This window comes from Vigna unguiculata, chromosome 8 (assembly GCF_004118075.2).
Source record: "Vigna unguiculata cultivar IT97K-499-35 chromosome 8, ASM411807v1, whole genome shotgun sequence".
NCBI lineage: Eukaryota > Viridiplantae > Streptophyta > Magnoliopsida > Fabales > Fabaceae > Vigna > Vigna unguiculata.
In genome coordinates, this window is record NC_040286.1 from 35,135,290 (window position 1) to 35,206,193 (window position 70,904).

Consider the following 70,904-nt stretch of genomic DNA (forward strand, 5'->3'; position numbering starts at 1 on the left):
ACTTAACCGGACTTCAAATGCCGGTTCATAATTTCAAATCCGTTTGGTATTGTTCACCGGGTTTCGAAAGCCGGTTAAAGATTTTTCCGGGTTCAAAATATTAAAGAACCCGTGATTTTAGAGGAGAGGCAGAGAAAATCTTTTCTTTAACTTTTACCGCTCAATAGTCAAAAGGTTCAGAGGGGTATTATAGAAAATTTAAATTTTTTTGGAGGTGCAGTAGAACTCTTTGGAGGTGTAAGGAGAAACCCCCTTTCTAATTGGGATGATCTAGCAACCTTTGTTGTTTGACTCGTCGAAATTGTATATATGAATATTGTGTTGGTCGTTTTACTTTTAGATATGTGTATTTATCCTGTATGTGAGTAGTCCTTCCAAGCACAACTATCTAGAATGATCTATTTTGAAGAGTCGTTGAAAACAAAATATATTAATGAATATTAAAATAAGACATGATAAGCTATATATAGGAGAAATCCACAATCTATAGCTTTTATATTGTTTAATCTATGTTATTTTGTATTTAGTTGTTTTATATTTATATATTTACTCTAATATCTATTTTGAGTGTGTAAATAAGTCAATAAAAAGCAATTCTAGTGGAAAAAATAAGTTAGAACTCAAAAAGTATGATTGGACAAAAAAGAATGATTTTTAGACAAATATCCACGCCGATGGGCACTAGAATCGGGCCCAAATGTAACAGTGAAAAATTCTCCTTTAAGATGCGTCGGGCGACAATAAATATCATCGAGCGATACCAAAACATGGAGAATGTGATAACGTTGTTTTACCTTTTATTGATGTTAAGTTTTGTGAATAAATCAACTCCTACATAACTTTATCTTGTTTAATCCTCTAGTTTATGTTGTTTTTAATTGTTTCGTATTTTAGTTGTTTTATGCTTTTTTACTTCTAATCTCTATTATGAGTGTGTGAAATAAAACAATAGGAAGCAATTCTGGTGGAGGAAAACAAGCTGAAACTCAAGGAAGCATGATTGGACATGAAAGATTGACTTTCACACAAATACCCATGTCGAGGGGCACCGAGATCAAGTCCAGCACTGTAAACATCGAGAAAGGACTCACCTATATGTATATACTGCCTTGGACCAACCTTGGAAGGCTAAAAAACAACCATTGGGTGCCAGGGTCACTCGCTGGGCGAGCTAGTAGCTCGCTGGGCGAAAATGACAGATCAGAACTACAGTATTTGAGTCGCTGGGTGAAAACATAGCTCGCCCAGCGAGTTACATGTCCGAGAACGTCGATTTTAGGCCTCACTAGGCGAGTGTGAAGCCGCTGGGCGAGAATATCGACCCCATTACGTGAATATGGTTATTTAATCATGTTTCTACGAGAGTATTAGAGGGATTCCTCATTTTTCACGAATAGTTACACCTAGGGTGCTTGGGAGAGACTCTTGGAGGCTATTAGAGGTGTTGGAAAGCCTTCCTTTCTCCTTCTTGGGTTTCCTTCTTCGTCCATGGAGGTTTTACCCCTTTTGGGTTGGAGAGGATGATGGGCTACGAAATTGAAGGCGAAGATGCGAATGGGAGGCGCAATTACCATGGAGCAATATTCAAGAACCTTGGGAAAGGGATTGTTTCTACTTTATGGTTCCAATTTCTTCCCTATTCTTCAATTTTGTAAAACCCTAGGTTCTTCACCATGGAGAACAATTTCTATTTGTTGAGATTAGATGTAAAACATTGAATTCTTGTGTAAAATTGTGTTGTTAATTTATATGCTTTTCCAATTCAGGTTAGTATTTGATTTCCATGCTTAATGCTTGATGTGGATTGTTTCCATGCTTGATTTGTGATTCTTGAGGTGTTGGGAAACATCTTTAGAATCTAGATTTGAAATTAAATACCTAATGGATGTTGTATCTAGGAATAGAACTTGGTTAATTAGTAATCTTAGATTCTTGAAACTAATGCACGATTTCACTTGTTGATGATTCAAGGAATTGAAACTTAATGAGTGATCATAGGCTCAAAGGCTCTAGGAATAAGATTTGAGTATTTTGTGGATTGATTTTAACATGAATATGGAATTGAGATAATTTAGAATGTATGAGAATGAAGTGGTTGAAGTCTAATCTTGACAAATTGTAAATACACTATGTTAATTAATTTCTTGTTGCACACCAACTGTTTCATAAAATACAAAAAGAGTTTCTTAGTATTTTTGTGAACTTTGTGTCTAATTGAGTTGTGAATTGTGAGAGTTATCATGCGTTGCACAAGTCCCTTGGGAGAAAACGATAAATACTTATTACTTGCTAAGTGCGACCAGTGCACTTGCCGTGTTGGTTTTTCACTAACAGAAGGCGCTTGGTGATAGTTCTGATGCGCTAGGTGATGTTGTAGGTGCTGAAAACTACCTAAAATATCACATATCTAAGCTAAGATTGAAAGATAAAAGAAACAAAAATGTCAAGTGAATGCAATAAGCTTCAATATGAATGTATATAAATTGAGTTATCATTGACTCATTCATGCACTTTCTCAAATAGATTACATGAAACAAATTTCAAATGAAAACACAAACACATAAATTAGAGAAATGGGCATTACATTTACTTACTTGACCAATCAATTATTTTTTGCGAGAAGGGTAGGGTTTATGATTCGACTATTAGGGTTAGTGTTTTCACTTGTTGGTCCCAATTCTAGTTCGTGAAGGGTCTGGGTCGTGAAGAAGCACCGTGTTTGGTTCTGCATTGTGAAGAAAACATGCATATGGTTATAGATTGTTGAGAAGACTTGTGTCTGGTTATGGCTCTAGACCGTGAAGAAGACACGCGTCTTGGTTTAGGTCGTGAAGAACAGTTGCATATGGGTCTGGTTCGTGAACAAGACCTGTTTCTTCGTGAAGAGCTGAAGGAATATTTGCTGGAAGGAGTTTCTAATGTGTAAGATTTTTGGGAGGGAAAGAAGAGTGTAAAATTTTGAGTGGGAAAGTGGAGAGACAACTTAAAGAAAGAGTTTAAGAATGAATTTAAACTATTATTTATATTAACAGAATAAAAATAAATAAAATAGTGAACGATTTTGTGACTGAACAATTGGTCATTAAATCAGTCACTCATTTAGAAAGAAATATTCGGTCACTATTTTGGTAACTGATAATAACTAACATTTTTAGTCACTGATATTAGTCACTATTTGTCCATTTTCCAGTAGTGGGGTGTTTGATAAAATACCAAAAAGAATTTTTTAATGTTTTTGTAATCCCTTATCTATTTGAGTTGTGAATTGCAAGAATTTCATATGTTGCACAATTTATTTGAAGAGATCAATATTTATTATCTGTTACGTGCGACCGGTGCATTGTCATTTTTCACTAATACGATCTATTATTGTCCATACAAAAATAATAATTTATTATCATAGGTGTGTTAACCTACTATTGTCCATATAAAAATAACCATTTCTTGTATAGAACTAGGTATTATATAGATTGGAACATGAGAGGGGTAAGGTTATTGATAAACAAGTAGGCTTATCTATAAGAATGGTGCAGATTTGTGGAGATTTATGAAAATAAGTAGATTTTTTAAAATTACGGGCATAAATAAATGAGTAGATTTATGTTTCTCAAGACAAATTATCCATAAATTCTATTTTTTTTTAATTTATTTATTACGGATTTCTTCACACTCCTTTCCTGAATGTAACAGTTAGTTAGTTTATTTATAGAATGCTTAGTTTTGGAGAATTTATGAAAATGAGTAGATTTTTAAAAATTACTAATATAAATAAATGAGTAGATTTGTAATTTTCAATACGAATTATCCGAAAATTCATAATTTGTTAAAGATTTATTTATTTACGTAAATTCTTCCAATTATGCCTAAATAACCTTTTTATTAATCTCAATTTCAAACACAACTTCTATGTTTCACAAACAAACAAATGATAGACAGAAATGATGGAGTAATTAAGACACATAAAATAGGAAAAACACTTAATGATGTTGTAAGAAACAGGTTACCGAAGTTTGGGACGATAGTATCTAGACCAAATAAATCATCGCAGAATCTAGATTGAAAGAGAAGAAACACAAGCAATGGGAAAACCCCCATTGGAGTCACCACAAACGAACCCAACTTGTTGTGTGATCAAATATGAGAAAGGAGGCTGCAATGAAAGCCACAACCATAGCAGCAACTGAGGCAAATAGGAATGCAGGTCCAAAAGTCAAGCTGGGATGCAGTGATATAACAAATTCAGTTTCTGCAAATCTTGAAGAAGTGAAATTTGACAAGAAAGAGAGTATGGAGGCAGAAGAAGTGAATAGGCCACTGCATTTGTGACGATGAAGACAATGAACCAGGGATTCTTCTTGTCACCTGGAACGGTGAGAGCAGCTGCAAATGCTACGGTGGCAACAAGCGTTGCCACAAGCATCCCAGATTCTGCTATTCCTTTGGCGGATTCTTTGATCTCTTTCGATAACGGCTTATGCTCATCATAAAATACCTCAATTGGAGTCTTTCCATTCTTGTTTTTTCGCTCCGTATTTCAAAGGAACGCTTTCTCTACTTTCTACTTGTAATCAAATCAAAAGTATATGTTAATATATTTTGTATATATATATATACAATAAAAAGGATTTTTTAACAAATATTTTATTGATAAAATTGACAAAATTAATAAATAAATAATTTTGTATTTTTTTTAGGAAGTTACAAAATAAATAGTAAAATTTTATAATTTTTTTATCAAGATGATTATTTATCAAAGTTTACCAAATAAATTTTGTCAAATATCATTTCATATATATAAAGACATGTGGGTGCATGGATCTATAAATAACAGAATGATCGAATAAAAATAGGGAAATGAATGAATTGACCTTGAACCATGCGTGCTCTGTTTTCATTTGAATGACTGCATTTAACCAGAGTTTAGTTGGAATTGAGGTGGTAGGTGCGCAGCCTCGTGTAGAACGTTGTTACCCTCGTCATCCAACCCTAGCATTAAATACTTTATCACACTAATATTTTTATACTCATCAAAGATGTTTAAACGTCGATAGTGAAGAAGCAAGTGGAATAGGTTCCGTTGTTAGAGTCAATTGAGTAGATGACTGTTTGAGGTATCCTCAAGAAAAGCCGAATTACTTGATCATCATTTCCTGATTCCAGTGCATCAAGCAATATTGGTGTGGGATCAGTAGTCAACGATATTATTTTTCGTAATTCCAAATGTTCAACTTCCGTCCATATCTCTCTCAGCAATTGCATGCCCGTTACTTTTGATAGTCCACTGTTATCATTGTGGTCTAGTAATTCCCTCTCTAGATTGGTCAAAGAAATCATAATTATAACACGAGAAGAGAAAAAAAAGTTGATCTTATATTAAGCACATATTTTTTTGTTTTAATTCCCTCTAAAAAGTTTTATATATATTACTCCTAAATTTGCTCAGTTGCTATAATAACTTAATTTATGCATCTAACGTTGTTTTATTCTTTTCCTTTTTATATATCCTTTCACAATGATATTTTACTTACTTTTTTTATTTACTTTTAATTTATTAGTCTAATATTTTTAAATCATCATATTACATTTCTAAAAAAATAACACTAAATAATTAAAGGACGATTAAAGTGTTGGATTAAAATATGATTATCTTATACTTCATGCTCTCTTCTCTTTGTTTCTTCTTTCTCTCATTCCCGGCTGTATCCTCTTTTTCCTTCTTGTTCCTTTCCTCTATTAATCTATTACTATTATAACACTGAATATTGGCAAGACAATTAACGAGTAATTCTTATTTTTTTTATATACAAATATAGATGCATAAATGGAAATGAAACATACGTAGAATTTCTGAAGGCATTCGCGCCAGCCGATGCAATGCTGTTAGCTGCTTTCCATCTCTTGCCATGGTCAATTGAGGTGTATACATTTTAAATAATTTCATGGCCAAGTCTGTGAAATGCACAAATTAAATAGCAATGATGGACTAGGAAGGCAAGGTAATACAAAGTTGCTTGAAATAATAGTAATTACAAAATGAGGGTAAAGACGATGCATTTCATGGTTATTAACATCATGCTCATTTATTTTGATAAATGTTATTACTCTGATGTCAAATGAAATAGTATTTTTGAGTCTTGTATCTAATTTTGCAATGAAGTGGAACCAGGGTTAGAGTTCTAAAATTGTGAGAAGACAAACATGCTATTACCAAACAAGTTGTATTCAAGGGCAATAAAAAAGAGAAATCCAATGTGATGGAAAGCCATTTTGTCAAGCAGATGTTGCGAGTATAGATATTTCATTCTTGTGTAACGGACAGGTATAGCAGCAAGGTGAACGGGAAGCCACCCGTCTGAGTTTGGTTTTAGCATGTCTTCTATCGCCATAACATTAACCAACTCTTCCACCATTTTAACGTTCTCTGACCTTACTGCTAGATGAAGAACTGTGTCGCCATCTGAAGTCAGTGGAACGCGAACACTAGCAGGATCATTTTCAACAATGAGTTTCATTTCATGCCACTCACCTACGAGTGCAAGCCGGTACAGTACTTCCATATAATCTGCAATCCTTTCAAACTTCATTTTAGTCACTATTTTACGACTCAAATCTATCAAGCCATATTATTGTATTAAAACCTTGTGAGACAGCTTGTGACGTAGCAACAGAGGGAAGAGTTTGGTTATGACTCAGATAATCAGAGGGAAGAGTTTGGTTATGACTCAGATAATCTCGTGATACTGTAATAATCTGAATGTAGGATTCATCTGAAACTTCCACATCAGGATTCATCATTTTCTCACCAAAATGAAACCTGAAACTGACAATAGATTTATGGTTCCTAAGAATCTGGTATCTATTTTATTTACATAAAATAAAATAAAGAAGATAGAAATGAAAGTGATTGAAGTTTACCTGTGGCGAATGGTGATCCTTGTAAGAAGATAGATGTGTGTTGATGGAGAATGAAACCTCTTCTAATTCTATTACATTGTTGCAGTTCTATTCTCAACTTTTGTACCACTCTTCTATTTCTTTTCTGTTGCTGAAACTTGCTGTCAGAGAATATTTAATATATTTATATAATTTTTTTCGTAAAAAATATTGTTAAGGCATATACCATTCTTAGTTATTACATGTTTTAGATTATTTTAAAAATTGTGTGATATAATATTTTCTATGAAATTTAGTGTGTATACTCTTTCAGTTAAAAAATTGTACATCTTAATGTCTATACTTAAGAATTATCCATTTTAATTTAGATAATAATATTTAAAAAAAATAAAAATCATATTTACTTGGACTAAAACAAATTAAATATGCCAACAGGTTAAAAAAGAGATAAGAAAAATATAAAAACCAACTTATTTTCATATTTTATAATTTGAAATCTAGGAGAAAAATAAAACATATTTGAGTTAATAAACATGATTAATGTTTTAAATTTTGTCTACTTTCTCCAATAACTTTCATGAATAAAATTGTATTTATTGGGAGGACATCATAATTTAGTATTTTTCATGAATAATAAATGTATCTAGACAAAATTATTTGGAAGGTTTGTTTGTGACATGGTAGAAGCTAAAATATATAAAAAAATATAGAAAGATAAAATGAAATTGATGGAAAGGTTACCTGAGCAGAAGATTGAGAGAAGTGTGTTGTTGGAGAATGAACACTCTTTCTATTGTTGCAAATGCAAGAGAGAGCTCTTTGTTCAGAAAACTTTCCACATTGCTTCAACTTTCGCTTTGCTTGCCTTTTTATTGTTGCACAAAATTTAACAGACAAATAAAACAAAAGGCTTGGACAACAAAATTTATAATTTATGAAATAGTGATAATTGAATAGTGTCTTAATACATAATTTATTTTTTATTTTTCTTATACCAAAGGACGTGTGTTAATCTTGTCAGACTGTTGGTTGATGTCATTTATTGGAAAGGAAAGTACGGAGGAAAAGTTAAGGAGAGTGAAATTACATTAAATATTGAATAATAATGTGACAAGTACAATGAAATTTGGTTGAATTATATTTTTTATTATTTTTAATTTATTATGTGTTTTTTATTTTATTTTACTACGTTATCTTATTTAAATTATTATCGTAAATTATTATAAAATTTATGATTTTATAAATTCTAAAATGATAAAGTTATATTTTTTTTTTGACTGGGTGGGTGGTGTACTCAACTCACCCAATGTTTAAAACGTGTTTGGATGTGAACAAGTGCTGAGTACTAAACTCACCCAGACATTCATTGATTGGTTCAATTAGGCTGAAAAAAATAGTAAATAGTACATATTATTATGGTTATGGATGTGAGAAAGAGATACACATTAACTGCTCCTCATAAATACCACAACAAAACTTCATGAGCTCCATGTTTAGGTGGAGTGGAACCATCAATGCTCTCCAAAATTCCAAGCAAACAGCACATGTCAAAGTTAAATATTTACAGGGTCATGGAACCTTAGTTTAAAAATAAATTTGCTTGCAATTAGAACAGTTAAGTTTATTAATTTTATTATTTTTATTTTGAAGATTGGAATAGTTAAATTTATTAATTAAAAAATATAAATATACATAATAGATTATATAAAATAAATTTTTTTTTGAAATTTTTAAACAATTCTCGTATATAATAAATACTTTAAAATTTGTAAGATTTTATATTAAAGTTTAGGTAATTAATTTTTTTATATTACTAAATTTATGTATTTATAATTAACAATTTTAGATATTAAAATATTATTTGTTTTTTTTCAATACATGGGATTTTATGAAGTTAACACAGATGTTTCAAAATGTTATCAAGTTAGAAAAAAAAAAATAATCAAGTCTCAAATTAATATTTTAATTTTATATATTTTATAAATTTTAAATATTTAACACTACTTTTTGTTGATTTGTATATTAATTTAAATTTTGTTATGTTTAATTATATTTTGACTTTTAACAACATTAAAATATAATTATTTTACGGCTTTTTAACTTCTATAGTTAAACATTAAATAAAATAAAACTGTATTAATATTTATTAAATGGGATTTTATTTATTATTACAATTAGTTTTAAATTTCTGTGAAATTTAATATATATTAATTATTCTTAATCGATTTTTAAAGCACAAGATCCTAAGAAAAATATATGAAGTGAGTTCGACCTATAATTAAATAGTAATATTTATAAAAGAGTCTAAACTAATTTTTGCTAAAAAATTTTAACCACTTTATAACACGATTTTTCTGTATGTTTTTTGTGTTCACGAAGGAAACCAGCCAAACAACTTATTTCCTAAGCCTCTCCTTTTTCACAATCTCCACCAGAGTTTTTCACCGTCTCAAAACCACTTCCAACATCACCTTTCTTAACTTCATCACTCACTTACGCTCTGTTTGTTTATAGGTACTTACTATTTACGCAGACAGAATTGCAAATAGGTTGCATGTTTGTTTCAAACGATTTGCAAGTGTCTGAAGACGGTGATTTGCGGGATAGAGGGGAGAAGGGATCTTCTATATATATATATATGATGAGATGATTCAAGAGTTAATATTGTTCATACATGATATTTTTACCGAAATGCCCTGTTTTCGGATGGATTGTGGTAGGGATTCGGTGGTTGTGGTGTTTTGGTGGCTGGTTCATGGTGAGGAAAGATGTTGAGGTCGTGTTGCATATTTATTGTACATGTATGTTGATGGTGTGTTGGTGAGGTTCTTGTTGTTGGTAGTGGAGGTTATATTTGGAGTTGTTTGGGCGTGGTGGTATGCTGATTTGTCTGTAGGTTTAGGGATTTCATTAATGAAGAACTGAAAAATATTAATGGAGAAGAGAATCATTTTCCTAAATAATAATTACATTTAAATTTATATAATATTTATGTTTAAGAGTAAAATGATAATTATATAATTTAATCTATTAAAACATTTTTTTAGTCTATGATACACCATCTATCATACACAAACCGTTGGGAAAATCTTCCGAGAATCACTTTATTAATAGAGAAATAAAATAAACACAAGGAGCACATAGACAACGCTCTTATTATAAGAGTATAAGAAATAAGAATGGTCAAATACAAACTTGAAGTGTCTTTGACTTGGGGCAAGGAACATCATAGACTTAGAGCTCATTATATAGTCGCTAACATCTACTTCCTTGGTTGTTTGGTTGTCCTAGGCGATGTGAGACTTTTCAAGACATGTTATTTTCATCAGCCCAACATTCTCCATTCTGATCAAAATAAACACATCTTCATTATCTGTACCAACAATCATACTACATGATAATGTTAATTTTTACCATTATCCAAGCTATATTTCATTAGCAAAATCATCTCTTCCAAAGCTTTTAACCTACTTAATCCTCAATTTTACCTTACTTTTGTAAATAAATACATTTTGGGTTACATTTATCTAAATATACCACTAATCCCCATTTTTTGTGTCCTTTTTGTAGATGGGAAGCTTTGTCCAAAAATCCAGATTAATGAGTGACCCGGAATAGCAAGGAGAAGAAGAAAAATGTCAACAGGAAGCGCCTGGAGACACGAAGCAAGCGCCAGGCGGAACAGACCGCCAGTCAAGCGCCAACCAAGCGCCAACCAAGCGCCAGCCAGGCGCCCCTGTTACGAACCGCCTGGCGGTAACTGGACACCGCCGGGCGGTAGCTGCCAGTTTTGCCCCCTGTTTGCTCGATACCGCCTGGCGGTGAGACCCTTCCGCCAGGCGCCAGTGTTCGCTGATGTGGCAAGTTGGCTCCTTTTCTTCTGTTTTCGCGAGGGGAAAATGATCTTTGGCATTTTGGAGGCACGAAGAACACATTTGGAGAGCTTGGAGGAGTGCTAGGGCTCGTGGGAACAACTCCATCTTCCTCCTTGTATCTCTTTCTCTTCCTTTTCTTCCATTTTTAAGCTTGAGCTCTCCATGGCAATGGAGAGCTAAACCCACTTTTGTTGGGGTTAGATGTAGCCACGAAACTCTTGTGTAAATGCAAATGTTTTGATTATATATATGACTCTTTCATTAATTGCTAGTCTTCTTATTTCTTCACTTAAAGCTTGCATTGATTTAGCCATCTCTTGCATGATTTTTGGTTCATTGGGTGTGGAAATATCTTTTGAAACCTAGATTTGAAATAAGAAAACTCAATGGAGCTTGTACCTAGGAATGGGACTTGACCCATGGGTTGCATTAAAACCTTTGTGCATAAAGTAAATTTGCTTATTAAGAGTTCAAGGAATTGACTTTTAATAAGGAAATTTAGGCTCAATTCATTAAGGAATTAGGGTTTGAGTAATATTGTGGGTTGGCATTAGCATATTAATGAAGAGGATGTTAAATTGTAGTTGCATGAGAGCATAGTTGGTGAATTCTAACCCCCAGCAATATCAAGTCATATCATTTCTAATCTTTTCCATTCACTAAGTGCCTTTAACTTCCAAAGTTCAATTTTAATTATTTATGCAAAGTTTAACTTCATACGTTGAAACTCAAAATATGGATTTATTCATTAGTTTAAATTAGTCACTAATTACGCAATTAATTAGTATACACGAGTCTCTTGGGAAACGATATCCCGGTCTTACCGGTTACTACTTGCGCGACTTGGTACACTTGCCAAAGTCTTAACACTACACCATAAGGAATATGTAGTAAGCGTTTATTAAAATATATTTACATTTCTACTGTATGTTTCAAGTAATTGGGAGACTTTTTATGCAAGATGCAAAACCATGCAACAATATGAACTTGGACTAATATAATTAAGAAGTTCCACTTTTATTATAATTGAGTAGTACATAAATTGTAATTATCATTCATTGTTGTACCTACCCAGCCCAATAGAGGATGCGGTCCCCCAAGGCCCAATATTACAAGGCACCTCTATTGGAGAGAGCACTCACACACTCCTTAAATCTCATATGCATGATCACAACCACCCGACATATTCGGAAAGATCAACCACCCGACATATCTGATAATTATCACATGAGTCCAAGGCCCATTATAAATATGACTAGTCTCCTTAAAGAAAGATACATAGGTTTTGTCTAAAACTCTTATTCCAATCATTTCAAGATCCTTATTCTCTTACTAACTTGAGCGTTGGATTCCGGGCATGAGGAACGTCCAAGTCATCTAGACCTTACCACTTGCACTAATGTTTCCACCGATCCAAATTCGGTAAGAACAATTATACTTTACAAAATTTTGATAGCATTTCGCATTGGACTTTAGGTGACATGAAATGAAATTGAAATTTGTATTACCAACAAATTTATCAATGAATTTTACAAACGAAAATAATTGGAATATTAAAATTTGTCGGTATATTTCATCGGTAATTCAAATTTACTAACAAATTTATTTTCATACATAATTCCAATAATTTTCTTAATAATTCAAGAAGAACTTTAACTACAAGAATGCGATGATTTATGTTAATGGAAGTGTTCTTCATTATAGATTATCGATATATCACACTCTTAAGAGGCATACGAAAAAAGCAAGAAGCAAAAGTTTTACCTAGTTAGAGAAGCTGAACTTAGAGGAGTTGTTCTTTGGACCATGTGAAAGTTTGTGGATTAGATTAGTTCTCCAAGGACATATGTACATATGCGTCCCATCACTTGTATTCAGTGGCGGACTTATGTATTGACACAGGGGAGCCATGGCTCCCCCATTTTTTTTTGGAATTTATTTTATATATATATATATATATTTATATTTTTTTTAATTATATTTATATATTATTTATATTAAATTTATATTATGAAAATTATAATAAAAGACAAAATAAAAAATTTAATGGAGACATTGATTTATAAAAGAGATTAGAATTTTTTTTGGCTATAGGATTTTTTCACCGTGTAAATTACCATGAAAGTGTGTGAGGAGAAATAAATATAAAGAGATAGATTGAAAAAGAGAGATTAAGGAACATATAGATTGAGATGAAGTAATTCTCGTATGATCTCTCACACATCAAGTTTAGTATCTTATTATGATTTATATACCTTGAATTTATGAATCTTTTTAGGATGTTTCTCCAAATTAAGTTTATCTCAAATTAGTATAAACTTAATTATGATTTTAGGGATTCTTTTATGAAATTGGTATGAATCCTAATTATACTTTTTCCTAAATTATTATAACCCTTAATTATGAAATTTATGGATTTTGTGTTTTCTGCTACCTATGGTAATTTTTTTTTTTAAGTTTTAAATTTATACCTTGTTGCTTATTTAATTAGAGTGGTATAAGTTTTGTTATGTCTTGCATTGTGATAATTGTGACTTCTGAATATAAATTTTATTTTTTTCTAAATAGGTGAGATGTGATAAATTTATATTAGAAAAATTATGATAAAGAGTAAAAAAATTGATTCTTTTTTAAAGAAGGAGGTTTGTGATAAAGATGAAAAAACTGCATATATGTTAACTAAACTTTTCATGAGAACCCAGAATTCAAGATAATGAAAATCAAATCTCTAAAGTTCCTAGAGTTATATATAATGAATTTAAAAATTAATTAGAACGTGATCTGAAAAAAGCGTCTTCAAATTTGACAATACCTATCAAATCAAATTGATAAGATACAAAGGGTTGATCTAAAATGATATTCATGGTTAGTATCATGATATAATAACATGATATAATAACGAATAATAATCATATTTTTTTAAATTCTACTATTATGCGTGTTTATTTTAAGTAGAAGAAATGAAAAAAAAATCTAACTAAAAAAATTATATATAACAAATTTAATTTGACACCCATGAATTTTTTCTCCTAATTCTGCCACTGCTTGTATTGTATATTAAAATTGCATGTGACACTACTTACGACTCTGTCCAACATAATCGTACGAAATATGTGAAGGATGGATATTTTCCCCAAAGTTTTGTTTTGACAACTCAAGTTTTTTAGAGATTATTAAACAAGTTGGTATGTATAACACTCATTTACCAACTTGAGGAAGAAGGTTAAGATGAAGATATGTTATTAGCTAAATAAATTATATAAAATTATATTTATATATAAAATATTGTATAATCAAAATTTCTTAATTTAACCTAATTTATAAATTTTCTTATTTAACTTTTGATTTATAAAAATAAAATACTATAAAAACAATGTATTTACATATAAAATATAAATAAAAATCATAGAATTAATTCTATTTTTCCATTTCAGTAGTAAAATTTATATCCTCCGTATGAGGAGTGGGTATAAGGTCTTTCTAAGGGAGCTTCTCCCTACATCTCCAAAGAATTCTACTGCACCTTCAAAAGAATTTAAATTTTCTATAGTACCCCTTTGAACCCTTTAACTGTTAAGCGATAAAAGTTAAAAAAAGATTCTCTCTTTTGCTGTGAAATCATGGGTTCTTTTTTGAAATCCGGTAAAATCCTTAACCGACTTTTGAAACCTGGTAAAATCCTTAACCGACTTTTGAAACCTGGTAAAATCCTTAACCGACTTTCAAAATTTGTATACCGGCATTCGAAGCCCGGTTATTGAATTGTCTATCGGCATTCGAAGTCCGGTTAAGCCTTTAACGAAATTCTAAATCAATTTTTTTTAAAACAACATTCGTAGTACAGTCAGTGATTTTAATTTTCTTCTTTTTTTATTTGATTTTTTATAAGATTTAACTTCAATTGTTTTATAATTTATGTATTAATTATTTAATTTTAGATAATTTATATTTTATATAAGTACATTAAATAAAATATTATTAATTTAATTTTTGTAGTTATTTTTACTTTATTAATTTTTAATTAATAATGATAAATTTTTATTTAAAATATTTGCCTTTATAATATCTAGATTAATTTTATTTAATTATTTTCAAATTATTTTATTTATTTATTATTTGTTATCTTTTAATGTTTTTATTTATTTACTTTAAAGATTTAATTTTAATTTATTTATATTCATATATTAATTATTTAATTTTAGATTGTTAACATTATATATAACTACATTAAATAAAATTATATAATGGAAGTACGGTTCAGTAAATTATTTTTTATTTAAATTTTATATTTATATAGCATTCGAATTTTGTTAGTTTAATTTTTTTAATTTATTTTACATATAAAATTAAAAAATAAATAAAATGAATACAAAAAATTGTAGAAAACAAATAAGATTAAAAGTTTATTTTTTAATTTATTAAACAAATAAAAAACTCATTCATCAAATAAATAAAACTTTAAAAAAGTGTAAAAAATAATTAATACAAAATATCGCAAATAACAAAATTTATACAACAATAAAGTAATAAAATGAATAAAAAAATAACAAATTAAAACAAAAATAATAAAAATAAATAAATAAAAACTCAATTTCATAACTAAAAGAAAAAATATTAATAAAATATAATACAACAAATCAACAACTTAATAATATTAATGTAATTGAAAATAGATCTTATATGCGAAATAAATTAAAAAAATTAAACTAGAGGAATTCAAATGTCGGTATATAAATATAAAATTTAAATAAAAAATAATTTACTAAACCGGACTTCCATTTCCAGTAAAAATAACTACAAAAATTAAATTAATAAAATTTTTGTAATGTACTTATAAATAATCTAAAATTAAATAATTAATACATAAATTATAAAACAATTGAAATTAAATCTTACAAACAAATCAAATAAAAAAAATAAGAAAATTAAAATCACGAACTATACTACGAATATCAGTTAAAAAAAGCTGATTTAGAATTTCGTTAAAGGCTTAACCGGGCTTTGAATGCCCGTATACAAAAAAAGGATTTCGAATTCTGTTAAATCACTTAACCGGACTTCAAATGCCGGTTCATAATTTCAAATCCGTTTGGTATTGTTCACCGGGTTTCGAAAGCCGGTTAAAGATTTTTCCGGGTTTCAAAATATTAAAGAACCCGTGATTTTAGAGGAGAGGCAGAGAAAATCTTTTCTTTAACTTTTACCGCTCAATAGTCAAAAGGTTCAGAGGGGTATTATAGAAAATTTAAATTTTTTTGGAGGTGCAGTAGAACTCTTTGGAGGTGTAAGGAGAAACCCCCTTTCTAATTGGGATGATCTAGCAACCTTTTGTTGTTTGACTCGTCGAAATTGTATATATGAATATTGTGTTGGTCGTTTTACTTTTAGATATGTGTATTTATCCTGTATGTGAGTAGTCCTTCCAAGCACAACATATCTAGAATGATCTATTTTGAAGAGTCGTTGAAAACAAAATATATTAATGAATATTAAAATAAGACATGATAAGCTATATATAGGAGAAATCCACAAATCTATAGCTTTTATATTGTTTAATCTATGTTATTTTGTATTTTAGTTGTTTTATATTTATATATTTACTCTAATATCTATTTTGAGTGTGTAAAATAAGTCAATAAAAAGCAATTCTAGTGGAAAAAAATAAGTTAGAACTCAAAAAAGTATGATTGGACAAAAAAGAATGATTTTTAGACAAATATCCACGCCGATGGGCACTAGAATCGGGCCCAAATGTAACAGTGAAAAATTCTCCTTTAAGATGCGTCGGGCGACAATAAATATCATCGAGCGATACCAAAACATGGAGAATGTGATAACGTTGTTTTACCTTTTATTGATGTTAAGTTTTGTGAATAAAATCAACTCCTACATAACTTTTATCTTGTTTAATCCTCTAGTTTATGTTGTTTTTAATTGTTTCGTATTTTAGTTGTTTTATGCTTTTTTACTTCTAATCTCTATTATGAGTGTGTGAAATAAAACAATAGGAAGCAATTCTGGTGGAGGAAAACAAGCTGAAACTCAAGGAAGCATGATTGGACATGAAAGATTGACTTTCACACAAATACCCATGTCGAGGGGCACCGAGATCAAGTCCAGCACTGTAAACATCGAGAAAGGACTCACCTATATGTATATACTGCCTTGGACCAACCTTGGAAGGCTAAAAAACAACCATTGGGTGCCAGGGTCACTCGCTGGGCGAGCTAGTAGCTCGCTGGGCGAAAATGACAGATCAGAACTACAGTATTTGAGTCGCTGGGTGAAAACATAGCTCGCCCAGCGAGTTACATGTCCGAGAACGTCGATTTTAGGCCTCACTAGGCGAGTGTGAAGCCGCTGGGCGAGAATATCGACCCCATTACGTGAATATGGTTATTTAATCATGTTTCTACGAGAGTATTAGAGGGATTCCTCATTTTTCACGAATAGTTACACCTAGGGTGCTTGGGAGAGACTCTTGGAGGCTATTAGAGGTGTTGGAAAGCCTTCCTTTCTCCTTCTTGGGTTTCCTTCTTCGTCCATGGAGGTTTTACCCCTTTTGGGTTGGAGAGGATGATGGGCTACGAAATTGAAGGCGAAGATGCGAATGGGAGGCGCAATTACCATGGAGCAATATTCAAGAACCTTGGGAAAGGGATTGTTTCTACTTTATGGTTCCAATTTCTTCCCTATTCTTCAATTTTGTAAAACCCTAGGTTCTTCACCATGGAGAACAATTTCTATTTGTTGAGATTAGATGTAAAACATTGAATTCTTGTGTAAAATTGTGTTGTTAATTTATATGCTTTTCCAATTCAGGTTAGTATTTGATTTCCATGCTTAATGCTTGATGTGGATTGTTTCCATGCTTGATTTGTGATTCTTGAGGTGTTGGGAAACATCTTTAGAATCTAGATTTGAAATTAAATACCTAATGGATGTTGTATCTAGGAATAGAACTTGGTTAATTAGTAATCTTAGATTCTTGAAACTAATGCACGATTTCACTTGTTGATGATTCAAGGAATTGAAACTTAATGAGTGATCATAGGCTCAAAGGCTCTAGGAATAAGATTTGAGTATTTTGTGGATTGATTTTAACATGAATATGGAATTGAGATAATTTAGAATGTATGAGAATGAAGTGGTTGAAGTCTAATCTTGACAAATTGTAAATACACTATGTTAATTAATTTCTTGTTGCACACCAACTGTTTCATAAAATACAAAAAGAGTTTCTTAGTATTTTTGTGAACTTTGTGTCTAATTGAGTTGTGAATTGTGAGAGTTATCATGCGTTGCACAAGTCCCTTGGGAGAAAACGATAAAATACTTATTACTTGCTAAGTGCGACCAGTGCACTTGCCGTGTTGGTTTTTCACTAACAGAAGGCGCTTGGTGATAGTTCTGATGCGCTAGGTGATGTTGTAGGTGCTGAAAACTACCTAAAATATCACATATCTAAGCTAAGATTGAAAGATAAAAGAAACAAAAATGTCAAGTGAATGCAATAAGCTTCAATATGAATGTATATAAATTGAGTTATCATTGACTCATTCATGCACTTTCTCAAATAGATTACATGAAACAAATTTCAAATGAAAACACAAACACATAAATTAGAGAAATGGGCATTACATTTACTTACTTGACCAATCAATTATTTTTTGCGAGAAGGGTAGGGTTTATGATTCGACTATTAGGGTTAGTGTTTTCACTTGTTGGTCCCAATTCTAGTTCGTGAAGGGTCTGGGTCGTGAAGAAGCACCGTGTTTGGTTCTGCATTGTGAAGAAAACATGCATATGGTTATAGATTGTTGAGAAGACTTGTGTCTGGTTATGGCTCTAGACCGTGAAGAAGACACGCGTCTTGGTTTAGGTCGTGAAGAACAGTTGCATATGGGTCTGGTTCGTGAACAAGACCTGTTTCTTCGTGAAGAGCTGAAGGAATATTTGCTGGAAGGAGTTTCTAATGTGTAAGATTTTTGGGAGGGAAAGAAGAGTGTAAAATTTTTGAGTGGGAAAGTGGAGAGACAACTTAAAGAAAGAGTTTAAGAATGAATTTAAACTATTATTTATATTAACAGAATAAAAAATAAATAAAATAGTGAACGATTTTGTGACTGAACAATTGGTCATTAAATCAGTCACTCATTTAGAAAGAAATATTCGGTCACTATTTTGGTAACTGATAATAACTAACATTTTTAGTCACTGATATTAGTCACTATTTGTCCATTTTCCAGTAGTGGGTGTTTGATAAAATACCAAAAAGAATTTTTTAATGTTTTTGTAAATCCCTTATCTATTTGAGTTGTGAATTGCAAGAATTTCATATGTTGCACAAATTTATTTGAAGAGATCAATATTTATTATCTGTTACGTGCGACCGGTGCATTGTCATTTTTCACTAATACGATCTATTATTGTCCATACAAAAATAATAATTTATTATCATAGGTGTGTTAACCTACTATTGTCCATATAAAAATAACCATTTCTTGTATAGAACTAGGTATTATATAGATTGGAACATGAGAGGGGTAAAGGTTATTGATAAAACAAGTAGGCTTATCTATAAGAATGGTGCAGATTTGTGGAGAATTTATGAAAATAAGTAGATTTTTTAAAATTACGGGCATAAATAAATGAGTAGATTTATGTTTCTCAAGACAAATTATCCATAAATTCTATTTTTTTTTAATTTATTTATTACGGATTTCTTCACACTCCTTTCCTGAATGTAACAGTTAGTTAGTTTATTTATAAGAATGCTTAGTTTTGGAGAATTTATGAAAATGAGTAGATTTTTAAAAATTACTAATATAAATAAATGAGTAGATTTGTAATTTTCAATACGAATTATCCGAAAATTCATAATTTGTTAAAGATTTATTTATTTACGTAAATTCTTCCCAATTATGCCTAAATAAACCTTTTTATTAATCTCAATTTCAAACACAACTTCTATGTTTCACAAACAAAACAAATGATAGACAGAAATGATGGAGTAATTAAGACACATAAAATAGGAAAAACACTTAATGATGTTGTAAGAAACAGGTTACCGAAGTTTGGGACGATAGTATCTAGACCAAAATAAATCATCGCAGAATCTAGATTGAAAGAGAAGAAACACAAGCAATGGGAAAACCCCCATTGGAGTCACCACAAACGAAACCCAACTTGTTGTGTGATCAAATATGAGAAAGGAGGCTGCAATGAAAGCCACAACCATAGCAGCAACTGAGGCAAATAGGAATGCAGGTCCAAAAGTCAAGCTGGGATGCAGTGATATAACAAATTCAGTTTCTGCAAATCTTGAAGAAGTGAAATTTGACAAGAAAGAGAGTATGGAGGCAGAAGAAGTGAATAAGGCCACTGCATTTGTGACGATGAAGACAATGAACCAGGGATTCTTCTTGTCACCTGGAACGGTGAGAGCAGCTGCAAATGCTACGGTGGCAACAAGCGTTGCCACAAGCATCCCAGATTCTGCTATTCCTTTGGCGGATTCTTTGATCTCTTTCGATAACGGCTTATGCTCATCATAAAATACCTCAATTGGAGTCTTTCCATTCTTGTTTTTTTCGCTCCGTATTTCAAAAGGAACGCTTTTCTCTACTTTCTACTTGTAATCAAAATCAAAAGTATATGTTAATATATTTTTGTATATATATATATACAAATAAAAAGGATTTTTTAACAAATATTTTATTGATAAAATTGACAAAATTAATAAATAAAATAATTTTGTATTTTTTTTAGGAAGTTACAAAAATAAAATAGTAAAATTTTATAATTTTTTTATCAAGAATGATTATTTATCAAAGTTTACCAAATAAAATTTTGTCAAATATCATTTCATATATATAAAGACATGTGGGTGCATGGATCTATAAATAACAGAAATGATCGAATAAAAATAGGGAAATGAATGAATTGACCTTGAACCATGCGTGCTCTGTTTTCATTTGAATGACTGCATTTAAACCAGAGTTTAGTTGGAATTGAGGTGGTAGGTGCGCAGCCTCGTGTAGAACGTTGTTACCCTCGTCATCCAACCCTAGCATTAAATACTTTATCACACTAATATTTTTATACTCATCAAAGATGTTTAAACGTCGATAGTGAAGAAGCAAGTGGAATAGGTTCCGTTGTTTAGAGTCAATTGAGTAGATGACTGTTTGAGGTATCCTCAAGAAAAGCCGAATTACTTGATCATCATTTCCTGATTCCAGTGCATCAAGCAATATTGGTGTGGGATCAGTAGTCAACGATATTATTTTTCGTAATTCCAAATGTTCAACTTCCGTCCATATCTCTCTCAGCAATTGCATGCCCGTTACTTTTGATAGTCCACTGTTATCATTGTGGTCTAGTAATTCCCTCTCTAGATTGGTCAAAGAAATCATAATTATAACACGAGAAGAGAAAAAAAAAGTTGATCTTATATTAAGCACATATTTTTTTGTTTTAATTCCCTCTAAAAAGTTTTATATATATTACTCCTAAATTTGCTCAGTTGCTATAATAACTTAATTTATGCATCTAACGTTGTTTTATTCTTTTCCTTTTTATATATCCTTTCACAATGATATTTTTACTTACTTTTTTTATTTACTTTTAATTTATTAGTCTAATATTTTTAAATCATCATATTACATTTCTAAAAAAATAACACTAAATAATTAAAGGACGATTAAAGTGTTGGATTAAAATATGATTATCTTATACTTCATGCTCTCTTCTCTTTGTTTCTTCTTTCTCTCATTCCCCGGGCTGTATCCTCTTTTTCCTTCTTGTTCCTTTCCTCTATTAATCTATTACTATTATAACACTGAATATTGGCAAGACAATTAACGAGTAATTCTTATTTTTTTTATATACAAATATAGATGCATAAATGGAAATGAAACATACGTAGAATTTCTGAAGGCATTCGCGCCAGCCGATGCAATGCTGTTAGCTGCTTTCCATCTCTTGCCATGGTCAATTGAGGTGTATACATTTTAAATAATTTCATGGCCAAGTCTGTGAAATGCACAAATTAAATAGCAATGATGGACTAGGAAGGCAAGGTAATACAAAGTTGCTTGAAATAATAGTAATTACAAAATGAGGGTAAAGACGATGCATTTCATGGGTTATTAACATCATGCTCATTTATTTTGATAAATGTTATTACTCTGATGTCAAATGAAATAGTATTTTTGAGTCTTGTATCTAATTTTGCAATGAAGTGGAACCAGGGTTAGAGTTCTAAAAATTGTGAGAAATAGCGAGTTATGAGCTGACAAACATGCTCTTACCAAACAAGTTGCTTTCAAGGGCAACAAAAAAGAGAAATTCAATGTCATGGTGAGCCATTCTGTCAAGCAGATGTTGCGAGTATAGATATTTCATTCTTGTGTAACGGACAGGCATAGCAGCAAGGTGAACGGGAAGCCACCCCGCTGAGTTTGGTTTTAGCATGTCTTCTATCGCCATAACATTAACCAACTCTTCCACCATTTTATCGTTATCTGAAATTACTGCTAGATGAAGAACTGTGTCGCCATCTGGATTCAGTGGAACGCGAACACTAGCAGGATCATTTTCAACAATGGGTTTCATTTCATGCCATTCACCTACGAGTGCAAGCCGGTACAATACTTCAATATAATCTGCAATCCTTTCAAACTTCATTTTAGTAACTATTTTTACAACTCAAATCTATCAAGCCATATTATTGTATTAAAACCTTGTGAGACAGCTTGTGACGTAGCAACAGAGGGAAGAGTTTGGTTATGGCTCAGATAATCTCGTGATACTGTAATAATCTGAATGTAGGATTCATCTGAAACTTCCACATCAGGATTCGTCATTTTCTCACCAAAATGAAAACCTGAAACTGACAATAGATTTATGGTTCCTAAGAATCTGGTATCTATTTTATTTACATAAAATAAAATAAAGAAGATGAAGTGAAAGTGATTGAAGTTTACCTGTGGCGAATGGTGATCCTTGTAAGAAGATAGATGTGTGTTGATGGAGAATGAAACCTCTTCTAATTCTATTATATTGTTGCAGTTCTATTCTCAACTTTTGTACCACTCTTCTATTTCTTTTCTGTTGCTGAAACTTGTTGTCAGAGAATCTGTCCCAAAAGCAAAACTCAAGCACTGCTAAATTCCAAAAGTAAAACCCGAGTATAGCTGCATTCCAAGAGTAAAGAAGAAAGAGTGGGTACTAATATGTTCCACAGACATTCTCTCCAAATTCTTAAATTGATCTATTTTCACATTCGGAAGTTGTTGGAAGATAACATAACCAAGAGTAAAGCATCTAAGAAAAAATTATTATTGATTTAAATTGGTTTCTAAAAATTAATTATCTTGGTTACCAAGAGGAATCGGTCGGTATACATTACTTATTATTACAAAAATTAATTTTTAAATCAGTGAATGATTAATTTAGTAATTAATTATAATTTTTTATTCATAAAATTAATTATTTTAATAATCAATCAATTGGTTGTTAAAGTGATTAATAATTTTTTATTACTAAAATTAATTATTATTTAAGAATTTTTTTATATTGTGATAAATTGATCACTTTTGTTTGTTTTATGTTTTCTTCTTGTTTATATAGGAACTTCTTTTGTATGTTTCGGTGACTGATTCTGCATAAAAGTATATGTTTTACACTTCAGTTCTCTCTGCCTCTCTTTTTTTACATGTTTTATTGAATGAAGGTCTCACCATGGGAACCTTTTATTCTTTTTCTATGAAACAGAATACCAAACCAGCATTACCATATTCAATACTAAGGGAGTGCTAAAAGACAAGCAAGTAGAAGGAAGAGGAGACGAGTAACGTATAACTTGGCACATATAACATAAAAGGTTAGGAAAAATAATGACCAATGTTAGTGACAAAAAATAATTAGTCACTATAGGGTTATAGGGATCAATTTATAAATTAAGAAACTATTTTTTTTAGAAACTATTTTTTTTAGCTAAAACGTTGGTAACTATTGTTTATGACTAATTTATGGACAAATTCACTAAAGTGACTAATTTAAAGACTAAATTAGATATTATTTTAATTACTAATAAATTTTACATTACAAGAAAACTTTTAAATAGTAATCAATTTTAGTGACCAATAATTGTTAGTAATTATAGAGATACCAATTTTAAAAAATAATAATTATTGGTTACTTAAATAGTTACTATTATGAATAAAAAATTATAATTATAATTGATCAATAAATTAGTCTCTAAAATTAGCTTCCAAGGTTCTAGCTACTAAAGGAAATTGATCACTAAAAATTAACTAGATTTTGACTACCAAATGAATTAGTTTCTAACTTAGTCTCTAATTAATTAGTGCCCAATTATAATTTTTTATTTATAATAGTGATTATTTTAGTAACTAGTCATTTTTACTTTTGTAAATTGATATAGTTACTAAATATTGTTCTTAAAATTGTATTCTAATTGAGGATTTTTTTTAGTGTTGGTTTATAAATTGGTTTTTATAAATGGGTTACTCCAGTGATTAATAAGATATTTTAAGAGCTTTTAATGATGAAACAGTTAAGTTGTTGCGAGAACTCAATGCCCAAGGTTCGTTCGTTCACAAAGTCTTTACCAATCTGATATTGAGTTCCTAATTAAGATGTTCACTTGCCACTTTTTTTTGCTTGGGTTTGCTTTTCTAATTTGTTGTCTCCTATGTTTGAATCACAATAGTATTTCATAATTATAATGAATATAATTTGCCTCCTCTCCAAACTTTGTTGCTTCAAGATAGGCTTAGTTAATCTTTAATGTTTTTTTCCATCAATAAGAAAAATACAATTTTACTCTTATTCTGAATTATAAATGAGAATTATAAAATTAAGTCTGTTACAATGATAGCCTTCTAGTGTGAAAAAATATGTGTTTTGAAGCAAGTGTTGGAACGATATTTGTTCCACTACTTTACTTAATCCTCATTATTTGTTTTCTCCATGTTACCAGCATTGAAGTTAATGCAACAATGGTTTTGCTTACAAATCGAAGTTGAAAGTTTGGGATAGACAAAGCTTTGTGGTATGATATATATGTTCAGTAATCACAAATTCAAACACAAACTTTATTATTTCACAAATAAATTATACAATGAGGTGGAGAATGCAAAGACACGGAAAAATATAGGATAACACACTTAATGATGCTAAAATTTAATAATACTAACGCTAACTTAGGTGTGTGAGCATTTAAGTTACCGAAGTTTGGGACGATAGTATTTAGCCCAATAGGAGTCGTCGAAGAACTTAGATTGAAAGAGAATAAACACAAGCAATGGGAAAACCCCCATTGGAGTTACTACATAAGAAACCCATTTTGTTGTGCAATCAAATATCAGAAAGGATGCTGCAATGAAAGCCACAACCATAGCAGCAACAGATATGATTAGTAACTCAGGTCCAAAAGTCAAGCTGGGATGTAGTGACATGACAAATTCAGTGTCTGCGAATCTTGAAGAAGTGAAATTTGACAAGAAAGAGAGTATGGATGCAGAAGAAGTAAACAATGCGATTGCATTTGTGACGATGAAGACAATGAACCAGGCACTGTTCTTATTACCCGGAACCGTGAGAGCAGCTGCAAATGCTACAGTAGCAACAAGTGTTGCCACAACCATCCCGGAATCTGCTATTCCTTTGGCAGATTCTTTGATATCTTTGGATAATTGTTTGTGTTCGTCATAAAATACATCAATTGGTGTCTTTCCCTTCTTGTTTCTCATACTCCTTAATTCATGAGGAACACTCCTCTCTGCCCCCTATTTATCAACCACAAGTACGTGTCAAGATTTCTTGATCCCATGTCTTACAATACTAATTAATAAAGAACGATTGAATAAGAAAAAGGAAATGAATGAACTGACCTCGAACCAACCGAGCTCTCTTTGCATTTGAATTTTTGCACTTAAACCTGAGAATGATTTGAATTCAAGGGGCAAAAGTGCAGCCAAGTGTAGGACGTTGTTACCTTCATTATCCACTGCTCGTAGTAAATGTTGTTTTTTATCATTTACTAACGGATGAAAGACTTCCAAACGCCGATATAAAAACAACAAGTGCACTAGGTTTCGTCCATTAGAGTCCTTTATGTTCGTGAGTATTGCAACACTCTCCATAAAATACTCTATTACTATGTCATGGTTTCCTGATTCTATTGCATCAAACAACACTGCGGATGGTTTAGTAGTCAAATCCAAAATCTCTTTGATTTTCAGTTTTCTAACTTCGGTCCATATCCTCCTCAGCAAGTCCATACCCGTTACGGTTGATCGTCTTGTTTCAATGTCGTCCTGTAATTTTCTCTCTAGATTGGTCCGAGAAATGATTAATAGGAAAAACAAATAAAAAAAACAAGTCAAATTAAAAGTTGATTTTACATTAAGCACTTTTTTTTCTATATAGAAAGTTCTATACTCCTAGTGTAAATATTTGCTTGTCAGTTGCTATACGTTTGTATCACGAGACTGATAAACTTAATAAATATCTAATATATTAACATTATTATAAGACTAAATATTGACGATTAAGAATTAAGTAATTGTTATTTAAAAATATATAGATGCATAAATTTCTAAACTAAGAACCAAGATAATTAAGCTTACTTAGAACTTCATAAGGCTTTCGCGCCAGTATATGTAATGATGTTAGCCGTTGTTCATCTCTTGCAAAGGTCAATTCAACTGGACGTTTTTCAAATAATTTAATGGCCACATCTGTGAAATGCACAAATTAAATAGCCATGATGAACTGCATATGTAGAAAGCAAAATGGGGTATCCTTTTTAATTTTCTCAGTCTACTCTCAATTTTTCAAATAAAGTAAAGAAAAACTTTTACCAAATTGAAAATTATATATTGAATCTGATCTGGGTTTGGATCAAAATAATTTGAACAGATCATTTAAATTTGTAATTGAGTTTATAATGAATTTAACAGAAGATATTTGATCATATCAGTTGAATTGGTTGAGTTGGTTAATTAGTAAAACATGACAAATACTCTACCACTAGCTTTAAAAAGGATAAACAAGGGTGTTTAATTAGTTATAGATGCACTTACCAAACATGTTGTTGTTGATGGTCATAAAAAACAGTTTTTCAATATCCTTGTAAGTCATTTTGTCGAGCAGATGGTGGGAGCATAGAAGTTGAACTATTCTGTGATGGGAAGATAAAGCAGCCAAGTGAACCGGAAGCATCCCATATGAGTTTGGTCTCAGCACATCTTCTGGGCTCATAAGCTTAATCAACTCTTCAACAAAAGTAGTGTTCCCCGCACCTGCTGCTACATGAAGAGCTGTGTCGCCTAATCCAGTCAATGGGATGCGCACACTATTTGGATCTTCTTTAACAATGGGTAACATTTTATCCCACTCATCCAGGAATGCATGCATGTACATATCTGCAATATTTTCAAACATAATTTTGGTCGCGGTGTAAAAATTCAAGTGTGAGTCTAAGTCTTAGTAAAAATAGAAAGTTAAACATTATAAATAGATGAATATCTATAAACTCATTATTTTAAGATTTTGAATTATGAGTGGTGTCAATTCCTTACGTTTCCTTACGTGTAAATTGAGTTTATGTGTCATGATTCATGTTCCATGTGAATACAATAGTTTCAAGTATGCATAACTTACCCCCACGTTCTTTGGAGTTCCTAATTTCATCCATTAAATTTGGTGGTGAGGCATGGCTTTCATCATCTCCTGGTATTATAATCTTAATGTCGGGTACATCTGAAGCAGCAGCCACATCGGGATTCATGCTGTTGCTTCCTTCTTTCCAAGCCCTCTAAGCTTCAGCATATATAATAATAATAATAATGTAAAACCAGACACATTAGTTTTCCAGCACAAAGTCACATACGTTTCATTATCTTCTTTTCTAATTATGTTTGAAAGTTTAAGTGTCATAATTTAATGAAATTCTGTATCACATATATATTATTAGAGTCAAACTTTAATTTAAATAGGAGAATAACACAACTAATATATCCATACAAGTAGGGGCAAATTTACTTATACATGTGGGGCCTTTACTTTATTTAGAATTTGATCAAAAAATAAGATGAGGCGCAGTTGAAGCTAAAAACATAGAGAGAAGAAAGAAGATAAAGTGAAAGTGAGAATTGAGTTTACCTGGAAAATTGCAGTGGCAAGTACAGTATGGTGATTGGGGTAGGCGATAACAGAGGGTATTTATAAGGCACATTTGAAGCTAATAACATGCGTTAAGAATTTAAAAATTTAAGTGTGAGTCTAAGTTGCACGTTAGCTAAAAATAAGATAGTAAAGTATTATATAAGGATAAAGACCCATCGATCTATTACCTTGTTTTGATTTGAGAATGATGTCAATAATTTATGTGATTGAGCTCAGATCTTGTTGATATCGTATCTTTCCAGTGAAACTTCCTCTGTAAAACCTACCATGTATAGAATAAAGAAAATAATATAAGGTTTGGTAAGTGGCGTGTATGGTAAGGTGATTATCGTGGGAAGGGAGATGCTTAGTTCTGATATGATGGAGAAGGAAGAATAGTTCTTTTCTGGAATAAAAATACTCTTTTCAAAAATATATGAAAATTGAAAATTAAAAATAAAATGTTTTTAAAACAACATTGACGGGTAATATAAGTTAAAGTTGAAAATGTCACTTTTAATGTTTAATTACTATTTATAATTTTGTGACATGAAAGGAGGTGTTGTGATTAAAAAGTATGGGGAAGAAAAGCGCGGGAGAATTAGATTCCAAAGTACGTTACTTGATGAACTGGATTTGGTAATTGGATGGGAGAATAAAGATAAGTTGAAGCTTCATACTTTTTTCAATGGCGTCGACACAACTTTCCCAACGTTTATCACCGTCTCTTTGTTATGTTGCTGTCATATGAAGTTGGATTACCCCGAACATTTTGTCGTCTTCTTCAAACGTTCTCTTCGGTGTGGATATTAGAGAGTGAAACCAATATATTTAAAAGGAAAATAATTTTTTAATAATTATTTTGACAATTTTATCTTATAATAATATCTCCTCTTATCCAAAATATCTTATGATAATAAATTTGTAAGTTTTTTTATGTTGTTCAAATTTTTTATTTTTACTTAATGTGTCATTCGGGTTTAAACTTGAATTTTTAATAATTTTAAGAATGTCTTTTCAATATTGTATACTTTCTCCTCGATAGAAGCATTTCAGATCATGAATACTTATCAATGAATTTTCACTCTTTTTTGAACTACCATTCAATTTTAACCTTGTATGTTCGTTTATTCTAATAAGATACACTTGCTTGAAATAAGTCAGTCTAAGTTAAAGGTCGAGCCAGACCAACTTGAACCAAATGTCAAGATGAGCTTACCTAGATAGAAGGTCAAGGCAAACAGGTTTGTGCCAAAGGTTGAGACCGGAACCATGACCAAAGGTTGAGATAGGTAAATCAAGTCAAGACGGACTATCCTTGACTGAAGGGTGAGCCAACTCAGTTTGGGTCATAGTCAAGCCGAGTGCCGATGATTTAGATGAATCGGTCAAAACAAAACATCAAGACAATTCGTCCCAAGTGGAAGGTCGATAAATCAACCTAAATCAAAATTTGACTAGTCAACCTAAATCAAAGTTTGAGCCATGTCATCTAAGTTGAAGTTTTGACTTTCATACTCATTGTTACTTATATGTCCAATAATATTTTTTTTAATAATATATACATTTTTTTATGTTTAAACAAAGGTTCATGGACGGCACAGACTCGCATAACATTTTGTGGACATTTTGATGTTGTGAATTTTTTCAATAAAATTTTGACAATATAAACTTTTTCGGCTTCAGCCCATGAAAGCCAGAGTCAACTTTGTGGACTAAACTAAATTGACATATACAAATCTCTTTTCGGTGTCAAAATATTAATGTAAAATAACACAATAAATATATTACTTGTTAAAACACTAACACAAAAAAGCCTTTTAACGTCCGACATTTTCGACCTTTGACGTCTGCCCAAACACCGACGTCGTATCGGATGACGTCAAAATAACGTCGGCAAAATAGCAGACGTCACTTGACGTCGGTCCTTTTGGGAGTCCGACGTTATCCAACGTCGGGGCCAGTAATAGCAGACGTCAATTTTTGCACCAGAAAGAGGGAAAAAACTGAGCAATTTAACGTCTGTCAGAGACTGTCAGATGTTAAATAACGTCGGCCCTGCAACAGTCAGACGTTAAATTACGTCGGCCCTGGTACAGTCCGACGTTAAATTACGTCTGTCAGGGCACACCAGACGTCAAACTGCACCATTTTTTTAAAAAAATTTGACTGTTTTTACAATATCCACACACCTGAAAATCAGAAAATTCCCAGAACAATTTCATAAAACTTTCAGCACAATTTTAGAGTTACAGTTATATATAATAGAACTAAAGTTTCAACATATATTCTAAACTAATATAAATAACAACAAACTAAAAGTTTCAACATGAAATTCTTGTACAATAAAGTTTTTAAAACGAGTTCTAATTCATGTGGTATCAACTCCATCTCTCCAATAGATATGCTGCCCATTCTTGTCTTAGTGTGTGGATAATGTCATCTGGTAGAGGTGATGGATTCTTGAATCGCTGAAAAAGTAATACAATTTCATTATGTATGAATATCATTCTTTAAAGTTTGATATGATTTATAATATGTGAAAGATATATATAATTACCTCTATCCATTCATCTTTAACTGCAGCTCGAATGATTGTTCTTATCCAAGACATGACATAATATCCACATTCCCATGAATCTTCTTGCTTGTTACACTGAACATTACAAATAAAATAAACACATCAAAGTCATAAGTTGACATACAGAAATTAATAACTTTAAAATGAATGAGTTCTAACCTTTGGATATATGACTTTAAGTTGTTGGCCTCTAGGTTTACCCACAATTCTAATGAAATTTTGGAAACATAAAACATATATAAGTTTTTATAACTAAGTAGATACATAGGTTAGGATTGAAAAAAAAATAATACTTACTCTTGTAACATGTTTTTAAAAGCTGGTGGAATCTTCCTATAGCATGAACAAAACCATACAACTAGGCATTGTCTTGGAATGATGAGACAAAGTTGCCAATGATACCTACCATCAATCACAAGTACTTAGCCAAAATAATTAATAATACTTCACAAAATATTATTAGCAAAAACACTTACGAATCAATGTATGGCGCAAAGTAGATCTCTCTATTTGACTCAACCATCCATGTTTGCAAATAAAGTTTGATTTGGTCAGGTGAGTTTCCCGAAGGTTGAATTGTTTGAGGTTCAATGAATCCATAGACGGAAGATCGACCTTGGTCCACAATGACTTTGTCCATGTACCTACAAGAAGACAGTTAGGTATAATATTAAAAGGTACCAATTCCTTGCTTTAAATATGAAATACAATAAAAAAAATCTTACATGCACCATAGTTGTATGACTGAAATATTTAACATCTTGTCTCCTGTAATGATCTCTAGTGCATCATTCAGGTTTATGTACAATGGGACATGACAATGGAGGCCAAATACTCTTAACTCCCACTCTAGCTCTACCGGTCCTCTTTTCAACTTGTGTAATTTCAGAAGCAGCTTTCCTAGAGGATCATCTTCTGCTTCCGCCATTTCATCATCTTCACGTATAACACGTGGACGTCGGACCGGCTGTTTTTCAGGACGAGTGGACTGAAATAAAGATTTAGAAAGGTTTGACGTTAAAAGTTTTATAAATTGTAAGATTGAACTACTAAAAACATGATGTCATAATACCTTTGGTGGGCTAAAGTATGGCATGATCAATGCTTTAGGCCAAGCAATAAATGTGCCTAAAGCTTCCCCAACAAATTGGATTTCTGAAGTTGGCACAGGCACTTGGGCATGGGGATCTCGAACTTCATCAATCATCACACGCACATGATGGGGCAATAGAGGAACACCATGGATAGTCTCCCCACCCTGAAGTTGTCGTCCTATGGCCACTACGCGCGGGGGGTCTTCATCAACCAATAACTCATACTGACTTGTGTAGTCAGTATGATCTACACCAGAGCATGAGCCTTTTGTACTCACACGTTGTCCTGTTGGAGCTTGAGTGGGTAATTCCATGTTCTGTTGCTGCATGGACTGAAGCTTTTCTTCAAGTGTTCTTTGTATTTGTTGTTGCTGTTGAAGTTGTTCCATAAAACGTTGCTCCATAATTCCCATGCGTTGGTTGAATCTTTCCTCCATTTGTTGCTCCATCTTCCTCAAGGCCTCTTGACTCAACGATTCATTACTTCTTTGTGGAGGACCAAAGTAATCTCGAAGACCAATGGCACCTCCAACACCACGCACACGTCCTGGGTGCTCTGGCCTTCCAATTGCCGTTGTGAGTATATCGTCCCGACCATGGCCAACAAACGAACCCTGAGTCTCTTGCTCAATTAATTCATCCTACACCACAAAAGAAAGTTTAATCAAAATGAGAAACATATGAACTATGATAGTCAAATAAGATTTGTACTTACTATTTTTTGAGATATGATTTGAGCTGATTGTGATGTCATTTGCCCATCGGACTTAGTCCGAGCAGCCTTCCACATCTCGTACCTAGGAATTGCATCCACTAGGTCAGGGGACTCAAGTCCCAGAGTCTGTGCACGCGACTTTTTCAATTTTTTCTCCAATAATGCATAACCACCTCGAGAAAGTACATGTGGTGTATCATTAAGCCTTTGTCTTTGTTGGGCTGCTGTCCTTTTTTCCTGCCACACATAACATTATTTAATAGTTTGAATACAGAAATGTATGACTAGTGTCACTATAAACAAATTTAACAAACAAACCTGCCAGTCTCCAGACTCTCTACATGCACGAAATTGCATCCACTCCTCCTCCGAGATTTTGTACTTCTCACAAGGAGTGTCATGTTGTCTATCTCCAAACACATATAAACGTGTGAGCCTTGCCTTGAAGTCCCTCCATCTGGTGGCTATGTGAGATAAGACTTTCTTTCTAATTCGCTCAGTGTTCGGAGTAATCTCAAATTTGTGCTGTTTAAAACATAAAATATGTTATGTTAACAGTAACATAAAAAAATACTATAGTTGGTTTAAGTAAACATACCACAAGATCCTGCCATAGAAGGTTCTTCTCGACCTCCGCGATGTCATCCCAACATGCAATTGCAATAGAAACTTTCGTTTTGGCCAACATTCCTATGTAGCTACGGTACTTTTTTTCCCAAGGGCCACTGGGTTCACCCGATCGAGGATCAATGTGGACCGGCATCCTCTCTCGTCGGTTTGTGACATCCGGCAACCGAGTCACAGATCTACCAGGTCCCTCCTGGTCTGATCCGGAGCTTGTCATACCTGAAACAAATCATTAGGAAATGTTAACAATGAAAATATACTCAATTAACCTCTATTATATTAAAACAGGAAGAAAAATAAAAAAAAAAGTAAATGTGACAATATTATTAAATAAACACCTATCAAGAAATTGTGTTCTCCCATATACCTTCATTGTGATCACTTCGAATAGCATGGATGTCATCAGTTACATCATCAACTTTGTCTTGAATGGTTCTTGATGAGAAAGACGTTGTCTCAAGTATGTCTAGACAATCTTCATCATCATTTACGTGCATGTTTCTTCCTTCCAATACAACTGACAATTTCTGATTGGCTGGATCAATGACATAAAAAATTTGTCTTGCTTGACTAGCCATAATAAATGGTTCATTTGTATCACTCATCTTGTTAAGATCCACCAAAGTAAAGCCAAAGTCATTTGTGCTAACACCCGAATTACTATCAACCCATTTACACTTGAAAACTGGCACTCTAAAAGTCACATAATCAACTTCCCATATTTCGTGTATTATTCCAAAGTAACTCATGGATGCTGTAACTGGATTCTTGTCCTTAGAACTGGCAAAATGTACAGATTCAGCTTGAAGTGTAACCCCACTATTTTGAACTCTACTTTTGTCATCTTCCATCTTTGAATAAAAACAATGATTGTTTATGTAGTACCCGCCATATGTAATGACATCATTGTTCGGTCCACGAGCTAGCCTCAATAGAGTTTCAGAAACATTTGGAGTCGCGTAAACCTTTTTCTTAAACCATGATAAGAATGTTTTGTTATGTTCATTAAGTGCCCATTTTTCACTCATTCGTGGATGTGCTGATTTCGTTTCATCAATGTGTTGCGTTATGTAAGGAATGACCTCTACAGTGTTGTTTAAGATGTACAAATGGGCTTGATCAACTAATTTTCTACTAACACTTTGAATCTTCACTCCACGCACACCCTTACCTTCACATTTACCTTCATGTCTAGTCTTAGGAACTCCAATTGGTTCACAACTTGGCATATAACTTGAGCAGAATTCAATGGCTTCTTCTGCAATGTACCGCTCTATAATAGAAGCTTCTGGTCGATACTGATTCTTGACATATCCCTTTAAGATCTTCATGTATCTTTCCACTGGGTACATCCATCTCAAGAAAACTGGCCCACATAATCGAATTTCCCTCACAAGATGAACTATCAAATGAACCATGATATCGAAAAATGAAGGTGGAAAATACATTTCCAATTGACACAATAGTCTAATGGCCTCATTTTCCAAATCGTCTAACACTCGAGGGTCAATAACTTTCTTGCATATGGCATTGAAGAACATACACAAACGTGTTAGAATACCTCTGACAGAAGTAGGTAAGATGGCTCGAAAAGCTACTGGTAAAAGTTGTTGCATCAACACATGACAATCGTGAGACTTTAAACCGACTAACTTTAAATCTTGCATAGAAACAAGGCTACTAATATTTGAAGAGTAACCTTGGGGAACCTTCACACTTCTTAAACACTCACAAAAAATTTGCTTCTCTTTTCTAGAAAGAGTGTGACAAGCTGGAGGCAGGTAGGTTCGTCTTCCAATTGATTGTGCATGTAACTTAGAACGGATGCCCATTTCAGCCAAATCTTGTCGTGCTTTAACTCCATCTTTAGTCTTTCCTTTTACATTTAGTAAAGTCCCGATGACGCTATCACATACATTTTTTTCAACGTGCATCACGTCTATACAATGTCGTACATCAAGTTTACACCAATATGGAAGATTAAAGAAGATTGATCGTTTCTTCCAAATGCTTTTTTCCGTGGTCTTTTTCTTTGGATGTTTCCCAAACACAATGTCAATGTTTTCCACTTGGTTGTATATTTCTTCACCATTGCGGGGTCTCGCTACAACTTCATCCTCAGGACTTCCATTAAATGCTTTTTTCATTCTACGATAAGGATGATTTCGAGGAAGAAACTTTCGATGTCTTGTATACACAGTTTTCTGACCGTGCTTCAATTGAATATAACTCGTGTTTTTTTCACAAATGGGACATGCAAAATGACCTTTAACACTGTAACCGCTCAAGTTTCCATATGCTGGAAAATCATTTATGGTGCAAAACAACATTGCACGCAAACAAAACAATTCTTCAGAATATGAATCATACACATCGACACCTTCTTCCCATAATAGTTTCAAATCATCGATCAACGGCTTTAGGTACACATCAATGTCATTTCCAGGTTGTCTAGGACCCGATATCATCATAGACAACATCATATATTTCCTCTTCATGCACAACAAAGGAGATAAATTGTAAATCATCAGCAAAACTGGCCACGAACTATGTTTGCTACTTAAGTTCCCATAAGGATTCATACCATCTGTAGCAAGTCCAAGTCTTAAGTTTCTTGGCTCAGCACCAAATTCTGGATATGTTTCATCAATCTTCTTCCATTGTGGAGAATCAGCTGGGTGTCGAAGAAGATTATCACACTTTCTTCCATCAACGTGCCATTTCAGGTTTTTTGCATCTTCTTTAATGGAAAATAGTCGTTTGAATCTAGGAATTATAGGAAGGTACCACATCACCTTAGCAGGTGGACCATCTTTGTCTTCATCGCCACTATTTCCATCAATTTTCTTTTTAAACCGCGATAAACCACATGTTGGACACGCCTTCAGTGAAGCAAACTCGTCTCTGTATAAAACACAATCATTTGGGCATGCATGTATCTTTTGATATTCCAAACCCATTGGACATAAAACTTTCTTCGCTTCGTAATTACGGATAGGTAACGTGTTATTTTCTGGAAGCATCTCCTTTAACAACTCCAACAATTCTGTGAAACTTGTATCCGTCCATCCATGCCTTGCTTTTAAACTGAATAATTTCAAAGTTGCTGACAGTCGCGTAAAGTTAGTGCATCCTGGGTACAATTGTTCCTCTGAATCGGACTTAAGAGAATCATATAAATGAACTTTTCCAAAATTCTCCTCCCCAACATCACGTACCATATCTTCTAAATGATCATTCATCCAGTCATCTACATAATCTGTTCCTCGTGACGTTGTAGGCTTGTCTAATACTTCTCCATGCCAAGTCCAAAGTGTATAACTTCTCATTATACCAAAGATGAATAGATGATCACGCATTGTTCCTAAGTCATGACGTATTTGATTAAGACAACGAACACAAGGACAAAAATATGTCCCGTTACTTGAGATTGCGCGTTCTTGAACATATTGCAAAAACTCAGAAACCCCCTTTTCATACTCTTCACTTATGTGACGCTCATTCATCCAGCTTCGATCCATACTATATGTTCGTAAAAAACTCAATCAATCTCAAACTTTTAACTCTCACAAGGTGAGGCCCTACCCATTCGAAAAAATTATTTTTCATAATTTGCTAACACATGTACAAATAAGTCAAACATCATAAATTTCACAAAATTTCGACAGCATTTCGCATTGGTCTCTGAAGTACACGAAATGAAAGTGATTAATCATGATCACAATCAAGTATGCATCCAGAGAACAACACAAATTAGCCTCAATCGAAATTTTATGAAATTTATGCGTAAACCTCAATGTACACATTGTAGCAAATTATGAAAAATAATTTTTTCAAACTGTCCAATCGGACAATTCAAGATTTAATACAAACGATTAAAAATTTAATCATTTGTATTAAATCTCAAACGGGAACTAAGTTTCGCTCACTGTATACTATAATATCTAATAATAATATTCAAAAATAAAATGCAATGAGAATTATTTAAAATGCATATATCTAATAATAAATATAATTTTATTTACTAATTTTACAAATATTATTATAAAATTTTAAATAAAATATAAAAATAGGCCAAAAAAATTAACAAAAAAATAGTCTAAGACTAAAACTATAATGACATTTATAAATTAATACAAGTAATTTTATACATACAATGAACAAATATATACATACAATGAAAAACTAACCTCCTCTAATTGAAAGACGAACTTTGAGAGGAAGTCTAGGGTCTCCGCACACTGCTGGCCAAATGGGAACGAAGAGCAAGTGGGACGAATCTCAAAACGCTGCAAATGGGGATGAAAACGGAAAATAATCGGTTCAAAACGCGTAAAATCAACCCATAATTAAACCCCAACAAGTTTGATGGCCAAAACCTTTCGAAACTCACCTGGAGGGGGTCGGAAATGGCGTCGCCGGCGGGAACTCTCGCGAAAACGATGAACAGCGCGAGGGTTCTGCGTTTCGCGCAGAGATAAAGCAAAACTTAACGTCGGGGGTGTTATGCCCGACGTTAAGTAACATCGGGGGTGGGGGGGGCCGACGTTAAGTGACGTCTGGCGCACGCTGGTCCGACGTCCCTTGACGTCTGTCGAGCTGGGGGCCGACGTCCTTTTTTGAGTGACGTCGGGGCGTTTTTGAACAGACGTTAAGTAACGTCTGACGTGGAGCGGGCAGACGTTAAAAATGTCTCATTATTTACAAAAATGTCACCGCGCATTTTTAACGTTGGGCTTTTTTTAGGCAGACGTTATTGGAGTGACGTTAAAGGCCTTTTTTGTGTTAGTGAAATAATTTATTTAAAATAATATCATTATCGTAATGAATACAATATTTTATCAGCTAGAATTGTTGTAATTTATTTGGGAAAATTAAAGACACAATATTATTTTTGGGAATTCTAATCATTTAGAGTATAGAAAATATAAATTTTGAGACATATTTAACGTTACCAACTAAAATAACCTTTTTTTTCTTAAATCTTAATAAGTATGTAGTTGACCAGGTTTTATAAAAAAAGGGGTCGGAGATGAGTATTTTGAAAATATATTGTTTTAATGACTGCTCGTAGGAAATTAGTTTTATGTTTTGATGTATTATTTGAATTGTTTAAAAGTTTTTTAACAATAAAACTAAAACAAATACATGAAATCATTCGCAAGGGGTTGGTTTATATTTAAACTAATAATCAATTGTTAAATTAAAGTGAAAAAGAAAAAAAAGTGTTAACTTATAACTATAAAAACATTTTCCTCATTTGAAATGAATTAAAAAATCTCTTCATAATAATACATTTGAAACTTATTTACAACTCTTAGGTTTACATACTCGAGAGAAATGAGGTTATTTTAACAAATAACATATTTATTGTTATATATATATATATATATATATATATATATATATAACTATAATTATTTTATACAAAACAAACATAAATACATAATCAGTAATTAAATCATTCTCATGATAACGTTATTATTATTGTAGGAACAAACTTTAATCTATATAATCATTTGATATATAACACACACGCAAATACATAATATAATCAATAATAACTTCCATTTGTAGTAGTAATGCTGAAATAGGATTCCTTAACACGCACACCCTTTTGAAGATCAACAGCCACATTTATTAAATTCATATGGACAATCTTGTGGCCAAGCCAAGAACATGCAATTTTCTGTAACCTGAAAAAACATGAAAGACAGATTCAACAAATCCAACATACAACAAAACTTGGCATAACAAAGTTCAAGAAACTAAAATAGTGCTTATAACAATTGAGTAAAGAAAAATTATACTTTGACTTCTATCGTTTTGTTCTCATCTTTTATTTTCTGACATAATTTAATGTGAATCATTAATTCTTTCAAAGAAAAAATACACTACAAAAAAAATAGAAATTCTACGGATAATTATATACGGAATATAATCCATATATAAATTAAGTTTTACATACGAATTTTTTTCGTATGTAACAACAAACTAATAACTATCCATATTTCCATATGTAAAATTCATATGTAAAATTACCGACGCCTATTTTACATACGGCATCTTTCTCGTATGTAATTCGTCAGAATTATTCAATTACATACGGATTTAGGACTTTACATACGAATTTTGTCTGTATAAAAATTGATTTTTTTTTTGTAATAATAGTGATACATTAATCAATGACTCATACTAATTTACATCAATAAATAAAGAATAAAAGTAAAAAATGATAATCATAATATCATTATCCTCGGGTAAAATAGTAGCTATACCTGGCCAAGTGCTACACCAAATCTGAAACAGTGTTAAGAGCTACTGGTTTGAATTCCTCCACCTCCTTCAAGTTCAGCCATGCTTTCTCCAACACCTTTGTTTCGTAAACCTTTTCTGTTTCACCATCTTTTGCCTCCAATGTTATGTAGTATAAGATCCCTGCAACCACTTGTTGCTTTGCACTGATCACTCTCACAAACTCCAAAACTGCATTCTGCTTTTTGCATCTCCAATTAAACACCATAAAACGCAAGCAACTTGAAAATATTAATGTTGTATTTTTAAGGTATAAATACACATTTGGTACCCAAATTTTTTCGAAAAGTTCAATTTGGTACCTAAACTTTTGGTTTGTTCAATTTAGTGCTCCAATTTTTTAAAGAGATTCAATTTGGTCTTCTCCGTTAAGTTGGAGTTAACACCGTGTCCGTACAGGACACGTGTCAAGCCATGAAATTTTTTTTTTATTTTTTTTTTGAAAAAAAGTTATTTTTTTTTGAAAAAAAGTTATTTTTTTTCAAAAAATTTAAAAAACTGCCACGTGTCAGTTTATCATTGTGCCATGTGGCAGCTTACAATCATGACACGTGGCAATGTAATAGTTGTTTTCAATTTAGTACCCCAATTTAAATTTTTGGTTCAATTTAGTACCCCAATTTTTTAAAATCATCCAATTTTGTCATCTTCCATTTGAGACCAAATTAGTAAATAAACTTAATTACAACCAATATATACATGTTACAATAACTTTTTCTAATATATACATCAAATCATTTCACCTAAATACTTAAATTATTTTATTTTTTACATTTTAACCTTTGTAATTTTTTATACATAAAATTTTTTACACTTGTAAAAAATAACATAATTTGAATATTTAGGTGTAGTAATTTGATGTATAAATTCAAAACAATTATTTTAACTTTATATAAGATATAATTAAGCTTATTTACTAATTTGGTCTCAAATAGGAAAGGACGAAATTGGATCATTTTAAAAAATTTGGGTACTAAATTGAACCAAAAATTTAAATTAGGGTACTAAATTGAAAACAACTATTACACTGCCACATGTCATGATTGTAAGCTACCACGTGACACAATGATAAACTGACACGTGATAGCTTTTAAATTTTTTGAAAAAAAAATTAAAAAAAAAAGTAAAAATTTCATGGCTTGACACGTGTCCTGTACGGACACGGTGTTAACTCCAACTTAACGGAGATGACCAAATTGAATCTTTTTAGAAAATTGGGTACCAAATTGAACATTCCTAAAATTCGGGTACCAAATTGAATTTTTCGAAAAAGTTTGGGTACCAAATGTGTATTTATACCTATTTTTAACGTTAGTCAATACAAGTTTGTCTTAAAAACTGTCATGGCTTATAGTATGGTACAAAATTTCAACTTGTATATATTAAAAAACACAAAACTTGATGGAATCCCAAGTCCAATCTCTTCTAGAACATCTGAAATTTCTTAAAAGTAGGATCCACTTCTACCTTGTCTTTCCAAACATAAAAAATTTTAGATTTTGAATATTCAACAAGATTATGGTCACACACCAACAACCGTAAGAAGTTTCTGTGTGTTAAATACCACTAAAACTGACAGACATAATCCAAGAAGGGGATGATCAGAGGTACGAGGAATCAAACACCACTTTGATTATCTTGTACCAAATTAGAGCATAAAACATATATAAGATTTGGTAATAATCGAAGTTGACTTAAAAGGAAGAAAAGAAAACCTGGTTTTTGTTGTAGTCATCAACGGCAAAGCGAGCGAGACTCTGGATATCGATGCTGTTCTCAGCTCCAACGATATCAGTAAGGCCACCTAAAGTTGCCATTTTTCTTTTTCTTTTTTGCTTTCTCTTCTTCTTCTTCTTCTCACTACGCTGTTTCTGCGATCACTCTTATATATACATGGTTGCAGAACAAGGTTTTTTATAAGTCAATATTTTCGCCTAAGAAAAATTGAATACGTGTCTGATAATATTACCATTTTGTTTTTTCGTAAAACTACTTTTATAACTGTTCTTATCAATTTGTTGTTAAAAAAATGTAATTTATGTATTAGTTAAATATCTTACTTTAATATTTTAGTGTTAAAAAGAGTTATCAACTGGTTGTGTGAAAAAAAAGCGAGCGTTAAATTATCTAATTTTCTTTCGTGTGCATGACCAACAAAACTAAAACTTTAGCCTATAAGCATTAAGAACATTAAGAAGAAACTATTGAGTGCTTGTATTTTAGCTTTTAAATTTTAATTTTCTTAAGAAAAAAATAGTAAACAGTGTCTTAAAAATAGTTGAAGAATTAAAAGAGGTTTTGCTTGATAGGATAAAAAAAAAATACAGTCTCTTATACTTTTAAATGATTTTTATAAAAAAAAATTACTATTTGTTGACCAATAAAACGATCAAATTATTCAATAGTTACATAAAACCTATGATTAGTATGGTCAAAATGAAAAAAAGAGAGTGTGAAAGAAAAAAAATGTAAGAAAGTAGGGGAAAGAAATATTAATTGGTGAGAAAAAATTGAATGGAAACAGATATTGTTTGATGAGAAATAAACTAATGGATGAAAAGTTATTTTATTTATTTTTATAATATTATTTAGGTTTAAATATATATTTGGTTTCTATTTTCGTTATTTTTATTCAATTTGGTCATCATCTTCGTTTTGTGTTTAATTAGGTCTACGTTTTCGTCAAATTTTAGTTAATTTAGTCTTTTTAAATAACAGTGTTTAAATAGTTAATATTTTTGAACAATACATGCAACGTGTCAGCTCCTGGTTTTTTTAATTTTTTTTAATTTTTAATTTTTTTAAAAATTCTTTTAATTTAAAAAAATTGTGCCACGCGTCAATTTGTGGTTATATTATTTATTTTTGTTCAATTTAGTCCCAATATTCGTTATTTTTGTTCAATTTAGTCCTTATATTCGTTATTTTTGTTTAATTTAGTCTCAATTTTTGTTAAAGTGAAACAAATTTTCCCTTTCAAATTGACACAAAATTTAATTTTTTATATATTTAATTATAAATTGAATATAATTCTTATATTCAATTATTAAATAAAATATAATTATTTAAATTTATACATAAGAAGTACATCTTAATGGATAACAAACAAAAGATTGATTAGTAAGTTTAAAATATTGTACACAAAGTAATATGAGTTTCTCACTCATTGGTTCATTATTTGTTCTCCACTTAGATTGATATCTGATTTGACCTTTTTTTTTTCATTCAAGTCAGTAACCTAGTGCAAGCAATAAGGGTTAATTTGTGTAACTTGTAATCAAATTCGTGGTACATAAGAAGTACATCCCATTAGACGAAAAAAAAATTGATTAGTAAATTTTAAAAAATTGTATGAAAAATAACACGCAACTTTCTACCTATTTGTTCATTATACCCCACTTAGATTGAGATTTTAATTGATTTTTTTTTCAAGCCAGCCACCTTGTGAAAAACATAATGGTTGTTTTTGTGACTTGTAAGCAAATTCAAATTTGTAGTACACAAGAAGTACATTCATTTGATGACAAAAAAGATTGATAAGTAAATTTTAATAAATTGAACGAAAAGTAATACACATTTGTTCTTTGTACCCACCTGTTTGTCTATCTAGTTTGGTCTTTTTTTTATTCAAGCCATCCACCTAGTGTAAGAAATAAGGGTTAATTTTTGTAACTAATAATAAAATTCAAGATTGATTAGTAAATTATAAGAAATTGTATGAATAGTAACAAGCAACTCCTCACATATTTATTCACTATGCCCCCACTTAGATTGAGATCTTTTTCTTTTTTCAAGCCAGCCACCTTGGAAAAAACATAAGGGTTGTTTTTGTGAGTTGTAAGTAAATGTGTGGTACATAAGAAATACATCTATTTGATGACAAAAACTGATTGATAACTAAATTTTAATAAATTGTATGAAAAGTAATAAGCATTCGTTCTTTGTGCCCCACTTGTTTTCCTATCTAGTTTGACCTACTTTTTTCTTCAAGCCAACCACCTAGTGCAAAAAATAAGGATAGATTTTTTTAACTAATAATAAATTTTGTGGTACATAAGAAATACATCCCATTGGACAAAAAAAAGATTGATTGGTAAATTTTAAAAAATTGTACGAAAAGTAACAAGCAACTCCCAATATATTTGTTCATTATGCCCTACTTAGATTGAGATCTTATTTGACTTATTTTTTTCAAGTTAGTCACCTTGTAAAAAACAGTTGTTTTTGTGACTACCAACTTCGTGGTTCATAAGAAGTACACCCATTGAATGACAAAAAAAGATTTATCAATAAATCTTAATAAATTGTACGAAAAGTAATACGCATTTGTTCTTTGTGCCCCACTTATTTGCCTATCTAGTTTGGCCTATTTTTTTTTTCTTCAAGCCAGCCACCTAGTGCAAGAGATAAGGGTAGATTTTTTAACTAATAATGAATTTCGTGGTACATAAGAAATACATCCCATTGGACAAAAAAAAAGATTGTACGAAAAATAACAAAACACTCTCAATATATTTGTTCATTATGTCCTACTTAGATTGAGATCTTATTAGACTTTTCTTTTTCAAGCCAGCCACCTTGTGAAAAAACATAAGGGTTGTTTTTGTGACTTGTAAGTAAATGCGTGGTACATACGAAGTACATCCATTTGATGACAAAAACTTATTGATTAATAAATTTTAATAAAATGTACAAAAAGTAATAAGCATTCGTTCTTTGTGCCCCACTTGTTTGTCTATCTATTTTGGCCTATCTTTTTCTTCACGCCAGCCACCTACTGCAAGAAATAAGAGTATAATTTTTTAACTAATAATGAATTTCGTGGTACATAAGAAATACAACCCATTGGACGAGAAAAAAGTTTGATTAGTAAATTTTAAAAAATTGTATGAAAAGTAACAAACAACTCCCAATATATTTGTTCGTTATGCCCCACTTAGATTGATATCTTATTTGACTTATTTTTTCTTTTAAAGCCAGCCATCTTATGAAAAACATAACGGTTATTTTTGTGACTTGCAAGCAAATTCGTGGTTCATAAGAAGTACATCCATTAGATAACAAAAAAAGATTGATCAGTAAATCTTAATAAATAGGATGAAATGTAATACATATTTGTTCTTTGTGCCCCACTTATTTGCCTATCTAGTTTGGCCATTTTTTTCTTCAAGTCAGCCACCTAGTGCAAGAAATAAGGATAGATTTTTTTAACTAATAATGAAATTCATGGTACATAAGAAATACATCCAATTGAACGAAAAAAAAAATTATTAGTAAATTTTAAAAAATTGTACCAAAAGTAACAAGCAACACTCAACATATTTATTCATTGTTCCCTACTTAGATTGAGATCTTGATTGACTTGTTTTTTTTTTTCTAGCCAGCCACCTTGTGCAAAAAATAAGGGTTGTTTTTATGACTTGTAAGTAAATGCGTGGTATATAACAAGTACATCCATTTGATGACAAAAAATGATTGATCAGTAAATTTTAATAAATTGTACGAAAAGTATTACGCATTTGTTCTTTGTGCCCACTTGTTTGTCTATCGAGTTTGGCCCTTTTTTTATTCAAGCCAGCCACCTATCTCAAGAAATAAGGGTTAATTTTTTTAACTAATAATAAAATTAGTGGTACATAAGAAAGACATGGACGAAAAAAAAAGATTGATTAGTAAATTTTAAGAAATATTACGAAAAGTAACAAGCAACTCCCCACATATTTGTTCATTATGCCCCACTTCGATTGAGATCTTATTTGACTTTTTTTTTTCAAGTCAGCCACCTTGTGAAAAACATAAGGGTTATTTTTGTGACTTGTAAGTAAATGCGTGGTACATACAAAGTACATCCATTTGATAACAATAACTGATTGATCAATAAATTGTACGAAAGTAATAAGCATTCGTTCTTTGTGCCCCACTTGTTTGCCAATCTAGTTTGGCCTATTTTCTCTTTCAAGCTAGCCACCTAGTGCAAGAAATAAGGATAAATTTTTTTAACTAATAATGAATTTTATGGTACATAAAAAATACATCCCATTGGACGAAAAACAAAAAGATTGATTGGTAAATTTTAAAAAATTGTACGAAAAGTAACAAGCAACTCCCAATATATTTGTTCATTATGCCCCACTTAGATTTAGATCTTATTTGACTTTTGTTTTTCAAGCCAGCCACCTTGTGAAAAACATAAGGGTTGTTTTTTTTGACTTGTAAGAAAATTCGTGGTTTATAAGGAGTACATTCATTAGATGACAAAAAAAGATTGATCAATAAATCTTAATAAATTGTACGAAAAGTATTACGCATTTGCTCTTTGTGCTTACTCTTTTGTCTATCTAGTTTGACCTTTTTTTTTTCTTCAAGTTAGTCACCTAGTGCAAGAAATAAAGGTTAATTTTTGTAACTTGTAATGAAATTCGTGGTAGATAAGAAATATATCCACTTAGACAAAAAAAAAGATTGATTAGTAAATTTTAAAAAATTGTACCAAAAGTAAACAACAACTTCCCACATATTTATTCATTGTGTCCTACTTAGATTGAGATATTTTTTTTCTAGTCAGCGACCTTGTGAAAAAAATAAGGTTGTTTTTATGACTTGTAAGTAAATGCGTGGTATATAAGAAGTACATCCATTTGATGACAAAAAATGATTGATCAGTAAATTTTAATAAATTGTAGGAAACGTATTACGCATTTGTTCTTTGTGCCCGCTTGTTTGTCTATCTAGTTTGTCCCTTTTCTTTATTCAAGTCAGCCACCTAGTGCAAGAAATAAGGGTTAATTTTTGTAACTAATAATAAAATTCGTGGTACATAAGAAAGACATCCCATTGGACGAAAAAAAAAGATTGATTAGTAAATTTTAAGAAATTGTACGAAAAGTAACAAGCAACTTCCCACATATTTGTTCATTATGTCCCACTTAGATTGAGATTTTATTTGACTTTTTTTTTTCAAACCAGCCACCTTGTGAAAAACATAAGGGTGTTTTTTGTGACTTGTAAGCAAATTCGTGCTTCATAAAAAGTACATCCATTGGATGACAAAAAAGATTGGTCAATAAATTTTAATAAATTGTACGAAAAGTAATACATTTGTTATCTGTGCCTCACTTATTTGCCTATCTAGTTTGCCCTATTTTTTTCTTCAAGGCATTCACCTATGCAAGAAATAAGGGTTGATTTTTGTAACTTATAATGAAATTTGTGGTATTTAAGAAGTACATCCACTTAGAACGAAAACAAAAAAGATTGTTTAGTAAATTTTAAAAAATTGTACGAAAAGTAACAAGCAACTCTCCACATATTTGTTCATTGTGTCCCACTTAGATGGAGATCTTGATTGACTTTTTTTTTTCTAGTCAGCTAGCTTGTGCAAAAAGTAAGGGTTGTTTTTGTGACTTGTTAGTAAATGCGTGTTACATAAGAAGTATATCCATTTGATGACAAAAAAAGATTGATAAATAAATTTTTAAAAATTTGATGAAAAATATTACGCAGTTCCTCACTAATGTGTTCTTTGTGCCCTACTTATTTGCCTATCTAGTTTGACCTATTTTCTTTCTTAAAGTCAGTCTACCTAGTGCTACCGATCAAGATTGATTTTGTTAACTTATAGTAAAATTTGTGACACATAAAATATAACTAGTGAGATCTTATTTGAGTTTTTTGTTTTTCAAACCAACTATCTTACGAAAAAAAATAGTTTTTTTTTTTTTTAACTTGTAAGCAAACTCATGACGGTAATACTTAAAAAATTAGATAAACATTTTTTATTTCATTACTATTAAAATGTTAAGTTAATCAATTATTAATATATGTATATATATATATAATACAATATAATAAATTACAAAAATAAATCAAGCTAACCATTTTTAACTCAACCATTTCTAGTTCAACTAATAACGAGCTTTGACTCACTTCGACAACCGATTGGGGACTGGCTGCTCCATGATCGAACCAAGTTTACTTTAATTTAATAAAAAAAAAAAAACTACTACATAGTCAAAAAGGTGTTGGAAAAGTTTCTTTGAGCAGCGCGAAGCTTGGAGCAGCGGTTCTCATGGCGGTTCCACCATCGGAAACCGAATCCACGGAAAACACAAGATTTCTTTCACAATTTTATTCTCATTATCTTCGAAACCGAATCCACGCTCTCTATCCCTTCTTCCCCAAAAACTTTTTCTCCATTTTCGCTATCCCCTTCAGATCAACCCCGCGTCGGGAATGTCTTCCTCTTCCGCTACCCTCCTCTTCGTTCGACTCTCCCCTGTACGCTCATTTTCCTTTTCACTTCTACAAAATCAATCATTAATCGATGAATATTCTTTCGTCTTTAAATATCATTCTCATTTTATTCTCAGCTCTCTTTCTATTTCTACGTGGATAGAACGAATGCTTATTAGGGTTTTTGATGTTTGGTGCTGTGTTCCCTTGCAGGCTCATTACCAAGAGATCGAGAGTGCATGGTATTGTGGAGGGTATATTGGAGCGTGTTTTGATGAATTTGCATAGCGTTCAAAAGAATCTCCAGTTCTGGCAGTTCAGAGCTAAGGTTCTGTCTTTAAATATCTTGTCATTTTGGCTTTTTAATGTGTATTGTAAAAAATTTCTTAAAAAAATTAAGAAGAAAAAGGAATCTAAACAAGTTACTACATATGCCAATTTTAACTAATGTATAGATTGAAAATAAGCTTACTTATAAACTAACTTTAACTTGTAATGAAACAGTTCATTTTTCTTTTTTAGTTTTATTTTTTACAGGTATTCATGAAAAAATTATCCAAACATGTCTTTAGCTCAAGCTGTGTCCATTCTGGAAATAGCTATATTGCTTATTTGTTTAAAATTTCAGAGGTCAGATTCCGAGAAGGCACGTTTCATGATTTTTGAGAGGGGTCCAAGGGCTTTTGTTGATGAAACAATCAAGTTGTTGCGTGGATTCACTGCTCAGGATTCGTCTTCACGGAGTCTGTGCCAATCTGCGTCTGATTTTATTGACGAGAGAGTAGCTGTTTTGAGTAGCTTAAGATATTCACTTGCCACATTTTTAGCTCAGGTTTGCTTTGTCTGATTTATTGTCTCCTAATGTTTGAATTACAATAGTCTTTCATGACTAGAATGAATATAATTTACTTGTTGTCAAGCTCGCTTAATAGTGGATACTTTTATGTTGCTGCATGATTCTGTCACATTGGAGTTATTAATCTTCATATTTGTAGAAGAGAAAGTTTGCAATGACTGAATGATTATGAAGGTGATGCTGTATCTTTCGTGTTTTTGTAGCAGCTGCTGCTTTTTACTGAATTGGGTTAGTTTTGTTTTTGGGCACTTCCCCTACCTTTTCCTGGCTGTGGCACTGTTATTGATGTCTTTAGGGGAACTTTTATATAGGCCTTGGGAGGGATTATGAGGATAGGTTTCACAGGATAGTTCAGTGAGGATATAAACAAATTGTTTACATGTAGATTTGGGACTCAGTTCCTCTGGCAACCCATGAAACACTTTTGAATTCACCTATAGAAATAGAAAATTATAAATATGAAGAATTGCTCTATCAACTTCACTTTGTTAAAGGCCAATATGCTATCAATTCTCTGATATTACTTCAAATTTGAAACTTCGTGCTCAGGTTTATATGGAAGTTGACAAAGTTGGAGAGGATTTAGTGGCAAATCCAGAGACAGAGCTGCCATCGTTGTTAGTTACAATTAGTGATTTGTTTTCTACAATAGAAGCTTCAATTGGGCATCTACATGCAGTGCGTGAGGTATATATAGATAAAGTTGTGCATTTTGGCCTTTTTCCCTCTGTTTTTATGTTACTCTTAACCCTTATTACTATGAGCCGTGATTTTTTAATGCAAAACTGGAGCGTGTTTGCAGCTTAACATTGCTAAAAAGTTTACCTTATGTGCATATTCAGAGTGATTCTTCTGTTGACGGGACCTATTCAATCCCTCTGCTATTTGAGAAGGTGCCAAAAATACATCAGGAAGGATCTCAGTGGACAGAATGTGAAATAAGAAATGCTATCAATTCAATTTATCAAAATTTAGACAAGCTGGACGCATACATATCTCTTCTTGTAAGATCTTCTATCTTAATTATTCAACTTCCCGCAGCTCACTGTATTAGCACTAGCATTTTTCTTTTGATTTTCTGGTGAGCAGTATCGTAGCACTGCTTCTGTGCCTTACTGTTCAGCATTCTTTTTTATTTTCTAACAAAAAATTACGAAGTTCTGTGTAAAAATAGATTTGTTAATACTTTTTAATTTATATACTTCTATAAACAAAGTCTAACCACAGAGATGACTTTTTTTTTGTTTGTTCAGAATTCTAATAATTGAATAGATACACTTTTTTTCACAAACTGAATATCAACTTATTCTTAGTTCTAAACAGTAACTTGAAAATATGAAATATTAAACAACAATATTTTTTAACCTTCCTGAAAATAAGGTTTCAACCATAATCATGATATTAACACTTTGCTTGCTATTATGTGTTAGAAAGAGTCATTTCTGTTTGCTATTTGGCAATAGTTCCTTCATGATTAAATGAATAGGTAGCTGTAATGATCATTGGCTAAGGGGATTAGTTTCACCCAAAGGATATGTTGATTCATGGGGCATGTGTACTCTATTCATTTAGAAAACCATTTTTATATGAAAATGAGAGAAGTAAACAGTAGCCATACTATCATGGGGTCCGTTAAAATTAATGGATTACCTAACGTTCTCTTGTTACAATGTACTGTGATCCCCTTTGCTTTGGTTGGTAACGGAAGAGTAAACCCTTCCATTAGACAACTGTTGCATTGGTACTTGTTATTATATCTTAAACATTTTAGGTGTCTCTTATGTTATTTTCTATATTTTAACAATCCGTTGGACTTTGTCAATGCAACAATGCCTATTAGAAGTGGACAAAATTATCTTGACTGGAGTCAATTACAAGGGCTTCTATTTTTTTTACCATTTATGTTGGATTTAGTCATCCATGGAGGTTCTGAAATTGAACAATTGATAAACTTTTTTTATAATACTTATGCATTTCTAGTCTCAGTAGGTTTATGTTGATTGGGCTGTTGTGTAACATTGATAAAATTTTAAATTGCAATTTAATGGTTGTGATATGTTTCAGGTCTTCAAACATAGAAAGCCGACGAAAATTACTCAATATTGGATCCACTATACATGTGGTGCAGTTGGTCTGTCAGTATGCTCGATTTGGCTCTTACGGCATAGTAGATTGGTGGGGAGTTCTGATCTTGATAATTGGATTCAGGAAGCTAAGAACTCAACAATTGGCTTTTTTAAGAATCATGTAGAGCAACCGGTACATCTCTTCTTGATGATTTACTAGGGCTTCGTTATTCTTTCCTATTTTTTCGTCTTCAATAAAGGAGACTTGAACTTAACATTTCCTTATGAGATAGGAGCTGTAGTAAGCATTATAAAATTTGCTTAACCTCATTTCCCATTAAAATCTCAATGTATTGCTAATTAGAATTAACTTTGTAGCCTTCCTAAAAGTCTGTTTTCCGTGAGCAATGGACAAAATTCTTTTCCTTGAGTCTTTTCCCTCTTCATTCCTATCTTGATTTCTGTTGAAAAGTTGACCAAACTGATTGAGGTTTACAATTGATGTAGAATGGAAGCATGAAATAAGGTTTAATATTGTCTAGTAGCTGATCTAAAGTGTATTTATGCAGGCAAGGTTGGATTCCAGTATAAAAAAGATGGAAGCCCTTAGAATATTGTAAAGCTAGAAAGAGTGTTGTTTCATATTTTTAAGTTAAGCCTAGCCCTAGAATTATTTTATTTAGGATTAAATATGTTTTTGGTCCCTCAAGTTTCAGCGAAATTTGGAATTAGTCCCTCATCAAAACTTTTAACCAATTTAGTCTTTCATCTTTCAAAATGCGTGAATTTAGTCCTTTTAACCAAATTTTGTTAAGTTTATCTGACGTTTCAAGCACATTTTATGATAGTATTTAAATTATTTACACTGTTTGACACATTTTTGTTTTAATGTTAACTTAAATATTATCATGAAATGCGCTTGAAACGTCACATAAACTTAACAAAATTTGGTTAAAAGGACTAAATTCAGGCATTGTGAAAGATGAAGGACTAAATTGGTATAAAGTTTTGATGAGGGACTAATTCCAAAATTCACTGAAACTTGAGGACCAAAAACATATTTAACCCTTTTATTTAATATCCCATTAGTACTCATTGTACTTTGATTAGGCTGAACCCACAGTTGAAACTACATAAAATCTTTAAAATGATCCCTATAAAAATTACTGTTGAGATTTGAGCCTCTTCTTTGTCACTGTCCCACATCTTTGTATATATGCTGATGCAATTAATTTTCAGATTTTATCCATTAGGGATGAACTTTTTGAGACATTCAGGAAGAGACATCAAGGTATTATGGAGCTTGAAGAGGTGCAATTAACTTCTAACTCATTACACAGGTTTGGTTTTTAAATATGTTGCCCTCCTTTTTCTTTAATATTAAACCTGTATAGGACCTTTAGTTTTACAAATAAAACGAAATCATAATATGCTTATTTTAAATTTAATTTTGTAAATAAAATATCAAGTAAACACCAATCTATGTGAAGTAATTTTAAAACTTTTGGAGATTCAGAAGAACCCTTCCTTTCAAAAACCCACTATTCAATTAGTTGTTGTTATTAGACAGTATAGACTTGTATGGAAAAGCTTCTTGTGAATCATGGAGGTTTGCTTCTGGTATATGTAATTACGTGTGTGCATGGTATTATTCATTCATAATAGAATATGCATGTATGCAAGTTGGTGAACTGTGTTGGGTATGTGTGATTAGGGTTGTTCAAAATTGAATTGTTAAAAAAAAAAATACTAAACTTTTTAAAAGAAAACTAAACTGAATTGGTTATATTAGTTTAGTTTTTGAAAAACTGAATTGTTCCTAAATAGAATTGTTTGGACTAAACTGGACTATGACTTATGAGATTGCAAAATATACTCTAAAATAAGATGCTCATTGGTAATAATTCAAACAATTTAAATAGTTCTACCAATTCAAAAGCAATTTAGGGTAGTTCAATTTGGTTCAGTTCACTCAAAACATGATGCAGTTTATTTCAGTTCTTTTAAACCATTATACAATTAATTTTAGTTCTGTTGAACCACTTTTAAAGTTTAATTCAGTTTCAGAATAGTGCAGTTTAATTCATGTATATTTTTCCAGCCTGTGTTATGATGCCTGTGAAGGAATGTTTGTAGGATTATGGGTGGGGTAACTGCTTGTGAAACTGTTGGGACCTTGCAAATTTTAATGAGTTGTGTTGAGTCTCTTCTGTGGCTTGAATTAGAACTGATTATATTTGTAGAAGATTTAATTGGAATAGAAATAAATAAATAAATATATATATATATATATATATATATATATATATACCAGCTAATGAAAGTTATGCAACAAATGTAGAATGCGTGTAATATTCACGATTCAGTGTAGTCCAGTTATCTACCATGATATTTTACTATATTCTGTAGCATCCTTTTGTACCATAGGTAGAAATATAATCCTCTTATACCACCTAAATCTCCATCTGAAGAATATGGATTTATTTGCAACGAGATAAAACATGTTCAACAGTTATGATATATTAGAGATAGCTATCCTTTGGGCTATCAATTATTTAATTTTTTTATGACTACCTGGAATTGCATTTCGTCATATTCATTGATATTAAATTTGACTTGCAATAGTAATGTACTCGATACTGAAAGCATGCTAGCTGTATGGATGATTGGATATTGCTTTCTTAGTAACTATTTCTAAAAAATTTCCGTGCAGGATGTTGTTGGCATTCAGTGAACAGGCAAAGGGTCAGAATATCCCAGCGAATGCTTCAGACCAGGAAATGCTTGAGATAGTCATGGATAGGTGAGTTGGGATATCTCTAGCTATGCTGGTCCAATGGTAGTAAGTTGCTTCTCTAATTGAGTTTGAAGTAGATACATAGATTTACTTGTAAGCAATTTTTTATGATATTATTCCTACAGGGTTCATCCTGGATGTTCATATAAAATATTTTCAATTTATATTGATTGACTATATTTTAAACTTTACAGAATTAAACTTGGATTTTGATGGAACCAATGGACAATTACAAACAGAAAGTGAATTTTATATGTAGTAGTCCTCTCCATATCATGTAATAGGAAGAAATGTTGAATTTAAATTAGAATCCTTATTAGTAAAGTTCTTGGTATAACTTCATTTCTTGTAACATTGATGTTTATCATGTGCTAAGATCTAATTTTCCAAGTATAAATGCAGGTATGAGAAGGAACTCATGCATCCTATTCAAAACCTTCTGAATGGAGAGTTGGTTCGCGCTATACTTATTCAGGTACTGTAATTCGTACGTTATATGCTACATCTGTTTAAGGTTTTAACATAATTCTTCAATATTCCAGGTTCAGAAGCTCAAGCTGGATACCGAGACGTGAGTTTATTTGAATCTACAAATTCAAGTAAATATTCACATTGTTTTAATTCCTTAATATAATATTTTGGTTAGGGCAATGCTAGAGCTGAACCAGATTCTACGGGCAAATGAAATCAACTTCGCCGTTTTGACCGCTTTACCTGCATTCTTTCTGTCTCTTTTACTAATCATGGTAGTACGTGCATGGTTCAAACAGGTATTTTCCCTTTTTAATTTGCACAAAATTATGACGATAATGCTGATAGGAATCCAAATATAATACTACAGTTCTTGCATACCCTAAAGAAAACTTGTATGAATGAGTTGGAGCGTGGATCTTGTTTGGAGTGACACATTTTTAGTGTATGGTTGGGATACTGTTAGAATTTTAGTCCCTGTAAAAATTTAATTACACATTGTGCAATTTTGGTCCCTTACAATTTTAAGAATATGCAATTTCGGGCTCTATAAAAACTTAACTGTGCATTTGGTCATTCAGTTTTCTTTATTCATTAGCATTGATAAAGAAGTTTGTATAAATTAGGATACCAAAGCTGAGGGAAGAGGTAGAGTGGCTCGCATTCAGAGGAGGTTACTTGTTGCTGAGATTAAGAAAAGGATTGTGCGGTACCAACATTATGTTGAGCAAGGGCGGGTAAGAAGCTTCCTGATTCTTGTACATACATGTGACTATAGTTCTTCCTGAATAGAAGTTTCACGTCATTTGTACATACACATACGACTCTTGATTTTATTTAGCCCTCGCTAAATGAAGTTTCAACTCTCTCCACTCACACACACACATTATGGAGACGGGATTCACCTAGGCAGAGTAAGTCTAGAATACTCATGATACAGTATATGAAAGATGTTCTTCACTGTGCAATTTTTTCTCCACAGAAAACGTCTTCATTTTAGTAGTTTGAGATACGAATGGGGTTCACGAACTTCATTTTCTGCTCGTTTAGCAAAACACCATAATATTTCTCCCATCATGACACGTTCTAACATGAAATTTATGACAGAAATTTGGGAATATGTTCCAATTATGTTTAATGGTTTAAAATTAGTTTTATCAAAATCAATTCTATTTAACTTTATAACAAAGGAATTCTTAGTTAATTTGAACGTGATGGATAAAAGAAAGATAGAAAAGTTGACGTTACATGTTATCTACAGGAGAGAGATGCACAATGTATGTTTGGATTGGCACTCTATAGCCTGAACCGCCTATATCACTCTGTCAAATGGCACGCAGAAGCTTCTGGAGAGTGGGAGAGGTTAGTGGCACTCTTTATGTCAAGTCACTTTCTGTTTATCAGACTTATATTTATGATTTGAAATACGTGAAAAGGGTGTGAATTCTATGATTGTTAAAATTGGTAAATCAATTATATTATGAACAGTTTGCGTGAGGATATAGTAGATTTGGCAGCCCCTGGACTGCAAACTTCCGACAAGCTCTCTGTGATATCACACATGGTTACATATGACTGTTTGCTTCCAAGTCAGAGCCGCCGGTAGCGTATTTTAGTATACTGTTTTTTTCTTAATTCTTTCAATGATGCTTCTCTGGCTACTTTGAAATCCAATTTTGTTTTGGGTGTATGCATATCTACCTCATGCGTGGTGACATTTTATCGCCATAGTATGATAAAAGATTTTGACAAATTTAACTATTGAATACAAATCATGTTTTGAATGGATGATAAATGTTCATTAAATAAGCCAGAAGTCTCCAAGTTCGTTCGAAGGGAGTGAAATACTGAAACATGATTTTGGGGTTACCCGCTTTAAAATTGTGTTTTTCGATTAAATTTCTCTGTTTAGTCACACTAGATGAATTTTGTGATGATGTCGATGAATGTTTTAATGTGAAAAACTTAGAAATATTAATGTATCTCAAAAAATAAAAATTATAAATCTATGTAAACGGTTAGTTTGTGTAAACATTGAATCTTTTATTTTTATAAATTTAATTAGTGAAATATTGTCTAATAACATGGTATAGATTAATTGATTCAATTGGCATTAATTAACCTTATCAAAACAGTCGGCTTTTTTTTCTAGGAATGTGCAACATTTTTTCTAAAGAAACTAATTAATTATAATATAATATGGGTCGTTGTCATCCTGCATACTTATTCTATATACATTAATATTATACCATAAATAATCTTAAAATAATTTTGTGTCAGTGAGTATAAATTTTATTAATTTAAAAATTAGAATATTAATATACAAATAAATTTAGATTATTAAATATGCAAAAATTAAAATATTAAAATTCAAAATTCAAAAGTATTATACATTTTTTAAAATTATTATCAAAATTGAGAATAAGAAAATGATACATAATCTGACATTGTTGCAATCATTGTTACATGATATTGACACATGAAAAACTTTTAAATTAAAAACATTTAAAAGAAAATTTAAAAATCATATCTTTCTAACACTCTTAGTACAATATTAAAAAGATGATTAGATTGCATCAAATCTTTTAAAATAGAGATGAAATTAAGATAAATAAACTACAAACATAATTTGACGTTATATTTTATTTTTTAAAAAATTAGAACTTTGCGACACAAATTGAGGAAGTTCACAACTAACCTAAAAATGAGTTTTTTTAAGGCTTATAATATTTAATATGAAAAAGTTGGACTTAATTTTCAAATGATAATGCAATTTATTTTATTTTATTTTAAGTCTGTGAGTAACCCACATAAATGCCATGACATAATAGACAATATTTTTATTATTAGGAATTTAGAAATTAACTCAAACCAAGTCATATAGCAATAATGTGTTCACCTAAATTAGTTGACTAAATTAAAAATTGAAATTTATAATTTGATATTGTACGGTATATCTAGAACTAAAAGTAAAGTTTCGTTCAAAATTAAATGGAGCTAAAGTAAACTATAAATTAGCTGTATTTAAATGAAATAAAATAAATAAATAGAATATGATACTGTAGGAAAAATTCACTCCATTGATGGTTTATTTGGATAATATTTTCAAAACTTTTATAGAAAACATAAAAAAATAAACAATATAAGCTAAATTAGTTCGTACAAGCTTATTTATATGGTAAGTTAAATTATTTCATTTTAGTTTCTTTTAAAATCATTTTAATTTATACATAATATTAATTTAACATGTAAATAAATGTATTTCATTTTTAAGGAGTGTGTTTAAAGTTTTCATTTCTGTTATAAGCTCTTAAAATATGTTATGTTTATATAAAATATGGTCAAATATGTTAATTTGTTTTTTTAAATTGATATTAGTTTTTAATTAAAATTTTTGATCCAATTTAGTCTAAAATTTTACAAATATGTGAATTTAACTTTTTAACTAAATTTTATTAAATTTATTTATTTTTCAAAAGTGTTTTACGATAATCCTATAAATATAACACTGAATTAACTTTTAATAATTAATCATTTTTCATTTGTGCTACATAGTTATTATTTTTTTATGTGTAATATTTTTAGATAACTGAAACAGAAACACTACATATACAACATAAAATCAAAAACTATTGAATTTCTCCCTGTATGTATTATCCTTAGAGATGGCAAATAAACCCGTCCCCGTGAGTATTGCCCGAACCCGTCCCCGTTTTGACGGAGAATCCCCGCATTGACTGGGTATGGGTATGGGTATGGGGAATCCCCGACTTTTTCAGTTGGGTATGGGGATGGGTATGGGGATGTACATATACCCGCCATAATACCCGTCCCCGCCATATCTCCATTCTTGTTTAAATTATTAAAATATTCACAATTAATCAAGTAACTCATATATATATATATATATATATATATATATATATATATATATATATATATATATATATATATATATATATATATATATATATATATATATATATATATATATATTTTCTTTTAATTATTTCATTTGTCATGAAACTCATTCTCATCTCCAATATATTTTTTATCTTATCATAACCTTTATGTAATTATGTTAAAATGATGTATGTTAATAAAAAAAAATATTATGCCTCACATTTGAATATTTATATTATTTTTAATATTTTTATTTATTATAAATTTTCCTTTCGCATGAGAATATTTATACTCTCAATTTAAGGTAATATAAAAAAATTCTTTACTTATTATTATTATTATTATTATTAATTTTTGTTTAATTTGAAGAACTCTTTTGTTTCATTAAAATAATTTTCGTTATTTTTCAACCATTAAGTATATATGTTGATATTTGAAAATTTTTCTTAGTTCTCTAAGATATTTTTCGTCTTATCATACCTTAGTTATACATTTGATTTCCTTTGTGTGATTTTTTTCGATGGTCTCTCAAATTATTTCTAAAACACACATTTGTTAGTTTTTTAATATTTTTATTTATTGTTTTTATTTTTATCATGTAGAATAATATTTCGATATATTCTATCTAATTATTTTTTATTTTATAACTCATTATTAATCATAATGTAATTTTTTCACTTTAAATTCTGTTTGAAGTGGTTAAAATTATATATATATATATATATATATATATATATATATATATATAATGATATTTAGGAATAATATATGATAATTCACTACAAGAAAAACATGAAATGGTGACTGATTTAGTCAGTAACCCATATCAGTCACTATTTTCTGTCATTGGTGGTAGTAGTTGATTTATTGTCTGAATCAATGACTAAATTAGTGACTAATTCAATGATCGAATCGATACTTGATTTAATGACCAATTTAATTACTAATTTATTTGTAATTTAATGACAAATTTTTTGGTCACTAATGATATTTCTATTTAATTTTAACCACTTCAAACGTAATTTAATAATTAGTTCTCTAAGGTATTTTTCATTTTATCATACCTTAATTATATATTTGATTTCCTTTGTGCGATTTCTTTCGATAGTCTCTCAAATTATTTCTAAAACACACATTTGTTAGTTTTTTAATATTTTTATTTATTGTTTATTTTCATCATGTAGAATAATATTTCGATATATTCTATCTAATTATTTGTTATTTTATAACTCACTATTAATCATATTGTAATTTTTTTCACTTTAATTGTACAAATAACTTTTATTTACTACAATATAAAAATTTAATGTAATTGCTATGAATATTTTATTGTCACTATCCAACATATATTGAAGTTCAAAAGATACAAAATCTATGTCAAAATTTTATTATTATGTTTATTATTTGTTCTTTGTGTCATTTTGATCAAGTGATGTATTATAACTTTTATTAGTGTATAAAAAAGAGATTTATTATAATTTAAAAAATTGAAGTAAACAAACATTTAAAATATATTTTAATTTGAATATTTGTTTTCCTTTTATTATTATGTTTATTATTTGTTCTTTGTGTCATTTTGATCAAGTGATATATTATAACTTTTATTAGTGTATAAAAAAGAGATTCATTAGAATTTAAAAAATTGAAGTAAACAAACATTTAAAATATATTTTAATTTGAATATTTGTTTTCCTTTTATATTTTTTTGAAATATTTTTTAATTTTATCAACTAAGTTCATCAATGTTGTAGTTTGCAAATTTAATAAATGTTTTGGTTCACATGAAATTTTATTTGGTATTCTAATATAAAATGTAAACAATTATAATTTATTTTAAGGTATTTGGCATCAAAGAAAATCCTCCTAATATTGAATATTTTATAATATTATGTTTTCTTTACCGTAATTTTTTTTCTTTTATAAAAATTAATATTGAAGTAGTTAGAACACGGGTACGGGTATGGGTACGAGATTATATCCGTTACCCGGTGGGGATGGGGATGGGAAAAAAGTTTGATACCCGTTGGGTTTGGGTATGGAGATGGGGATGAATTTTTTATGCGGGGATGGGCATGGGATAGCGAAACCCGTCCCCGCCCCGCCCCGTTGCCATCCCTAATTACCCTATTAAAAGAAAATTCGAAAAAACAGTCAAGTAATAATGTTGAAACAAATATCCTTGTCACTTCCATGAATCCGAATAGGAAAATTATCTTTTCACAAATTTTTTTTAACAAACTTTTGACAAAGTTTCTATAAATAGAATTAAATAGATTAATTTTTTATTTTTTAATCAAAATAAAGTAATTATTGTAATTTGTAAAAAGTTTGTCAATTTTTTTTGTTAAACTATCATCTTCCATGTGAATAACAACATCCATTAGCCTCATGCAAGGAAATGATTTAGATTAACTGTCTCCACCTTCTACTTCAGTTGTGACATGGCAATTTAACTTGCAATCTTCAGCTATTTTTCTCTTGACAGCAGAAACAAGATACATAAAAATCGTTATATTATTTATGATCTGTTATGACAATGTTCCGTCTATCCAAAAAACTTGTCTGTCACAAACTGACATCAAATGTAATCACAAACAATAAAAGACTTCAATCAACATTTCAGTTCTATTTCAGATTAGATAAATACTATATATCCTTCCATAGCCACTGCATTATCATATTTTCTATGTTCTTCAGATATTTTTTTCTTCAACTCTTGTAAATTTTACTTTGGAGACATCATGGGAACAAACGAGAGTCTAGTAAGCATAAGCAACACAATTTTCAGCGGTGTAGTGTTCGACCAGCAGAATTCACACCCAGAAGGAAGATTTATCATCTACAATGTTCAGATTGATATGCCACCAAAGATTGTATCTGATGGCATCTGGGGTAACACTGATATTGGAGCATTACCTGACAAAGCAACACTGCCTCTGTTGGAATGCCAAATTCTCACCATTTTCCTCGTCACACAATGTTTTCATCTCGTACTCAAGCGTCTAGGGTTCCCCTATTTCGTTTCTCAAATCATGGTATAATATACAAACACATCTTTGTTTCTGGTCCCATTTATCTAACATATTTGTTGCACACACAAAATCAAAACTTTCAAATGTTTATTAGCAGTCATTATCATACAGATGTTGTAGCTTGTTTTGAAATTTATGAGTGTTTTTTAATTGCAATTGCAGACTGGGTTTGTTTTAGGTCCTTCTCTCCAGATAGAGTATTTTAAAGATCAAAAAAGCAAGTTGTTCCCGTATGGTAGTGAAGACTTGTTGAACCTGGTATCAACATTGGGGTACACATTCTTCATGTTTCAAAATTCGGTGCAAATGGATTTCAGCATGATAACGAGAACTGGGAAGAAAGCTTGGGCAATCGCTCTCTGCTCCCTGATGATTCCAACGGTTGTTGGTCTTTCCCTGTGCTATTGCTTCATGGAGCACGTGCAGAAAACCCTAGGAGAGTTCGATGGAGATAATCTCCCAGTGATAGTAATAGGGCACAGTGGTTGCTCCTTCCCAGTGATAGCTTCTCTTCTCTCTGATCTCAGGATTTTGAACGCTGAACTTGGACGCTTAGCACTTTCAGCAGCTCTTGTTATGGATGTCATAAACTCGGTTGTGACAGGATTAGGCACTGCTATAATACATACTCTTAAAACCAATCCTCAAGATAGTAGCAAGGGACTTGAACTTGCCATGTGCGCTGCCACCAAATACGTTGTGTTCGTGACGATTGTGATTATGGTTGGACGCCCCGCAATGAAGTGGATAGTGAGGAACACTCCTGAAGGAAGACCCGTGAAGAAAGCATGCACCTTTGTGGTGGTCATCATGACCTTAACGGCAGGGTTGTTTGGGATGTGGGCTCACCAAACTGTGTTAGGTGGGGTTGTCCTCTGTGGCCTTCTTGTCCCAGAAGGTCCTCCATTGGGCTCTGAACTTATCAAACAGTTTGAGTTGTTCACAAGTTGGTTCCTTTTGCCAATCTTTGTCTCATGTTGTGCCATGAAGATTGATATCTCCGCACACATGAATCCCCAATTGGTTGTTGCTGTGGTCACTGTAATCATTGTCGTGCATTTGATTAAGATGTTTTTCACCGTTGGAATTTGCAGCTACTGCAACATGCCCATAACCGACGGTTTATGCCTTGCTCTCATGTTGAGCTGCAAAGGTGTCGTGGATTTTGTCACCAGCGTCTTTCTCTTTGATTCAATGGTATATCATTAACAAAAACACAAAAACAAAAACCTCTGTTCTTGTCTTTTTTTCATGTCACACTATATATATTTGTCCAATCTATAACTTCATTCCTCATGCAATGCAGTTCTTGAGCAATCAAACAGTTTCCATGATGGCTATATCGATACTGGTGTTAGGAAGCATTGCACGGATTGGGGTGAAATCCCTCTACGACCCAACGAGGAAATACGCATGCTATCAGAAAAGGAACATTCTGAACCTGAAACCCAACGCAGAGTTTCGAGTTGTAGCATGCATCCACAAAACAAGTCACATAATGTCTGTAAAAAACGTTCTTGACATTTGCTGCCCCACAATAACAAGCCCCTTAGTGGCTCACGTCTTGCATCTGAAGGAACTGGTTGGTAGATCCTCTCCCATCTTCATATCGCACCGTCTTCAAGAAAGGGTTGGCTCAAACCACAACTACTCAGAAGATGTGATCGTAGCGTTCGACCTCTTCGAACATGACAAAGCAGGAACCGCGGTAGTTAGCACCTACACAGCCATATCTCCCTTACGTTTCATGCACGACGATATCTGTTACCTTGCATTGGACAAAGTCGCTTCCATCATCATTCTCCCGTTTCACGTGAGATGGGATGAGGATGGTTCCGTCAGTTCAGCGGATCAGAACATAAGAACTCTCAACGCTAGGGTTCTCAGAAGAGCACCATGCTCCGTGGGGATTCTCGTGAACCGAGGCTCTTCTTCTTCTTCCTCTACTCACAACAACTGCTTGATCAGTAACTCAGTGAAACGAATAGCAATGATCTTTCTGGGGGGTTCTGATGATCGAGAGTCGTTGAGCTTGGCTAAGAGAAGCATCAGAGATTGTTCTTGCAACCTGGTCGTGTACCACTTGGTTTGGGCTCACTGTGAGGCAAACTGGGAGATGATGCTGGATGATGAGGTGTTGAAGAGTGTTAGGGGGTACTATGGTATGCATGAGAATGTGTCGTATCAAGTTGTGACGATTCATGAAGCTTCTGAGACGAGTGCTTTTGTGTCAAGAATTGCAAATCAGCATGATTTCTTCATTGTTGGGAGGCGCCATGGATTGAAATCGCCGGTGACGGCAGCACTTGAGAGTTGGACGGAGTTTTCTGAGCTGGGTGTGATCGGAGATTTGCTTGCTTCCCCCGATAGCAGAACCGATGCTTCGATTCTTGTAGTGCAACAACAACAAACGTCCAAGGTTGTCACCGGAGAGATTGATATATAAATTACTTGTTCTTCTCATGTGTATGTACAGGTTCAATATTTTGTACGAAATTTAGAATTAAAGGAATTTCATGTGTATGTACAGGTTGAATATTTTGTATGAAATTTAGAATTAAAGGAAAATTATTTGAGGATTCATTCAATGTTGATTGCAAAATTTATTTTAAATTATTGCAAGATAATTCTTGCAAAATTTAATCAACTTATTAAAATAACATATAATATACTTTATTTTAAATGATAATTCAACTTTACTGAAAATGAAATTTTCATAATTCAATAGGAATATTGACATATTTTACCTTATTTTACTTATAAAGAAAAGATAAATAAAGGAGAAAACGGACAGAAGGAACAGAGAGAAGCTATAAAAGAGAGACAATGAGGTACAAAGAACAACAAATGTGAACCTAAGAAAGAACCTTCACTTTATGGTCTAATATAGTAGCTAATATTTAGCAATTACGAGGAAGATGCATTTTTTGTTTTAATTCTTAGATCAGAACAGGCATAAAACTTTGGTGTGTTTTCATGTTGTTTGATTTTGAGACAACACCCAGCCCTCAAAAGAGCCATAAAATTGACCAATTCTGAATCCCAGAATGACAGAGAAAACCCCACCTCACAAACAGATAGATAAATAGATAAATCCGACCACATACTATTCCAAGGCAAATTATCTTTTATCCAGCAATAGATTCTCATGATAATCAATTAAGTACAACAAAAGCACGGTTCAAAGAAAGAAAACAAGCCAAACTGAAGCATATTTTCACTAAAATTCTGATACTATCTCATACTTTGAATGTCAACCTGATCTCTAAAAATACATATCAATGCCATCAGAACTCATAAAGTAATGCCACAAAGTCCAAGTCCGCTTTTATTAGTAACTAGTAAATAACCTGCTACAATTCTTCTTTAATCCTGCAAAGAAAAAGATTATAGACAGAAGTTATGAACAAGCAAATACAACTTATAGAAGATAAAGACATTACCAAGAGTTAGTGTTGGTAAGCATCCTTATTTCAGATAAGAATTTCTCATATAAATAAAAGACAAAAAATTGTTCTTTAAATCTATTTGTCAACACAAGTAATTTTTTTTTCCAATACTAGATTCTGAAGCATTTCTATTATCCATATATGTGAATTCAAAGCTATCTACCGTCTGTGATATGTCAGTTGCAAGCCAATACATTATCATTTTTCTAGAGAATGTTGAAAACATTGAAAGGAATCAAGAAACGTAATTAAAAGAAGTTTTCTTAATTTAACAAACCTCATCGTCGTCGTCATCATCATCATAATCACGGTCTTCCTTCTTTTTCTTAAGTTTGGTTGTACCACCCTCTTTGCTGATGGGCAATTTCATTGCTCCAAAGGGAGTGTCAACATCAATATTTCCTTTCATGGTATAACCAGTGCCCCTTCCTCTAATCATATCCCAGAGAGCAGAGCCAAAATCCTTAGGCCTAAAGGTAATTGGAATATCAATATAGGTAATCCCACTTTTCTCAATTTTAGCAGACTTGGTGAGTTCAGCACCACCAATGCTAACATCACCAAGCCAAACCTCATAATCAAGAGCATTCAAGCCAAGGTCAAAATCATTCTTGTTTTCCAACTTCAAATGAAGACTTGCAATTGTCTCTTCAAAGGAGAACCTTTCAAAATGAATCTTCTCAAGATCAATATCAGGCTTATAAGGTATGGGGATTTCACCAGTTTTCTCCAAAGGTAAAGTTAGCCTTCCCAAGATGGGAACATCAAAAATGAGACTCACCTTCACCCTATAAGGAATGATGCTTCCTGGTTTAATATCATCATAGGTTTGCTTGATGTCATCATAAATCAAAGTGAGAGGAATTTTCACAGTCTGTTCTCCATGTGCATGGATGGTACCTGCATCTGGTATCAACCCAGAAACTAGCTTCCTTCCATCACTCTCAACCAAGTAATCTATGTCAATCAGGGGGATCGGCACAGGATTGGGGTTCTTTATGAGCACATCAACAACCAGATCTGCCTTGTGAAGATTAATTGATGGAATGTGTATCGCAGTAACATCAGCAGAAGGCTTCCCAAACCCAATAGCTCCCTCAATCTTCTCACCAATGTCGTGAATGAAATCCTTCACCTTTTCAATGAATCCACCCTTCCCTTCCTCTTTCTCATCTTCCTTGTGCTTCTCATCCTTGCTACCCCTTTCCAGCACTTCCGGCTCATCAGATGTCGACATATCTAAATTAAATATGCCAAATTTTCACACAAGTTAGCTTGATCAAGATCCAATTCCAATCCAATCACACAGCTAATCAAAGTCAACCAAAGTCACAAGTTAACTCTCTAATCAATTATTTGTAAAGGAAAACACTGCACTACGCTGCATCAATTACATCAGCAGTTGATAGTTACAAACACACGATTCAAAAATACAAGATCTCCATGCTCCAAAAAATTCACCAATGTCATTCCATATCAGGGTTACTAGGAAAAAAAATCAACTCTATTTGCATTTTGTTAAATAATTACTTTTTACTAATGGATTTCCCACAAATCAAAAATAGAAGATACAGAGAATCATAAGATGGTCAATGCTTGATCATTTGAGTTGAGTACAAGATACTACCCTCAACAAAATCCAGAATGAGAAAGCATAGTCAAATTGGACTTAAAGGGGATCATAAAAATGGAAGATACTGGGTGGGAATGAAGCAGAAACATGAGAAAGAGCGTAGAGAAAGTACCTGAGAATTGAGATGAAATGAGTGATCCGAGATACAGAGAGATCAAGATTTTGTAGGTGAAAAAAATACAAAAAAAAAAAAAGAAAGTGAAAAACAATTAGCTGAGATAATCAATGGTCGGATATTTGGCACGAAGACAAGACGAATGGTAGCCGTTGATTAAGTTTGACTGCAAAACCAGTAAAGCATGGTCCACACGGAATGTACATGGTTTAAAGAGGGAAAATGCGGAAATAAAAGTTTCAACTATACTAATAACAGCTACAACTACAAAGTTCAACAAAAAGTCCAAATATGATTAAGTTATCTTTTGTTTATTTATTAAATATTGAGGTCATATTAATGAATATTTTTTATAAAATTATTGTGGATTATTTTTTCACTTTTGTAAATTTGAAACAATTCTTTTAGCTTTCGTCAAAATGCGTAAATTTTTGCTTTAGTTTTCATTAAAAATATTTAATATTAAAATTTATTCATTTTACAGAAAGTAAAAAGTAAAAGTACTCTTTATATGAATTAGTGTACAAGACAGAACACCGACCAGTCAACATGTTAATGTTGAATGTATAAATTTATGTTATTGATTATTTTATATAACAAAAATTGTGATGCTTAAAACTAAAATAAATAATAATATTCAAGCAAATTTTAAAACATGGGGACACTAAGTTGATAAGCAACGGATCTATATCTTATGCACTGTATTTTGTAGAAAAAGATAGTATAGAAGTACATAAATAAATAGAAAAGAAAAATAAGGTGAATGAAAATATAAGTAGAATATATTATTGGAAATTCATTATTTTAAAAAGAAAAAATAAGTATACTTTTTAAAATTGTTTTCTTCTTTTGTAAAATTTGTTTCTAGCCCTTTTAATCTGAAAAAAAAAACACTGAAACGTGAAATGTCAATTTTTGACAAATTCACCGCATTTGAACTGTTACAAAATGTTAAAACATTCCCTGAGCGTTTCTTTTTTGCAACTTAAACAGGTTTGTGTTGTACTTTTTTTTTCTTTTATTCTTCCTTATTTTAACTTTATCAAACCCCTCACATTCTTTTTTTCATGATTTAAAACATTATTATATCAGATTTTTAAAGAGCTTATTATTGAATGAATCCTTTAAAACGTTGATGCATAACTACATTAATACTTTCAATATATAAATAAGCTTTTTCTATAGCTTTTGTTTTTAGTTTTGATCATTGCTGCAAACTCTTAGTTTATGGATAATCATATAGTATCCATTTATGTGTCTACAACATTACATTGGATTCTTGAAGTAAATCTAGTAATATAAACATTGGATTCTTTTATATCACAAATGAGAGAAGAACAAGATTCACATATTGTCCTGTTCACGAGGTCAGTGTCCACAGACAACAACAGCAATCAGAATTCTCAGTAATTGTTTGTCCATAAAATACAACCAATTAGCATCTCAAGACAAAATGCTGTGACTATGTAACCTAATCTCACAAAGGCAAATAAAAAAGTGCCTTGGACTGATGAAACAAAATTATATATATATGATTCAAACCACAAGGTGTGAATCACTACAAGCTAAACCAATATTATAAGGAAGATTTCAAGTGTTTAAATAACACTTATGGTAATAATACAAGGAAGAAAAACTCATAATTACAAGGTTGGGGAAAAAGATGTAAGGAGACTCATGATGTCCCCAGATGAGCTCTGTCATCTGGTCCAGCAAGCATGATCTGTCATAATTTGCAGTTTCATTCAGCAATGGTGGCCAAAAAGAGAGAGAGAGAAAAGATGAATTCTGAAATCCTAACCAATGTGTTTAGTTTCAGAAGGACATACATTACAGTCAAATGCAAATCTCCTTGCAAGCATGATGGCAGCATTTCTTTCTCTCTCTGATTCAAAAGCTAATACAAAAGAATGTCCTTGCTTTGGCTGCCAAAAAACTCCCTGTGCTGCTGCATTTCCACCCCCTCTAACACCACAAAGCTAAAGAAAACAAGATCAAAGAAATATGGTTAACCAAATTTCAGTTTATCATAAGTTACAAGTAGAAAAGAAGATAAGAGCACAAGAATAAATGCATTTTCATGTGCACACAGATGGAATCGGATAATTCAATGCACAAGGTATATATATATATATCAGCACAGTGATTAACATAATGTAGAGAATGAGTGCAAGAAAGATGTTGGAGCATTGAGTTGCTTTGCTTTTCACAATGTAAACATAGATGGTATCAACAGTTTTAAATACCTGCATTGAACTTGAATAGTATTCTTTGGCAATTGTGGTCTTTCCTTTGCAGAGTTTTATCCTCATCTTTCCAACATGAAGCACATGAATAGATTCAGTTGGAGGTGAACCATTCATTTGAGTTACAACTACCTGAAAAAGTATTCAAGGCAACTAAAATATTATTATCATGTACTGTAATCTGACTAGATTTGACTTCTAAACTTTATTTTGAAATGTGAAGAACAAAGCACAAGATAACAACAACCTATGAAACCATACACCTTTGGGTCAAAAAACAGCTCAACATAACAAGGCGCGGATGTAAATAGAAGTTAAAAGGAACAGAACAACATACGTTAAATTCAGTGTCATGTTTGCGCACAAGTGCCTCAACATAGGTTCCCAGACCAGCAGCTGCATGAGAGTACACAAGAAATTTAAGCTCAACATGACTGCACAGCAAAACATGTCTCAATCTCTTAAAAGAACATATAAGAAAACAACTTTATATTTTTAAAATAGAAACGTGTACCGAAGCAATGTCTGTCAGTAACTACTACTAATGCAAATGAGGATATGTCAAATTGAAAGCAGACCTGGATCTATTGGACCAGCAGTTGAAAGTGTGACATGCTCACTTTCTGAAATAACATCAGCTTGCAATACACGCCCAACATCGAAAGGCTCAGGGGCGTAAACTGATTTGGTTGCTCCTGAGGAAGTTATATTATATGATAAGGGAAGAAGTTATATTGTATGACATATTTAACAAGTCTTCCAGCATCTTAAACAGCATAGAATTTGCATAATCATAACTGTTATTTGCCTTCCGGGGAAGTGACCAATAATAGGAAATGCAATACAATAAGTTGAAGAAATGCATAAATCAAGAGCCAGCCAACTCACTAGTTGAAAAAAATAAAATAAAACAGAAAAACTACCTGATATAAGTTCTTTCTTTGCACCATCAGATGATACACGATACCACTGAATTGAACATTTAGAAACTTCAGGAGCATTATCAGAGCAAGGTTGAATTTGCAAGTAAGAACCTAAGGTTTCATTCCCTTCAAGTTCATATAAATGAGGAATATTCTCCCCGCCTTTCTTTGTCCTAGTTAGCTGAAAAGTATTCCGAAGGATAATCAATAAAAGAAGCTTACAAAGATTAGTGGAAAACAATCACTAAACGTCTCCATCTAAGCAAAGAAATTTCCCATCACTTAAGAAAAAAACACTGTTCAACATAAACGCCCAAACACTAATCCAAATGAATAAAATCATGGAATTTTCGAACACACCAAGTAAAGAATTAGAAGATTCTCCCATGTATCTAAAGATCATACAGCCTCTGCGAAGGAATACGGAAAACTTAATATTCACATGTTTTTCATATAGTATTTAAAAACATTTCCTCAATTATCACAAAAACGCTAGGTGATAAGAAGGGGAAACCAAACTCTTGAGGATTCCAGCAAGAATATCATATTACTACTCAATGTAAAACTTACATATATCCCCAAAATCCATGCATGATGCAAAACCATGTTAAACACAGATTTTCAACCACAAACCATACTGAAAAACCAAATTCAAGTTACAAAATGTGATTCGTTTTAACATGCTGCTTAAAACCCCAATAACTGTCTAAAGTCTTCCACATGATGCTGGGAGTATATCATAGAATTGACCGTGGGTGGCTTATATGACACTCATACCTCCTTTTGTAGTCGAAGATACTGTCTAGTCTTCTCTGCAAGTTGAGCCCTCAATGCTCGAAGTTCATGTTCCATATCCATGACCTAGAATTCAATAAACATCAATATAATCATCTATCTTAAATAACTTAATAAAAATTTTACAATATGGAAAAAAGAAGTCTAGGAAAATAAAGGAAAGAAAGTTAATTCAACAAAGGAGAACAATCAAGATATTGGCACACCTAAGAAAAATGGAACCCAGAAAAAGAGAAGGCAATGGAAATAGCAATCAGATGACAGAAAAATTAGGTACATGTGTAGGCGTTCATATATACCTTGCTTGGCTGATGCAGCATTTTTATTCTTCGAGCCTCTTGAACTTCCTTCATTAATTGTTCCATGTCCTAAAAGATACAACCATTACTAAATTAAGACAGACCAACAGTATTTGGTTCATCGTATAAAAGAAAAGAGAAAGCAAAAACACTTGAGTGGGAATGGCAAACAATGCATAGAAAGGAGAAGCAGTAGCTCAACTGCTCAAGGGTATCACATTAAAACAATAATCAAAAAGAGCCTGTTTGTATAAACTTTTCGACAAGCACTTATTACCAACTCCCTATAATAAAACATGACAAATGACAAGTAAATAGCACAAACTTGTTTCCCAGAGGCTTGAGACATTCTCTCATGTTCTTGTAGTGCCTCTTCCACTCTTTGAACTGCTGCTCTGGCATCCTCTATTTCAGCACGAGCAAAAGCTCTTTCTTCATCAACAATTTTCTTAGCATCTTCAGAAGCCTAGAAATTAAATGAACTATCAACATTTGAAAAGGAATTTCTTTATACAGCTATGGAAAAAATATTTCATTACACAGATACTAGTGTATTTGTGGAGTTATATAGTTAATAGGCAACATTCTGGTATAGAACAGAATTACAGAAATGTGTTGCTCAATTCATGTAAGTGCACAATTCATGCTTTCTTATTCCATGGTTGGGGCAGAGTGCTTAGAAATCTTTTTGCTGAAACTTGTGATGGGATAGAATAGGGTTGTGACAGCTCCGTGGAGCTCAGCAAAGAACTTTTTCAGGAAACGTAAGGATTGTAAGGGACTG

At 31.7% G+C, this 70,904-nt stretch overlaps 8 protein-coding genes and 1 long non-coding RNA gene across 11 annotated transcripts in view; 2 read left to right on the forward strand and 7 right to left on the reverse strand.

Annotated features, from left to right (window-relative positions):
• Positions 1 to 5,037: 5,037 nt before the first annotated feature.
• On the reverse strand, positions 5,038 to 6,807 carry LOC114195158. The gene is made up of 4 exons (XM_028085549.1): positions 6,639 to 6,807; positions 6,209 to 6,562; positions 5,839 to 5,949; positions 5,038 to 5,312 (listed from the first exon to the last, which is right to left on the reverse strand). The coding sequence occupies exons 1-4, from the start codon at positions 6,793 to 6,795 to the stop codon at positions 5,038 to 5,040; spliced, it is 897 nt and encodes a 298-aa protein (XP_027941350.1). The 5' UTR covers positions 6,796 to 6,807.
• A 3-nt stretch (positions 6,808 to 6,810) lies between these two features.
• Positions 6,811 to 7,774, reverse strand: LOC114194104. Its single transcript, XR_003606342.1, has 3 exons — positions 7,636 to 7,774; positions 6,916 to 7,055; positions 6,811 to 6,820 (listed from the first exon to the last, which is right to left on the reverse strand). It is a non-coding gene; the product is annotated as an uncharacterized LOC114194104 (long non-coding RNA).
• Positions 7,775 to 19,786: 12,012 nt separating this feature from the next.
• LOC114194082 lies at positions 19,787 to 22,892 on the reverse strand. The gene is made up of 6 exons (XM_028084132.1): positions 22,760 to 22,892; positions 22,516 to 22,665; positions 22,085 to 22,438; positions 21,696 to 21,806; positions 20,720 to 21,165; positions 19,787 to 20,400 (listed from the first exon to the last, which is right to left on the reverse strand). The coding sequence occupies exons 2-6, from the start codon at positions 22,637 to 22,639 to the stop codon at positions 19,837 to 19,839; spliced, it is 1,599 nt and encodes a 532-aa protein (XP_027939933.1). The 5' UTR covers positions 22,640 to 22,665; positions 22,760 to 22,892; the 3' UTR covers positions 19,787 to 19,836.
• A 2,020-nt stretch (positions 22,893 to 24,912) lies between these two features.
• LOC114194062 (ankyrin repeat-containing protein ITN1-like) lies at positions 24,913 to 28,049 on the reverse strand. The gene is made up of 6 exons (XM_028084105.1): positions 27,969 to 28,049; positions 27,468 to 27,626; positions 26,888 to 27,229; positions 26,432 to 26,542; positions 25,694 to 26,133; positions 24,913 to 25,588 (listed from the first exon to the last, which is right to left on the reverse strand). The coding sequence occupies exons 2-6, from the start codon at positions 27,592 to 27,594 to the stop codon at positions 25,025 to 25,027; spliced, it is 1,584 nt and encodes a 527-aa protein (XP_027939906.1). The 5' UTR covers positions 27,595 to 27,626; positions 27,969 to 28,049; the 3' UTR covers positions 24,913 to 25,024.
• A 10,377-nt stretch (positions 28,050 to 38,426) lies between these two features.
• Positions 38,427 to 41,247, reverse strand: LOC114193830 (cysteine proteinase inhibitor-like). Its single transcript, XM_028083775.1, has 3 exons — positions 41,019 to 41,247; positions 39,267 to 39,481; positions 38,427 to 38,684 (listed from the first exon to the last, which is right to left on the reverse strand). Exons 1-2 carry the CDS (start codon positions 41,118 to 41,120, stop codon positions 39,278 to 39,280), a joined length of 306 nt encoding a protein of 101 aa, XP_027939576.1. The 5' UTR covers positions 41,121 to 41,247; the 3' UTR covers positions 38,427 to 38,684; positions 39,267 to 39,277.
• A 6,060-nt stretch (positions 41,248 to 47,307) lies between these two features.
• On the forward strand, positions 47,308 to 55,534 carry LOC114193196 (protein DGS1, mitochondrial). Its single transcript, XM_028082915.1, has 14 exons — positions 47,308 to 47,580; positions 47,749 to 47,863; positions 48,164 to 48,367; positions 48,941 to 49,078; positions 49,234 to 49,395; positions 50,456 to 50,650; positions 51,697 to 51,797; positions 53,171 to 53,260; positions 53,657 to 53,729; positions 53,797 to 53,825; positions 53,901 to 54,024; positions 54,352 to 54,462; positions 54,987 to 55,087; positions 55,214 to 55,534. Exons 1-14 carry the CDS (start codon positions 47,372 to 47,374, stop codon positions 55,329 to 55,331), a joined length of 1,770 nt encoding a protein of 589 aa, XP_027938716.1. The 5' UTR covers positions 47,308 to 47,371; the 3' UTR covers positions 55,332 to 55,534.
• Positions 55,535 to 60,161: 4,627 nt separating this feature from the next.
• On the forward strand, positions 60,162 to 63,232 carry LOC114194421 (cation/H(+) antiporter 4-like). The gene is made up of 3 exons (XM_028084617.1): positions 60,162 to 60,663; positions 60,823 to 61,857; positions 61,967 to 63,232. Exons 1-3 carry the CDS (start codon positions 60,370 to 60,372, stop codon positions 63,104 to 63,106), a joined length of 2,469 nt encoding a protein of 822 aa, XP_027940418.1. The 5' UTR covers positions 60,162 to 60,369; the 3' UTR covers positions 63,107 to 63,232.
• Positions 63,233 to 63,742: 510 nt separating this feature from the next.
• Positions 63,743 to 65,963, reverse strand: LOC114194423. The gene is made up of 3 exons (XM_028084618.1): positions 65,855 to 65,963; positions 64,387 to 65,348; positions 63,743 to 64,032 (listed from the first exon to the last, which is right to left on the reverse strand). Exons 2-3 carry the CDS (start codon positions 65,344 to 65,346, stop codon positions 64,027 to 64,029), a joined length of 966 nt encoding a protein of 321 aa, XP_027940419.1. The 5' UTR covers positions 65,347 to 65,348; positions 65,855 to 65,963; the 3' UTR covers positions 63,743 to 64,026.
• Positions 65,964 to 67,184: 1,221 nt separating this feature from the next.
• The window catches only part of LOC114195689 (stomatal closure-related actin-binding protein 1), a 5,668-nt gene continuing 1,948 nt past the window's right edge, over positions 67,185 to 70,904 (reverse strand). For all 3 annotated transcript variants that reach the window (XM_028086233.1, XM_028086236.1, XM_028086234.1), the window contains exons 5-13: positions 70,446 to 70,586; positions 70,121 to 70,189; positions 69,804 to 69,887; positions 69,027 to 69,207; positions 68,682 to 68,798; positions 68,441 to 68,499; positions 68,104 to 68,235; positions 67,687 to 67,836; positions 67,185 to 67,580 (exon numbers count right to left, since the gene is read on the reverse strand). In XM_028086233.1, coding sequence (XP_027942034.1) covers positions 67,533 to 67,580; positions 67,687 to 67,836; positions 68,104 to 68,235; positions 68,441 to 68,499; positions 68,682 to 68,798; positions 69,027 to 69,207; positions 69,804 to 69,887; positions 70,121 to 70,189; positions 70,446 to 70,586 — 981 coding nt within the window. In that variant the 3' untranslated portion in view covers positions 67,185 to 67,532. The remainder of the gene's footprint in view (positions 67,581 to 67,686; positions 67,837 to 68,103; positions 68,236 to 68,440; positions 68,500 to 68,681; positions 68,799 to 69,026; positions 69,208 to 69,803; positions 69,888 to 70,120; positions 70,190 to 70,445; positions 70,587 to 70,904) is intronic.

Excerpts from the sequence above, each read along its gene's own strand:
- LOC114195158 (XM_028085549.1), bottom strand. The coding sequence starts at position 6,795 with ATGATGAATCCTGATGTGGAAGTTTCAGATGAATCCTACATTCAGATT. Across the intron at positions 5,950-6,208 it reads CCTTGAATACAACTTGTTTG|ACTTGGCCATGAAATTATTT; the intron begins GTAATAGCATGT and ends TGCATTTCACAG. Across the intron at positions 5,313-5,838 it reads AATGCCTTCAGAAATTCTAC|AGAGGGAATTACTAGACCAC; the intron begins GTATGTTTCATT and ends TGACCAATCTAG.
- LOC114194082 (XM_028084132.1), bottom strand. The coding sequence starts at position 22,639 with ATGACGAATCCTGATGTGGAAGTTTCAGATGAATCCTACATTCAGATT. Across the intron at positions 21,807-22,084 it reads CCTTGAAAGCAACTTGTTTG|ACTTGGCCATGAAATTATTT; the intron begins GTAAGAGCATGT and ends TGCATTTCACAG. Across the intron at positions 21,166-21,695 it reads AATGCCTTCAGAAATTCTAC|AGAGGGAATTACTAGACCAC; the intron begins GTATGTTTCATT and ends TGACCAATCTAG.
- LOC114194062 (XM_028084105.1), bottom strand. The coding sequence starts at position 27,594 with ATGAATCCCGATGTGGCTGCTGCTTCAGATGTACCCGACATTAAGATT. Across the intron at positions 26,543-26,887 it reads CATCAACAACAACATGTTTG|ATGTGGCCATTAAATTATTT; the intron begins GTAAGTGCATCT and ends TGCATTTCACAG. Across the intron at positions 26,134-26,431 it reads AAAGCCTTATGAAGTTCTAA|AGAGAAAATTACAGGACGAC; the intron begins GTAAGCTTAATT and ends GGACCAATCTAG.
- LOC114193830 (XM_028083775.1), bottom strand. The coding sequence starts at position 41,120 with ATGGCAACTTTAGGTGGCCTTACTGATATCGTTGGAGCTGAGAACAGC. Across the intron at positions 39,482-41,018 it reads ATGACTACAACAAAAACCAG|AATGCAGTTTTGGAGTTTGT; the intron begins GTTTTCTTTTCT and ends TGCAAAAAGCAG.
- LOC114193196 (XM_028082915.1), top strand. The coding sequence starts at position 47,372 with ATGGCGGTTCCACCATCGGAAACCGAATCCACGGAAAACACAAGATTT. Across the intron at positions 49,396-50,455 it reads ACGCATACATATCTCTTCTT|GTCTTCAAACATAGAAAGCC; the intron begins GTAAGATCTTCT and ends GATATGTTTCAG. Across the intron at positions 54,463-54,986 it reads ATTATGTTGAGCAAGGGCGG|GAGAGAGATGCACAATGTAT; the intron begins GTAAGAAGCTTC and ends TGTTATCTACAG.
- LOC114194421 (XM_028084617.1), top strand. The coding sequence starts at position 60,370 with ATGGGAACAAACGAGAGTCTAGTAAGCATAAGCAACACAATTTTCAGC. Across the intron at positions 60,664-60,822 it reads ATTTCGTTTCTCAAATCATG|ACTGGGTTTGTTTTAGGTCC; the intron begins GTATAATATACA and ends TTGCAATTGCAG. Across the intron at positions 61,858-61,966 it reads TCTTTCTCTTTGATTCAATG|TTCTTGAGCAATCAAACAGT; the intron begins GTATATCATTAA and ends CATGCAATGCAG.
- LOC114194423 (XM_028084618.1), bottom strand. The coding sequence starts at position 65,346 with ATGTCGACATCTGATGAGCCGGAAGTGCTGGAAAGGGGTAGCAAGGAT.